General features: G+C 36.3%; 1 protein-coding gene across 4 annotated transcripts; it reads left to right on the forward strand.

The window, feature by feature from the left end:
• The first annotated feature begins 17,537 nt into the window (after positions 1 to 17,537).
• On the forward strand, positions 17,538 to 58,974 carry LOC105060673 (uncharacterized). Of its 4 annotated transcripts, XM_073248152.1 has the most exons (19): positions 17,541 to 17,800; positions 19,700 to 19,762; positions 19,872 to 20,060; positions 20,888 to 20,981; positions 21,084 to 21,192; positions 21,279 to 21,317; positions 22,781 to 22,864; positions 22,975 to 23,036; positions 31,227 to 31,329; positions 39,217 to 39,366; positions 41,423 to 41,491; positions 41,574 to 41,630; positions 41,718 to 41,981; positions 44,474 to 44,554; positions 44,745 to 44,855; positions 46,372 to 46,442; positions 52,755 to 52,979; positions 56,197 to 56,290; positions 58,574 to 58,974. In XM_073248152.1, the coding sequence occupies exons 3-19, from the start codon at positions 19,934 to 19,936 to the stop codon at positions 58,871 to 58,873; spliced, it is 2,040 nt and encodes a 679-aa protein (XP_073104253.1). In that variant the 5' UTR covers positions 17,541 to 17,800; positions 19,700 to 19,762; positions 19,872 to 19,933; the 3' UTR covers positions 58,874 to 58,974. The 4 variants fall into 4 exon arrangements, with proteins under 4 accessions (XP_073104255.1, XP_073104253.1, XP_010942768.2 ...); XM_073248154.1 differs by lacking the exon at positions 52,755 to 52,979 and having other exon boundaries at positions 17,538 to 17,800; XM_010944466.4 differs by lacking the exon at positions 19,872 to 20,060.
• The last annotated feature ends 9,291 nt before the right edge of the window (positions 58,975 to 68,265 follow it).

A 68,265-nucleotide genomic window follows, 5' to 3' on the forward strand; every position in this document is an offset into this window, starting at 1 on the left:
TTGGATTTATGAGGTCATACACATTAGAGTTCATGATTCGATCAGATGGTTGATCAACGATTACGAATCATTTTAGGGTTAAACAATCAATACGATTGACATTTAACCTAGTGCAAGGGTTTCAGGAGGATCAATTAGCAATTCGATTGCTAATTGGCTTAATTTGATTAAGACAATGGGTTGAGATTAAGTCTAATTGAATATAATTTAATTAAATTTAGTTTGGACTTGATTGGATCAAGTTCAATTGATTTATTGGATGAGCCAAGTGCAAGAAAAAACTAGTCTTAGTTCAATTAGGACTTGGGTCAACCTAATTTCTAATTTGATTAAAAAATTAAAATAGATTTAAATCTAATTTAAACTAATTAAATTAGATTTTTAATTGGGTTAAGATCTATTTTAATTGGATTGATCTAATTTTAGTTTGATTTGATTTGAGAAACCAAATTAAAACAAGTCATAAGATAGAATCCTAGTAAAACTAGGATTCTACCTTGCGTCACATAAGCCCCCCACACCCTCTCTCTTATTCCACACCAATTTTCTCTTATTTTGTGTGACAAAAATCTTCTCCCAGGTCTTCACCATGCCCAAAAGATTTCCTCTCTTCTTTTTTACATGGAAAATGGTTGTAGATCAAATCAAAGTAGGAATAAGTTTGGATTTCAAATTTTATGAGATAGAGTTTTAGAAATCTAAAACTCTTTCCTTTTTTGCACTGATTTTATCCAGATTTTTTCTGAGATTTTTGTGGCTTTTATGGCACTTGATAGGTGCCCTTTGCTGTTGGTCCACACACAAAAAAGAGGAGGGGCGCCCCTTATCTTGCCATGTTTGGATAAACCTTGACTAGGTATTTGACCTAGACAAGGACTCTATCATATCTCTCTATATAAAATAAATTTTTTTATGAAATTTTTGTAAAAAATATATCAAAGAGAGACCTTTGGTAAAGGAACTTGATCTAGGATTTCAGGGTTAGATCTTAAAATTTTTTCAAGATCAGACAGCGAAAGACTAAAATAAATCAAAATTTATTTTCTAAAATCAAAAAATCTCTAGATCTAAGATTCTATTACATGATTATTATATAGTATTAAATCAAAAATTAAAATATATAGAGCATGAATTATATGTTGATCATATCAACATGCTTCTATACTACATCTAATGTATGTACTAAACAATAGATCAAATTTATTACCTTGCAAGTTAGATGTTCTAACCTTGCTGATCCGGGCTTGAGAATGATGTTGTGAGTCACACACATGTCTGACCTCTAGGAGTCATCCACACGAGCCCATGAATCTTGATCAAAAATCTTGCTCCAAGAAATCAGTACAGTATGCTAGTACTGTGCTGATCCTTCTTCGATGGTTGATCAGGTGCCTCCTTCTTTTTGATTTGGACTCTTTCAAAGATGAGAAATAGGAGGAGAGGTTTCAGATCTGAGACACTCTCAAGAAACTCAAGATGGAGGAAGAGAAGAGATGAAACTAACAACCCTAGTAGAAGACCCTCTTCTTCTTCTCTTTACTCTCTCCTAGATATCCTATTTTGTGTCTATTATATCTCCATGACCCAAAAGTCTTTCTCTCTGATTTTTGGATGCCCCAAAGGTCTCTCAAATCTCTATGTTCTTTAAAAATTTTATGAAAAAACTCATTTTATAGAGAGAGATATGATAGAGACCTTGTCTAGGTCAAATACCTAGTCAAGGCTTATCCAAATATGGCAAGATAAGGGGCACCCAACTCTTGGGCTCCTCCTCCTTATTTTCATGCATGGACCACTAGAAAAGGGTGCACAATATGTGCCCTAAAAGCCATGAAAATCTCAAAAAAAAAATCTGGGTAAATTCGATGCAAAAAGGAAGGAGTTTTAAATTTCTAAAGCTCTATCTCATAGAATTTGAAATTCAAACTTATTCCTACTTTGATTTGATCCACAACCACTTTCCATGTATAAAAGAAGAGAGGAAGCCTTTTGAACATGGAAAAGACCTGGGAGAGGGCTTTTGTTGCACAAAATAAGAGGAGATTGGTGTGGAATAAGAGAGAGGGCATGGGGGGGGCCTTATGTGGCACAAGGTGGAATCCTAGTCTTACTAGGATTCTATCTTATGACTTGTTTTAATTTGATTTCTCAAATCAAATCAAACCAAAATTAGATCAACCCAATTAAAATAGGTCTTAACCTAATTAAGAATCTAATTTAATCAGATTAAATTAAATTTAAATCTGATTTAATTTTTTAATCAAATTAAAAATTAGGTTGACCCAAGTCCTAATTGAACTAGGACTAGTTTTTTTTTTGCACTTGACTTATCCAATAAACTAATTGGACTTGATCCAATCAAGCACAGACTAAATCTAATTAAATTATATTTAATTAAACTTAATCTCAGTCCATTGGCTTAATTAAATTAAGCCAATTAGCAATCAAATTGTTAATCGATCTTCCTGCAACACTTGCACTAGATTAAATGTCAATCGTATTGATCATTTAACCCTAGAATGATTCTTAATCGTTGATCAACCATCCGATCAGATCATGAACTCTAATGTGTGTGATCTAATAGGTCCAAACCTAAGTCGGTCATATAGAAATAAATTTCTGTACCAATCGAAGTGACCATCTAGCAATGGTACCCGACGATCGGATAGGTCAAACGTGTAGAACAACATCCTTAAAACCCATGCGGATATAGTTTCCATATAATTCATCCCCTTGATCAAAATGATCATAGGACACCTCAGAGTTCACTGTCAACTCTGATTTGGTTGTCCACATTGTATTTCAAAATATCAAATCCATCTGATGGATTACCCTGGCCAAAGTTTTGCTAAATTGAAATACAGTGACTCATTTTTCTCCAACTCTTGGAGTTGTTAACCCCATCTCAATCACACTCTGACTTTGCAAGTACTTGACTATGCCTAGAATCCTTCCATCACTGAATTAAAAATTCAATTAGTCCAGTACCAAAGCATAGTGAGTTGCTTGCAAGTCACTAAGGTGATCTCAGGTCTAAGGGACACTTATACCTATATCCCATTAGAGTCATTCTCAAAATATCAAATCCATCTGATGGATTATCCTGGCAAAGTTTTGCTAAATTGAAATACAGTGACTTATTCTTCTCCAACTTTTGGAGTGGTTAATCCCATCTCAATCACACTCTGACTTCACAAGTACTTAACTATGTCCAGAAGCATTCCATCATTGAATTAAAAATTCAATTAGTCCAGTACTAAAGCACAGTGAGTTGCTTGCAAGTCACTAAAGTGATCTCAGATCTAAGAGATACTTATACCTATATCCCATCAGAGTCATTCTCGATAACAGAATGCTCTGGAGTTGGTCACGTTCAATGATGATGTACCCTTACATCTCATCTGTATGCCATACCAGTGTCTCCACACTCCTTGGTTAAGAGGAAAACCAACCCATATGGCCTACAGGGACCTATGCTCGATAGAAGCTGTCATCCTTATTAACAATCTATCATTTGGTCGTGAACAATTTTAAGAACTAATCGATAAATCCTCTCTTTATCGAACTTAAATAGTCCTAAGGACTCCATCATAACAACAGAGTTCATTAGAAGATGAAAGCTTATGATAAAAATACCAAATATATTTTATTTATTAACAAATCAATTATAATACTTGGTTGCTTAATCGTCAACAGCTTGATGATTGGCTTTTGAGATATATTTCCCAACAACTCCCACTTGTCCTAAAGCTACTCGACACAGTATCTAATATCCATCTTCAACTTGTGATCATCGAACTCCTTTATTACCAGGGCTTTAGTGAAGCGGTCGGCCAGGTTCTCCTTTCCGTTAATCTTCTGAAGATCGACGTCACCTCGATCCATGATCTCTCAGACCAGATGGAAGCGGTGCAAAATGTGCTTCATCCATTGGTGTGCTTTGGGTTCCTTCGCCTGAGCTATGGCACCAGTGCTGTCACAGTAGAGCAGAACCGAACCATCGAGGGAGGGTGATACTCTGAGCTCGATGATAAATTTTCTCAATCACACAGCTTCCTTCACGGTATTCGATGCTGCGATGTACTCTGCTTCACAAACAGAGTCTGCTACAGTATGCTGCTTGGAACTCTTCCAGCAGATGGCTCCACCATTCAGAGTAAAGATATAACCCGACATGCTTCTACTGTCATCATGGTCAGATTGAAAGCTGGAGTCTGTGAACCCCATAAATTTCATATCTAACTCACCATAAACCAACCATTGGTTCTTAGTATTTTTCAAATACTTAAGGATGGCTTTAACCACTTTTCAGTGGTTTTTTTCAGGATCAGATTGATATCTACTCACTACTTTTAGTGAGTATGCCATATCTGGCCTTGTACATGTCATGGCGTACATGATAGATCCCACGATCGAAGCATATGAGACTCTACTCATACGCTCTCTCTCTTCAGTTGTCAGACAATCCTTCTTAGAGAGAGAAATTCCATGGCCTATCGGTAGATAGTCCTTCTTGAAATTCTCCATGTTGAACCTCTTCAGCACAGTGTCTATGTACGTGGACTGGAATAACCCAAGTATCTTTTTAGATCTATCCCTATAGATCTTCATCCCTAGGATGTAGGATGCTTCACCCAAGTCTTTCATGGAGAACTATGATGACAACCAAACTTTTATTCCCTGTAGTGCGGGGATGTCATTTTCGATTAAGAGAATGTCACCCACGTACAAGACAAGAAATACCATAACTACACCATTTGCCCATTTATAGATGCAGGGCTCTTCTCCATTCTTGACGAAGCCATACATTTTGATCACCTTATCAAAATGCATGTTCCAACTTCGAGAAGTCTGCTTCAATCCATAAATGGATCTTTGAAGCTTGCACACCTTGGACTCATCTGTGGATGTAGACCCCTCAGGTTGTATCATATACATCTCTTCAGTCAGCTCTCCTTTCAGAAAAGCTGTCTTTACATCCATCTGCCAGATCTCATAATCCAGATGGGCAGCTATTGCAAGCATTATCCGAATGGATTTGAGCATTGCCACAGGAGAAATATCTCGTCATAGTCAATACCATAACGTTGACGATACCCTTGGCAACCAGACGGGCTTTATAGGTCTCCACCTTTCCGTCTGTGCCCCTCTTCCTTTTGAAGACCCATTTACACCCAATGGGTTTAACCCCTTCAGGTGGGTCAACCAATGTCCATACATCGTTGACCTTCATGGACTCCATTTGGATTTCATGGCTTCAAGCCATTTCTCAGAATCAGTCTCTGCATTGCATCCATATAGGTGATCGGATCCTCATATTCTCATCAAGTTCGATGGGATCACCATCCTGGACCAAGAAATCATAGTATCTGTCGGCTGATGCGTACTCTATCGGATCGCCTTAATGGTGCATACATTGGGCTCCGGATCTGATCTAATCAATCCGACTCAGGTTCAGCTATTGGTGTCGGTCCTTCTACCTGTTGAACTTCATCAAGTTCAACCTCAGAGGCAACGGTTCCTTCACCAAGGAACTTTTTTTCTAAAAAGATTACCTTAAGGCTGACGAACACCTTTTGTTCATCAGCATGGTAAAAAAATACCTTTGGTCTCTTTGGGGTACCCGATGAATGTGCATTTGTCAGACCTAGGTCCAAGTTTGTCTGTGACTAATCGTTTGACATAGGCTGGGCACCCCCAGACCCTAAGGTGTGAAAGTGCTGGCTTACGCCTGTCCATATCTCATATGAAGTCTTAGTTACAGACTTACTTGGAACCCTATTAATAGATAACAGGCCGATTCAAGTGCATATCCCCAGAAGGATATCGGCAAGCTGGCAAAATCCATCATGGATCGGACCATGTCTAACAGAGTCTGATTTCTCCTTTCAGACACACCATTATGCTGTGGTATTCTTGGAGGAGTCCATTGGGAGAGAATTTCATTTCTCCTAGATATATGAGAAACTACTAGAAAGATATTCTCCTCCTCGATCAGATCGAAGAGTTTTAATGCTCTTTCAGTTTTTTTTCTACTTCACTTCAAATCGTTGGAATATTTCAAATAATCGACTTATGTTTCATAGATAGACATATCCATATCTGGATAGATCATCCGTGAAAGTTATGAAGTAAAATATCCACCTCTAGCACTTGTGCTCATGGGCCTGCATACATCAGTATGTACTAGGCCCAAGAGCTCAATAGCTTCTCACCTTTTTCAATAAAAGTGACTTGATCATTTTACCAAGAAGACAGGATCACAGTTTGGAAGTGATTCATAATCACTACTTCGAGAATTCTCTTGAGTCAACCTATTTATTCTGTTCTTATTTATATGACCTAGCCTACAGTGCCATAAGTAGATATCTGACACACTATTTAATCTAGGGTGCTTGCAGTTGAATAACTACATTAAAGGTTGTGATAACATATACACATCATTGTTCAAATGTCCACAAAAAATAGTAACACCATTCATAATGATATTACAAACTTATTTCTTTATTGAAATTTCATAATCATTTTTGGCCAGAAGGCCTACAGAATGAATTTAAAAAGGAAACTGGGACAAAATGACAATCATTAAGAACAATGATATGGGATTCAAATACAAGTTTCAAGATTTCTAATGCTAGAACTGGAACTGATCTTCCATCTCCAACGTTCAGGAACCTCTCGTCTTGCTCGAATCTCCTACTGACCTGAACCCCTGCAATGAATTGCAAATATGTAAGGGCTACAGTATCCAATACCCAGTCAGTTATATCATAAATAAAAAATTGCAAGGAGTTATCATATAAATACCTTATCCAACAATAACTTGCTACTTTCTCTGCCTGTTCGGGTCCAGAGAGCAATGTATTAGGGACAGTTCTTCTTCCAGTGCCTCCGCTTCTTGCAAAAGAAGCATTCAGCTTGACTCTTATCGGGCTTGATCTTTTTGGTCGGGCCCTGCACTGATGTCCCAACCTGAACTTGCACCTTTTTCACTTTCTTCTTCTTGTTCTTTTTTCTTTTTAAAAGGTCGAGAACCAGAAGATGAACCTCCACTAATTCATCGACTCCTTGTGGAGTTGGTGATCATTCTCAAAGTTCTGAAGCAACCCCAGTAACCCATGGTAGTTCACTTCAGACTTTGTCATTCTATAATGAGTGAGGAATGGAGATAAGACTTGGGCAGCGAGTTTAGTATTGATCTTCCTAAGCTGCTCATGCAAGGAAAAGCGGAGCTTGCTCAATCGTTCCATCAGCTCGATCATGTACAATACATGATCAGTGACAGAGGCACCATCCCGCATTTTGATGTTGAAGATGGCACAACTAGTCTTATGCCTCTCTATATCATCGGGTGTGCCAAAGGCATCCTCCAACACTTGAAGCATGTCCTTTGGCTGAGCCATCTCGAATTTGCGATGAACTCATCGCTCATGGCAGCCAGCATGATACAGCGCATCGTGGTCCGATCATGAGCCACTTCTGGTAAGTGTCTCTGATTGTTCCATGTGCATTGGCAACTGGCTCCTCAGGTGCAGGATCCATTATCATATATAGGATCCGTTCATGCTCCAGGACTATCTTCAACTTTCGGTACCAGCTACCAAAGTTGGATCCCACCAAGTTATCATTGTCCAACAATGATCGGAACGATAGGGAAGTGGCCATATCTGCAAAAAAAAAATCATAACCTAATTAGTAATTGATTCATTAAACCTAAAGATTTGGACTTTAATCAAAAAGTTTCTCCCACTAAGTCATTCGAATTGTAGCCTCTATCTCCAATTCGAAGAATTACCTAATTTCTTAGTGGGTACAGAATCCACTTAGACTGCATACAAGCCCAACTTTGGTTGGCCAACCCATGTACATCTAAGGATAGGTTCATAATCAATTGTTTCTCTAAACAATTTTTAGTAATTTTAATTTTGCCCTAGAAACCTAATCAGTAGGCTTTGGCCTCCACTGTAAGGATCCGGTTAGGTCCAACCATTAACATGACCATACTTGGTGCATCTAACCAATGAATAATTAAGTCCAACTTTGGTTGGCTCACCTAACCACCATTAGAGAGACACTTTCAAGTCATCATATGATGAGTGATAATTCATTAGTCAACAAGCACCAGGCCTTGGGTCTGTAATGATTATTGAGTTAATGGACTCATTATCAAACATCTTAATGGGAGGCTATGACTCAGTTATCTCCATAACTTCGTCATTTTAAGGATCTAATAATTTTAGAAGATTTAAATGATTTAGAGGATGAGGTCAGATGAACTAGCTTATCATGATCCTCCCATTGGCTTCACCAAGTCAGCTTAAGGGAGACCATTAAAAGGGCTGGTCTATGAGCACCTAAATCAGTCACACTGATTTACCTAGCTGACATAGGTCAGCTCGAATAGTCAAGTAATCCAATCAAAATATAATTTCACCAAGAGGCTAGGTAAGTTCGATCAGTGGGAGGGTCGACCAAAGCTTGCCTTAGATACCATCAAAAATGGCCAGGTAAGCGGGCTCCCAATTAAAAACCACCGATCTGGTTTATCTTAGATATCAACTGATTTAATTAATTTTGATTAGATCAACCTAACAGTTCGTGCTAGACCGCTTAGCCAAGAATCAAGTCCATTTGGTTCTCGTTAAAGACATGGACTTGACCAACTATAACTATTATAATTGATCTAGAGAATCTTTGACCTAATCTAAGACAACAATTGATTAGATTTAGTCAATTCTCTAATTAAGTCCATCTTGAATCTAACCATAGGTCTAACCCAATTAATGGATCTAATTTTCACTAACCCATTAACTCAATGTGTTATGGTTTGTGTCTTAGGTTCTTCAATTCACAATCCTAGAACCTAATCAAACAACTTCTTAATTCTTAATTAAATTTTAGACTGAGGGTTGGGTTCGGCTTTTCGAAAATAATTTTTATGTTTGTAAAATAATTTTATAATATGGTTCTACCAACCATATTGCATGTTTGATTCATAATCAAGATACAAATAAAATAAACATGAAATTACTTTAGATCTAATCTAAACAGGTTCATATAATTGAAATAATTTTAATTTTAAATAATTTTTTTACACAAAAATTATTAACAAAAATATTTTATTTCAGATTTAAATACCTTTTAAATCTAATAAATTATAAATTTAATCTAGATCATATCTAATAAATTTATGATTAAAGATAGATCTACACGAACTAGGACAACCTTTGCACTGTAAGGGGTAAACCTTACAGTAGGACAATCTTGCAGTTCGTGATTGATCTAAAATTTTAATTTTAGATTTAATAATCAGATTATAAATTAGATCTAATTTAAGAGATAATCTAAGTATGTATAAATAATCATGTAATAAATAACCTAGACTCTGATACCAATTGTAGGAACCAGATCTAGGGTTTCAGGGTTAGATCTTGAAACCTTTTCAAGATCAGACGGCGGAAGACTAAAATAAATCAAAATTTATTTTTTAAAATTAGAAAATTCTTAGATCTAAGATTCTATTACATGATTATTATATAGCATTAAATCAAAAATTAAAATATATAGAACATGAACTACATGTTGATCATATCAACAAGTTTCTATACTACATCTAATGTATGTATTAAACAATCGATCAAATCTATTACCTTGCAAGTTAGACATTCTAACCTTACTGATCCGGGCTTGAGGATGATGTTGCAAACCGCACACACGTCCGATCCCTAGGAGTCATCCACACGAGCCCACAAATCTCGATCAGAAGTTCTGCTCCAGGAAATCAGCACAGTATGCTAGTATTGCGCTGATTCTTCTTTGATGGTTGATCAGGTGCCTTCTTCTTCTTGATTTGGACTCTTCCAAAGATGAAAAGTAGGAGAAGGAGTTTCATATCTGAGATGCTCTCAGAAAACTCAGGATGGAGGAAGGGAAGAGATGAAACTAACAACCCTAGAAGAAGATCCTCTTCTTCTTCTCTTTACTCTCTCCTAGACATCCTGTCTTGTGTCTATTATATCTCCATGATCCAAAGATCTTTCTCTCTGATTTTTTGGATGTCCCCAAGGTCTCTCAAATCTCTATGTTCTCCAAAAATTTTATGAAGAAATTTATTTTATAGAGAGAGATATGATAGAGTCCTTGTCTAGGTCAAATACCTAGTCAAGGCTTATCCAAACATGGCAAGATAAGGGACGCCCAATTCTTGGGCTCCTCCTCCTTATTTTCGTACATGGACTACTAGCAAAGAGTGCACAATGTGTGCCCTAAAAGCCATGAAAATTTCAAAAAAATTTGGATAAATTCGGTGCAAAAAGAAAAGAGTTTTGGATTTCTAAAACTCTATCTCATAGAATTTGAAATCCAAACTTATTCCTACTTTGATTTGATCCACAACCACTTTTCATATATGAAAGAAGAGCGGAAGCCTTTTGGACATGGGAAAGACCTGGGAGAGGGTTTTTTTCATACAAAACAAGAGGGGATTGGTGTGGAATAAGAGAGAGGGCGTGGGGGGGGTTTATGTGGAGCAAAGTGGAATCCTAGTCTTACTAGGATTCTATCTTATGACTTGTTTTAATTTGATTTTTCAAACCAAATCAAACCAAAATTAGATCAACCCAATAAAAATAGATCTTAACCCAATTAAGAATCTAATTTAATCAGATTAAATTAGATTTAAATCTGATTTAATTTTTTAATCAAATTAAAAATTAGGTTGATCCAAGTCCTAATTGAACTAGGACTAATTTTTTCTTGCACTTGGCTTATCCAATAAACCAATTGGACTTGATCTAATCAAGCCCAAACCAAATCTAATTAAATCATATTCAATTAGACTTAATCTCAGCCCATTGGCTTAATCAAATTAAGTCAATTAGCAATCGAATTGCTAATCGATCTTCCTACAACACTTGCACTAGGTTAAATGTCAATCGTATTGATCATTTAACCCTAGAATAATTCTTAATCATTGATCAACGATCTGATCAGATCATGAACTCTAATGTGTGTGACCTCATAGGTCCGAACCTAAGTCGGTAGCACAGGAATAAATTTTTATATCAATCGAAGTGACCATCTAGCAATGGTATCCGATGACTGGATAGGTCGAATGTGTAGAACAACATCCTTAGAATCCATGCGGATATAGTTTCCATATAATTCATTTCTTTGACCAAAATGATCATAGGATACCTCAGAGTTCAACTGTCAACTCTGATCAAGTTGTCTACATGGTATTTCAAAATATCAAATCCATCTGATGGATTACCTTGGTCAAGGTTTTGCTAAATTGAAATACAGTGACTCATTCTTCTCCAACTCTTAGAGTGGTCAATCCCATCTCGATCATACTCTGACTTCGCAAGTATTTGACTATGCCCAGAAGCCTTCTGTCACTGAATTAGAAATTCAGTTAGTCCAGTACCAAAGCACAGTGAGTTGCTTGCAAGTCACTGAGGTGATCTCAGGTCTAAGGGATACTTATACCTATATTCTATCAGAGACATTCTCGACAGCAGAATACTCTAGAGTTGGTCATGTTCAATGATGATGTACCTTTATATCTCATCTGTATGCCATACTAGTGTCTCCACACTCCTTGGTTAAGAGGACAACCAACCCATATGGCTTACAGTGACCTATGCTCGATAGAAGCTGTCGTCCTTATTAACAGCCTATCATTTGGTCATGAACAGTTTTAAGGACTAATCGATAAATTCTCTCTTTATCGAATCTGAATAATCCTAAGGACTTCATCATAACAACGGAGTTCATTAGAAGATGAAAGCTTATGATGAAAATACTAAATATATTTTATTTATTAACAAATCAATTACAACGCTTGGTTGCTCAACCATCAACAGCTTGATGATTGACTTTTGGGACATATTTTCTAACACTTTAACACTATAAAATCAATTCAATCTATGAAGCCTAAAAGAGAAGATATATTTCAAACCAACTGAAAGTTATATGATGGTACTTTAGAATTAACAAAAGCATAACTATCCAATTGAAAGCTGTATAGTGATACTTTAGAATTAACAGAAGCATAACTATTATGCACCATTTATATCAAGACACACCATGTAGCAATACTTCCAACCCTTTTGCATTTAGAATTAACCGATCTAGAATTATAACAGGGTACATAATGACAATTTATACACACCAACATAATTTAGAAACTAATATAGTTTGGTTACAAAGTCATAATTCTGTTCAAAATTATATAGTTTCAACATACTGAGAAAGTTTACACATTGTTCCAAACATAGTCCACAAAAAACTGTTACAAAGCTATTCATATGTTCTCTTTGCATCAGAAAAATAAATGGGTGTGGCCCAGCATGCTTCTCAACTCTTGACCATCTTCCAATTTTATCATATCTTAGCAGCAGTCCACCTATCTCCTGCAAATCATCAATAAACAAAAGCAAATTTAGCTAAGAATTAATTTAAAGGAAAAATATTTTATAGTTCATATATTATAAACTTACTTATTCAATGATTTTTATAAAAGCTTGAAAGTTATTCCCGCCTAACCATGATGACCTGTCGGATACTGCCCCTCTACTTCTGCCTCCAACAAATCTTTCTCCAGTTACTCCACCTCCTCTTCCCCTACCTTCAGTATTTATGTCTAGACCAAATCTTTCTCAAGTAGCTAGTTCTCCTTCAACCTGATTGCCTCCAGCATTTTTGCCTCTTCCTCTATAATTTTTCCTGCCTCTGCCTCTCAATAACCCTCCTTGAGGTATATTTGTGTCTATAGCAGAAAGCTCTCCTATGGATCTATGCTCTGTCGTGAGTCTATTAACTGATCCTTTGCAAGTATATCGTGAGTCTATTAACTGATCCTATGCAAGTATAAGTAATAGAATTTATAACAAGAAAAAAAAATAGGATTACTTGGTTGACTACTAGCAGTAAACATATAACTAAAATCTATAACAAGGAGCAAAAGCTAGAATTTATAACAAGCTAACAGCACATGAAGTAAACAATTAACTACTAGCAGTAAATATACAACTAAAATTAATAGGATTATCTGATTGACTATTATCACTACAGGGATTGATGGCCTCTACATGATTTCTCTTATTATGACTTATGTAACCACATCTACTGTAGGTCATCTAAGAAGCCACTTCTTGATTTTATTTTCCTTCATCTGGATATCTGATTCTCTTTTTCTTAGGTCTTCTTTTAGGATGATGTATATGTGGTAAACCAACTTGCACATCAACTATCTCCTATTGATTTTTATTTGGCATAGATGTAATCCTTTGAGAGTATGTTTATCTATACCGTTCACTTGAGAAGTATTCATTAATATATATCTTTACTTTTCTTTTTAATGTTAAAATAGTAGTTGCTGCATGTTGACAAGGCAATCCTGATACTTGCTATGTTCTGCATGAGCAATTCTTATCTTCTAAATTGATTGTTTACCTACCATCTGAAGTTTGTACCTCTGCTTCATCCTCTCCAAATCTATAGACTTGTCCAATTATTCCAGCTTGCTTGCAAACCCACTTGATGCCCTTGGGGTTAGTCTGCCTTGCCACTTATCTGCTTGTCTTCTCCTCTTATCCATTTGAACCATCAATTTCTAGCGGATATTATCAATAAGATCCACATACGATCTATTTATGTTTTCCTTAATAAAGTTGTTGAAAAACTTCGACAAATTATTCGTGATATAGTGGCATTTTGCTTCAACTCCAAATACTTTTCTGCTCCAAATCTGGTTAGATGCGGATCATTTTATACGGCTAAACAATTTGGAAGTATATATGAAAAGTAAAAACTATCTGATGAGGTTAGTAACTAAGGAACTAAGTATGCAAATAGATTAGTATATAAACTATTGCTAGTATATAAACAACATTGAGTGATTATTGTTTATCTCAAACATAATAAACTACTGCTAGTATATAAACAGTTGCTTGCATACTAAATGCTAGTATATAAACTACTGACACATACTAACATGCCAATAAGTAATTATCCAGAACAAAATGGGTCAAACTAAATTGAGTGTAGGCTTTACAAATATGAAAACTGAGTGTGCTAATACGTAAACAAGACATAATAACCATGTAAAAATTAAGTGTGTGAAAACTCAATGTGCTAGTAATAACTAAATATAACTAGAGAATAAGTGATTATTGCAGTACTGAGTGTGTGAAAATTATTAAATAAAAACTAGCTACTATACTAAGTGTGTGAGAACTGGTTGCTTAATTCACAATGTGTAAAAACTATTTATTATATATAGTAGTAATAACCAAGTAGCAAATGAATGTATGAAAACTAGATGACACAATAACTAAATGCTAATTAGTATATAATTTGCTCTTTACATAAACTTAAATTTGATAAACTAATTTATTAATTAGATGAACATACTTCACTATTTTGATCCTTGACCCATCTCTATGCTCCTAAAGACATAGTCTTCAACTTCTCTATTTGCTTCAATCATACATCATCCAAATATGACCTGGCTACTTGCCATAAGATATTCTTAAGTCCAACACTAGAGAATTTCTTCTTGAAATTCTTATATATGTGTCTCATATAAAATCTATGCTCAACATTAGGTAACACAATCTTAACTACATTATCCAACCCTTTCATTCTATCTGACATTAGAGTCAAATTAGGTATTGATCCAAGGGTTACAAGCAGCAGTTCTAAAAATCATTTTCATGAATGTCCACTTTCACTCTCCACAATTGCAAATGCAACTGAAAAAGTATCAAAATTACCATTCAAAGCAGTGGCAGCTATCATTGAACCCATGTGCTTGCTTTTCAAATGACAACCATCTAAGCCTAACAAAGGTTTGTATCCCTATTTAAATCCATCAATACATGGCTCCAAGCATATAAAAAATCTCTCAAATATATTATTTGGACTTATAGTATATATCACCAAGCTTCCTAGATTTCTTACTTGTAGTTCCCTATGTAGAGAAGGGATCTTCAGAAAAGATTTCTCTATGTTACCATAAATTTCAATCAAAGCAACCTCTCTTGCTCTTTTAGAATATCATACTCATCTCGACAGTCATAAAGTAAATTAAAGTACTAATATATAACCTCCACTGACAAGATATCGAATTATCAGCATTTAATCGCTCCATTAATAGGATATTAAAATATCAGTATATAACCTCCACTAGTAGAATATCAGAGAACTAGCATTTAACTATCTCACTAGTATAATATCAAAATATCAGCTTTTAACTATCCTATTGATGGGATATCAAAGTACCAATGTTTAACCCCCGCTGGGAGGGTTCGCTATATAGTCAGGCTACTAGTCAAAATTCAACTTAAATCAATACTTTTTCTTCAAAAATATATTTCATATTTCAAATCGAATAATTCATAAAGCTATGTGACATCAAAATCAATTAATATGATTCATATCAAATTCAATACATTTGATCATAAATCGCTTTATATTTCAGAAAAAAGAATATATTCGATAATTCAAAATACATGCATCAAATTCATAAATCATAAATAATTTAATATATAAAATATTTTATAGTTTACTGATAAATCTAGCAAAAGTAAAGCATTATTTACCTCACATGTAGTCCAACAAATTCACATCATTTTATAAATTTTTTTTCAAAATCTTCAATTCATAGACCAGACTATAGTATCCCATTGCTAGATATCTTCTGATTGAGATAGCTATTTTCCAATATAGAATTTAGCATAATAATCAGAAAGAATTAGGATAATTAGGAAAGATATGATTCATGAGTAGTCAAATCTAATAGTCTGGGTTGGTTCGATCATCTAAATTTATTTGATCAAAGATTATATTAAGATATAGATAGTTCAATAGAGATCAAGAATGATCAAATCAGTTGTATTTGACAAGAGTCACGATGAAGGTTAGTACGGGGCTCAACAATCAGAGGTCAGTTTGATCAAATAACTTTATTTAGTCAAGATCAAATTAAGATGTAGTTAGCTCCATAGAAATCAAATAGATCTAATTTGATGATATTCAGATCTGGCTAAGATGGATGCCAGTATACTGTTTGATGATCATAGATCATGATCTTCTTTGCTAAGATTAGATCAGAATTATTGAAAAAAAATCTTTTATTCAATCAATTTTAAAGAGATAATTTCATAGGGAGAAGTAATTTTAGAGAGAGAAACTTGTAGAGAGAGTGAAATTTTTTTAGAGAAAGAAATTAAAGAGAAAAATTAGAAAGAGAAAATAAAGAGAAAAATAATTTCAGAAAGAGAAAGATAGAAGGAAGAGGGAAAAGAAAAAACTCTTCCTCCCTTTTTTCTTTTTTTTTCTCTTTCTTTCTTTTTTTTTCTTTTTCTTTTTCATTTTTTCCCCTTTCTTTTATGTTTTTTTATCTTTTTCATTCTTCCTAACAAAATAGGGGATCTTAGGGTTCCTATTTGTTTCCTCGAATCGGAGCACTCTCGGCACACAGCTATAGCGACAGCAATTGGGGTTGCAACAATGCGACCGATGGACCTCAGACCGACGGTCGGTAATGGCTATCGATGCTGAAAAATTTAAAAGAAAAGAATAAAAAAAATTCAAAATAAGATTTTTTTTTAAATTTTTTGGTGAAATCGATGGCCAACGACACTGCCTAATGCTACCAAAAGAAAGGGAAAAGAGAAAAGAAGAAGAGTCGAGGTTTACCTTGGATTCTGATGTCCTATCTAACCTAATTTTTGACAAGCACGATAAAGATTTTCATGAAAAAATTCCAACGATTCTTCCTGATTTGGACCTCGGTCCTTGATAGGAAGAAGAGGGCAACCCCCCTCCCTTTAAATAGGGTGGAGGGGAGGAGTTCTACTACTCCTCGATGGTGGATTTCCAACTCCATTTAGGAGTCATTGGGGAGACAAAAACTTCCAATGGGGCTCTTCTCTTTAATTTTATTTTATTATTTTTTGTTGGATTGCTTCAAGATTGGTGCTACTAGATCTTTCATTGATTGGGGCATTACATACCCTTAACTAGATGTGGCAATTTGTAGCCCTAGTTTATTTATGTCAAATCTGAACCAACCTATGGTGGATTGATTGAAGGTTGGGTTAACTTGTTTAACCCATTTTGATCTATTCAATAATTAAGTTGGATCATGATCAAACCTATTTAACCTATTTAAAATCTGCTTAATTTGTTTGTGATATATTTAATCTGATATATTTAACTTATTCAAATCCATATAATTCTTAAAAATTCACGTAATTTATTTAACTTATTTAATCTGATTTGATCTATTTAATAATATAAGTTGGATCAAATTATTTGTTTAATAAATAATAAGGTTTTGATATAAATTGTTGATCTATTTAATAAATTTTCTGGGTTCAGTGGTTAATTTTTTGACCCGATCCATTCCGACTTCATTCGTATCGACTCGGCCCGGCCCATCCCTGCGCTCAGCCTGTCCGGCCTCAATCTACCCAGTTGCACCCCGGTACTCCACCGTGGCAGCTTCCAAGCAATCACATTACTTCGGGCGGAACAGAGGAACAGTTCCCGGCGGTTATTTTAATCCCGAGGGCACGGCGTTCGCGATCCCCTTGCCTGCCGGTGGAGAGAGCGAGACAGCGCGCGAGCGAGTCCTTCTCTGGCGCGATGTCTCCCTCCTCGCCTATAAATACCTCGCCTCTCTCCCTCTCGAGTCTCCTTCCAAACCCTCCCACTCTTGGAAATGGAATCCCCCCTCTCCATTGATAACTGCCTCGATCGGAAAGAAGACTTGCTATCTTCGTCACAGGTGATCGCCGAAGTCCTCCTCCCCTTCTAAACCTACTTTAATCCTAAATCCAACTTTTTTAGACGGGGATTTTCATTTCTTTTTGTTCACTAGCATTTGAATCGATCTTTTTATAAGCAGATCAGCTCTTTTGCTGGAATTTTTCTTCGTTTATGGATTTTTCTTTTTTTTGAAAGGTTTTGCGCTGCGATGTTATTTATGTTTTCTTTCAATCATCAGACTTCGATATATTTCTGTTCTATTGGCTATGTTATATTAAATTGTCTTTACGATGCTTGTTTGAGCTATAAATGGCTTGTTCTGGAATTCTTTTGAATTGTTGGATGCATGTGTTATGACATTTGTATTAATTTAGTTCGTAAATTATTGTAGCATGTGCTGGGTGTGTTCGATCTCCTACCTGGAATCAAGGGTTCAGAATAATTGTATTGGGCTGATAGATAAGCTGAAACTTGGGGGAAAAAATCCAAATGACATCATTGAAAAGGATAAGAAGGGAATTTTGGTTCCTTTATAGTGAACAAATTCCTAAATAAAATTCGAATTGAAAATTAGATCTGCTCTTTTCTATCCTGCAATGCCTTTTCTATCCTAAGGGAACAAACTGCTTTGCTATCCTGCTGTTTTCTGTCCTACAATATCTCGATCATTTGCAAGATTATCACACCTCTTTCAGCTTTATACAACTAAACAACTGCAAATGCATTTGCAATTGTCAATTACGAGCACTCACAAAACAAATTTTGCTATTGCAAATATATATGTGTCATTTCTACTTGCAGCTGTAAGTTTTGTTGGGGGCAAGTGGAATAGCAGGCAACCAAATCGCCCCCAAGTACTTTAGGTGCACTACTGACTGTATAAACAAGCACATCTTCAAAATTCACAAGGTTGTATTGTGAAAATTGGATATAATGTAGAGACACTAGTTTGCTAGCACCACATGATTTTCTTTACCATGGAGTTGAAAGCTCTATGGACCAGATGTCTTCACAATTTTTCCTAGTGCAGATATTGACTAATCTTGAGGTTGATATTGTCAGGTTAGCAGATGAGTTTTTTTCTGCACAATACCATTAGCAAATTTCATGTTGACCATTTTAAGGAGGTTGTCATGGATCATAGAGACCTAAAGTTGACCATTGTCCTTCAAGCAATGGTCATTAACAAGTTCTTGATTATCTGATCAGATTAGATGTCTGGTTGTTAATATATGAGGTCTAGAGTATTTTACTCTATTGTTATGGGTTATGATGATTGCACATTTTGATACACTGCATAAGGATGTGATGTGGAACAGGGAATGTGGATGGATACCAAGCTTTTGTGGTTAGTTTGTTTTTGGGACAGGAAGGAAACCTGCTGTTGCCGTTATTGAGCCGAAGTTTTAGGCAAATAGTACCGTCAGCTGGGAATTGCTCTGCTTTATTATTTTTTTTTGTCATCTATAGATATTTTGGTGCAGGACAGGAAAGGAAACTACTTTTTCCTTTTTTGAGCTAAATACTTTTTGAACAATAGTGATTGCCATCTAGATGTTGCTTTCTTCTATATCTCTTTTCTTCTGTTGGTCTGACTGGATATTTCTGTAATGTGTATGTTTACTATGATCATTTGAGTTTGGTAAGCAACATCTCTTATTTCATTCGTGCCCAAATTTCTCCTTCTTCTATCCTTTTGTTACAAATGCACACATGGCATATGCGTTATATAATGACTCTATGGGTTATAAATTAAAAGCTTGTTTGATCCATTTGTCCTGCTATGATATTATTTAACTAAAATTGCAAAATTATTAGGTTGGTTTGCTATTGGTATCATATGACTGGTTTATGCAATTTGCATCTTACACTTGACATTGAGAAAAGTTATTCCTTTTACATTTTTTTTAACTGCCAGAAATGGATGAAAGAGGAAACAATGAGGAATCCTTGAGTTGTCGTATTGAGCAACTTGAACGTGGTATTTTTTGTTATACCCTTTTTATAACAATTATGAATTCTGTTTGTTACTTGATTTACTTCTAATCTGGTTCCGCTATGGTGTGTCATTTTCAATGCTGTTATTGCAGACCACTATATATTTTTCTTTTGTTTTTGACAAAGTCGTATACATATAAGTCCCACCAAATGGATGATGCCACACCATGCCGACAAGAAACTGAGACTCAAGACACATCTGGGAGGACCAGGACACTGTTTCTCCCTTGAACTAGGATGTCCCGATCATCACAGTCCATCTTCTACGATGCATCGGGATGGTGCGTACAGACTAGGGGCCTGGGATGCCTTTCTTTTTTTTTTTTTTTTTTTAAAAAAAGAATTTTCTTTTTCCCCTCTTGTTTGTTATCAGTAATTTTACTCTGTCTGGCCTTGCATGGTACCATACCATCTCAAAGCAAGCTAGGACTGGGTCCAGTATTGAGATTTAAACCCTTGGTTTTATGTGTATCATTGCGATATATCTATTTGTATAATTTGCCGCAAACAATGCCTTTGAGTTTTTGGGAGCTTGCATCTTCTAGGAAATTTTAGAAATCCTTATGCAAAACCAAAATATTTCACTTTCGGACTACCAAGAGGTTTGAACATAACTGTTGGGAATGCATGAAACCCAGAAATATGGATGTCAAATGAATGTAAAACATGTAACAGATCATACACTGAATATTTGATTAACTAATATTCAATATAAAGACATTTTTCTATTCAAATTATAGATGAGTACTGACTAGGGCTTGGTACACACACATAGGCACAAAAGAAAAAGGGGAAAAAGAAAAAAAAAAGAAAGATGATGAAAAGTAAAGCAGTGTCTTCCATGCCGTTATCATCTCATAAAGGAGCCACTTAAGGTTCAGATTGTAACTCTACAAACTCCAGAAATTGGTTGAAGTCTAACATGCATTCATACACATACATGTACATGCGGACAGGCCAAAATGTAATTAAAACTATGACTGTGTTACAAGATGCAAAAAATCTCTTTATCTTAATGTTAGTTGCTCTGTTGCAGGGTATTATGTTGGTTTCTTCTGCATAGAATTGTTGATCATAAGTATCTATATTGCCTATTTTTATTTTGCAGAACGTGATGAGCTCAGGAAAGATATTGAGCAATTATGCATGCAACAAGCTGGTCCTAGCTATCTTCCTGTAGCAACTCGAATGCATTTTCAGAGGTGCGTTCATAGTTATCATGCCTTCTAATCCGCATTTTATTTTGCTGATAGGCTTATTTCAAGAAATAAACATTCTTTATAGTCAAGTTAAAGCTCTATCAGGACTGCTGCTTTGGAACAAGAGATTGAGAGTCTAAAGAAGAAGTTAGCTGGATGCATAAGAGAGAACCAGAATCTTCAAGAGGAGCTTTCTGAAGCTTACAGAATTAAAGTTTGGCTCGAACATCTTTATTTATATGTCAGAATCCTTCTCTTTTTAAATTCTCTTATTTCATGCTTCTGTGCTGTAATTTTCAGAGCCAGCTTGCTGATCTGCATGGTGAGGAAGTTTTGAAGGTATCATATTTATCTTCATTTCTTTTAGCTATATATTTAAAAAATTTGAAGTGCAATTTGACTGTGGTTTTAGATGTCTTTTGAAAGTGTTGCACGCAATTGGGTTGCAGGTCTTATATTTATCTTCATTTCTTTTGGCTATATATTTAAAAAATTTGAAGTGAAATTTGACTGTGGTTTTAGGTGTCTTCTGAAAGTGTTGCATGCAATTGGGTTGCAGCATTGTGTGTGTTCTGTCAGTATTTCACCATATCATACACATGCATTGCGGTGTCTAAAGAGTATAGCTCTGACTTACCATGATGACTGAGGCAACAATGTCACAGGAAACTTAACTAGCAAACTGATATAACTATTCAAGCTCTCCTATATAGCTCTTTGAGATCTTGCTTTTGTATCACATTCCTTGAACCCCATTCCTATAATTCCATCCTCTACATCTTCAACTCTTTCACTATGTCATCCTGTTATGATTTTATATAACCATTGCAAGCACTTCTCTTTTGCATATTTCTTCATCCTAAGCATATTTTTCTATATTTCACAGTCAACACATCATATTCTGCAGTATAGAAATTTAGCAAGTGGTTCTGGAAAGAACAAATTTTTGTTTGCAATACGACATAACCAGCTATCTCACAAATGTATATGCGCTTTTCACTGGTGGCATGTATCTAGAATTTGAAGTAGCAACCTCCATATTTAGAGACGATAGAAAAAAAAAAAAAATGCTTTCAATACAGCATAACAGTGATCTTGCAAATGCATATGTGCTGCTCACTAGTGTCATATATCTAGCATTTTAAGTAGCAACCTCCAATTAATCCTCATTTTATTTAGAGACAATTTAAAAAAAAACAAGAATAGTTATGTGAAAACTTAATCATAATCAAGAATACATTTCCATTTATGAAAAAATTCGAGCAGTCATTAAGGTCAAATTGGAATAAGTTTGAATCATTGTTCATTTGGCTTCTCTTGGGCATATTCAATTTATTCTTGTGTTAATATACTTAAAATTGGAGATCTTTTGGCTTCAGTTGGCTAGGTCCATGTGATAGCAAGAATGCAAAAGAAATTCAGATAAACCGATTCTTTATTATGGGTCATTTCAGCCAGACTCTTCTGATGTTTTTGTATGAAATTTGTGCATTTTGGATGCAGGCATGGATGTCTAATGACATCTGAAACAAGATAGCTCCTAAACAATTCAATACTTGTTTTGGCATCCAAATTTATTCCACATATTTAGTAATCCAAAATATATTGCTCACAGTGCTTGAGATTGGATGACACTTGAAAATTAACGAGTCTGTAGGTATTGATCAGAGCAAAAAAGATTCATTCGAAACCATGTGTCTCAGTTTGGTTATGTTATTTACTGATTTTATTTGCCTTCCTGAAAGCATTGGTAGATGCTCTTTGCTCTAGTTTTTGAGTTAAATTTTGTTTTCCCGATGCAGAATAAAGAAGCAGAGAAGCAGGTGAAGTTCTTTCAGAGCTGTGTTGCTTCTGCATTTGCTGAACGAGATCAAGCTTTGATGGAGGTTATAATTTCAAAATCGAGTCTAGCAATTTTATGGGTGTACAATGGTCTACACTATCCTACTAATTCATCTTCTAGAGAATGTAATTTGTTATGTTTTTTTTTTAATAGTCTGAAAAGGCTAAGGAACAAGAGGAAGCTGTGTCGCAGAAATTAATTGATTTTGAGAAAAGGTATTTTTCCCTCCCTAGTGTATTTGAATTGAACCCAAAAGCTTTCTTTAATTTGATACAGATTTAACTGCAATTACAAAATGTATGTTGTATGCGCATCCCGATTAAGTTTCCGCATCTTAAGGCATGCAATGTGATTATATTTTTCAATTATTTATTATTATTTGTGACTTAACTTTGATTAATGCTGGAGGTGCTGGAGAGTTGAGACGACAGGGGCTGCCTAGCTGAAGTCTTTGGGAATCAATTATATTTACGTTGAGATGTCATTTGACATCACTCTTATTTTTTCAATTTTTAGAAATAAAAATAAATTTAATTCTTTTTTTCCAATTTTAGACATATTTGGCGTAGATAATTAATTTTAAAAATAAGCATGTTGATGGCAGGTATTGATCGTGGTATAGCAATGATAATGGCAACACTAGTGCGGTGAAGCCGAGTTGGTGGTGGTAGCAGCAACGATGGTGATGGTAAGGAGGATAAGGTTCGCGGACTCGCTACCGAAGTCCGTGCTGACCGATCGGCAGTATGGGTCGGAACAGGTCCATACCATATCGGACCAGTGCGAACCAATACAAGAGAAGGAAGGGAACCGAGAGGAGGAAAGGAGAGAAAGAGAGAGAAATAGAGAGAGGGAGGAAGAAAGAAAAGGAGGGAGGGGAAGGAGTCGGAGGGGCCGTCAGATGCGTCGTGGCTGCCGGATGGTGCAGTCGTGAAACAGGGGCGACACCCCTATTTCATAGGATTTTTTTTTAAAAAGTTAGAGCATAAGTGGAATCGACAAACCATTTGTTGGCTTTACTGTTGTTGCTTTTTTTTAAAAAAATTCAAAAAAATGAAGCCAACAATCTCATTGCTGATTTCACTATTTTTAAATTTTTTTAAAAGACCTCTTAAAAAGTGAAGCCGGCAAATCATTTGCCGGCTTCATTATTCATCTCCGTTTTTAAAAAAGTATCGACACATGAACATAGGTGGTCGCGACTCCACCTGCACGATTCCACTGTCCGTTGGCTACGATGGCCACCTGAGAATCTTCGACAATCCCTCCATCGTCTCGTCCCCCCTTCGGTAAGTCACTCTCCCTTTCTCTCTCTTTCTCTCTCGTTAACAGTCCTATTGGACAAATCGAGCCACAGAGGCTTTCGTGGCCCTCTGGCAGCTGCAACAGGCCACCTTCGGCCTCCGACGACATCCTTTTCTCTCTCCCTCTCCTCCTCTCTCTTCCTCTCTTTTCCCTTTTTCTCTCTTGGCACTAGCGTGTACCACTTTCCAAGCCGGAACCGTCCCGATTTCCTGTCAGTCTGGTTTGGCATGCTCCGAACCATCTGGTTCGGGACAGTTCTGAAAATCTTGAAGGAGAGTACTGATGATATGGTGGAGGCGATGGCTATGGTGGCGATGTGTTGGAGTTGGTGATGGTAGTGATAGTGATGATCATGATAGTGGTGGTGGAGGCCAGCATGTGGTATTGTAACAATAGCAGCAATGGTTTCATAGCGGTAGCAACGGTGAAGAGGGTAGCAATGGTGGTGATAATGATAGCAACGATAACGGTGGTGGTGGTGGAGGTAATATTGTCGTAGGTGATAAAAGCATGGGTTTTTTTTTTTTTTTGAAAGCATTGAAAGTAAGTTGATTTCTTATTTTCATTGTTTCTAGAAACAGTGAAAGTTACTTTAAAAAAATAGAAAATAAAAACTGTAGTACCATGCACATTTTTTTGTCTTAGTTTTTGTAACTTTATTTTTAAAAATAAAAAACAAGAAATAAAAGTGATGCTAAACAGCCGCTTAACTAAGTAGTTTTTAAATTTTAAATCTTGTCTTAGATGTTAATAATTCTACATGAGGAAATGGAGAAAATGCTCTATTTATGTGGAGAGAAGCTGCCTTGTTCATGTACAGCTCATGGATCATGGTCTACCATACCGCTTGGATAGGGCATACTGTATTATATTGGTATGGTATCTTATAATATACCAACACTCTATATCCTATATTATATCGTATTGAACTGCGTACCGATACTATAATCGGATGGTACGAGTATGGGATCCAATACCAAGACAGCAAACCTTGCCATGGATATTTTCTTGATTAAAATTAAAAATTCCTATATCTGTGAAGCACTAGGAGAACGGATGTGTGTGGAGTCCTCTAGGAATGTGGAGTGAGATTGATTTGCTAAAGACCATTCTGTTAGTGTTAGTTGATGCATTGAGAGAACTTGGTTTTTTTTTGTGCCATAAAGCACGAAGACCGGGCAACTGAAAGACAAAATTGTCAAGGTCATCCAGCAAAGAGTATAGGAAAGAAAGAAGTTGTAAGCAGAACAACTATGATCACGAGAAGAATAAAAGGAACTTTGTTCTCAAAAGTCAAAATAAATTATGGTTCATATATTCTCTAGAAAATTCCAAATAATCTTTGTATGGAACTTGTGCGCATACCCTGCATCTACCGAATGTAGATATTGAATTCCTAAATACTAGTTGAAACCCCCAAGTCAAGTTAAACCATTGATTGGAGTACATTAGACCTCGACTTTAATTAAACAATAAATAATTCTATAAACCTTTAGCCTAGATCTTTAGCACAAATACATAGTACATGAGCTTCCTAAGTACTATATCTCACATTATTATAGCCTCTTATGATTGGTAGTGGTCAATCTTGCCAGAAACCCCACAAAGTAGGCTCCAAAGCCAGGTTTATTTTCTGTTTGGTTTCTGAGAAAATGAAAGAAAAATAAAATTTTTCTCTAGTGGAAAAGAAAAGAAAATCGACACTTGTCATGGTATTGTTGCAGTAAGAAAATCAAGGATGAAGTTGTTGAAAAGACTTTTTCTTAGTTGATTGGGATAGCTCTTTACCTAACTAAATTGCTGGCAAAATTTTTTTCCCCACTTTTTAAAAAGAAAATCCTAGCATAACTTTCTTTTCTTTCACTTTCTTGGCAGCAAAATGGAGCCTAAAATAACACATGAGGTAAAATTGGGGATATGTGTCCAAAATTTGTGCTTGAATACAAAAGAACAGATATTAACACTCAATTTGGTTTGATATGCTAATCATGACCTAGGCTTGACCTATTACTTCTGAATTACAAGTGTGGTCCATATTCAGTTCTGGTGTATAACATGGCGCTATGTGGCAGTGGTGGTAGTAATAATATTGATTCATTACTATTCCATTTGATGGATTTTTTTGAGATTCATGTCAGCTTCTTTAAAAAGGACCTAACTGTTCATATATTTTTCCTTGAACCCTTCAAAGGAGGTGATGCACTTTTCTTGAACACACATACACACACAAAATAGAAAATGAATGTATAACATAAATTGTGGCATATATATCATCTTTTGAAAATTTCAAGCTAGTGATGGATCATTAAGGGGTATTATCTGAGCCAATTGTAGTATCCCTCAATCTATCATGAAGAAAATAATCTAATAATATCTATAGTGACCTTTGCAAAACTGGTTAATTGACACGTGCATTGCATGTGCTGCTGTGGCAATGTTAAATTGATCATCACACGAAATTAGAAAGAAATGATGGCAAAAGTTCTAATTTGTGCACTTCTTGTTTCGATAGGATCACACTCAATCAATAGGCTTTCCATCCTATCGAATCAGTCGAGTATGTTGTGCATGTCGAACTCATTAGGTTAGAAGCATCCATTAGATACTATTTTAGATATATTTAATTTGCATTTTATGTGCCATCTTGTGCAAATCCCTGCTAAATGAATGAATAACCCTAACTAACAACTTGGAGGAACATTGTTTGGTGCCTTAGTGATCATAATTATGAAGATGAGGTGGCTTGGTGGCAGGTTCACCATATTGACAAAATTTCATGTGGGCTAAATCCTTTTTTAGGTATTTGTGAGGGTTTCTTTTTAAAGATGGAGTAGTCAAAATTGGGATAGTGAGAGCACAGGAATTTGTGTGGCCAGATCTGGTGGAACTTCTGAAGCAGGCCCTTAGAGTGAGACAATGGTGATGGTAGAAGAAATTATGAGGCAAGAGGCCCAGAGAGTTGGGTCACCTGGAAGGTTTGTCATCAAGATTTCAAATACTGGTACCAGACCTCATGCAGTTTTTTCTTTTTATCGCAATGTTATGGTACTCGGTATAGGTACATTCTGTGCTGGTGGTGGAGACTTGCCAGAATAGCATGGTATTGTTCATACTATCCCATTCCGATTGTATTTGAAACAAAGGTTTTAAATCTCATAGGATGGAGATGTTCCGACATCTCCATGGAATGGGATGTCCTACTATCTTATCCTATCCTAATAGCCATCCTGATCACATATCCCGATAGATATCCTCCATCTCTCTCCCTTTTTTTTTTCTTTTTCTTTCTTTTTTTCTTTCCTTCTTTCTTTTCTTTCTTTTTCTTCTACCTTCCTTTCTTTTCCTTTTTCTTTTTTTTGTGATCCCTTCCCTTCTTCCCTTCTTTCCTTTTCCTCCTCCTTTGTCCTTCTTTCTCTTTCTTTTCTTCCTTCTTTCCTTTTTTTTTCTTCTCCATTCCATTCTTTCTATTGTTTTTCTTTTTCTTCTTCTTCTTTTTCACTTTCCCTTTTTTCATCTTCCTTTCTTTCTTTCCTCTTTCTTTTTTTTTCTCTGCATGGATGGGTTTCGGAGTCCCATACCCGGTCTCGTTTCTTACAGGAATGGGATGGGACGATCAGGATGCCCCCTGCCCCGTCGGGACGTAAAACCTTATTTGAAACTTTATTTTTCATAATTGGCTATGGAAGAGGCCCATCACTGGCAAAAGCCATGGGTCAGCTAAGAAACAAGAAAATCTGCTGATAATTGGCCTTAATATTAGGTATTAGAATGAGAGACCTTTTAGGAGTAATGTTGCTGACTGCTAGACTAGAACTCCTGTGCAGTGTGCTTATTAATCCAATGGATATATTAGGGATATGGTTAAGAGTTAAGATATATTAGGGATATGGTTTAGAGTTAAGATATTTTTTGCCTAATTTGACACTTAGTCGATAAACATCTAATCCTTTTTGTTTTCCATAACAAGGTTTTACGTCCAACGGATAGGGGGCGTCCCGACCGTCCCATCCATTCTTGTGAGAAAATGTGATTGGGACGGGTTCAGGACTCTGAAACTCATCCGCACGAGGAGAGAAAAAATACAAAAGATGAAGAAAAGAAAAAAATGAAAAGAAAGAAGAAGAAAAACGAAAAAAAGAAAGGAAGAGAGAAGAAAAAGAAAGGAAAGAAAGGAAGGTAGAGGAAAAAAAAGAAAAGAATGAAGAAAGAAGAAAAGAAAAAAAAGAATGGAAGAAAAGAAAGAAGGAGAGAAAGATAGAGGATATCTACCGAGATATATGATCGAGACTGCCGTTGGTATAAGATGGGACAATGGGATGTCCCGTTTCATAGAAAAATTGGGATACTTTCATTCCATGGGATTTAAAACCTTGTTCCGTATAGATGTTTATGTTAAAGCAAATATAGAACATGAGTTGCTAGAAGAATAATAATGCTTCCTACAACATATGAGGTGTTTATTATTAAACTTGATATATATTGTTGACCCTTCTGCTCAAGGTATCAGGAACCGGTACCAAGACGCATATCGGTTCCTGCTTGGTACGGTACCTTATGGATATTACAAAAACAAAAAAATTTCCACCCACCTCCACTAAAAAAAAAAAGAAAACCACGTTGAATCGTACCAAAAAACTGGTCTGAACCGGACCGGTTCCCTATCGGTACGGTACGGGGTGTATCGATCGGTTTAGGCCGGTATGGAATACCATGCTTCTGCTACTAGCTTAAGCTTTTGGGTTTAATTTGTTAGTTAACATGGTATTAGAGCCTACATTTGCAGGAGGTAATAAGTTATAATCCTCTCTATGCTAATTATTTAACTTGGTTATTATCTTGACTCATTTTAGTTATTATGTTTGTTTTCTTGACTCATTTCAATCATTGTGCTCCTTCCACGTGTGTGGTCTAGGTTGCATGAAGGGGGAGTTTTTTGTTGTCTTTTTAGAGGGGGGGGTTGCTAAGCCTTTACATGCCGATGCTTCCCCTAATCTGTATCAACTTGAAATTTTGTGTTCAATTGGTTGGTAAACAATTATAGAAGGGCTCCAACATTCCGTTTGATATGGTTAAATGAAGTGAAATATATGGAAGTTGAGCAAGCCACATAATTTGCTTTTATAAGTTATAAATATGGCACGAGTTTTGTCTCAACCTTCCAATATGGTGTTACTTTCAATTGCCAATATGTAGTGAAGAGAACAAGGATATAAATGTTTGACTAAAATAATTTATGTGTATTTATTTATTCTCTTTCTTATATCTTTATGGTTGGTGGCATTGGGTGGGGGATTTTTCTTGCTTGTTATTCCATTGAATGGTGGCACTGTTTGACATATTATTTTAGGAAAATTACAATCTTTATTCAAGTAATATAAAAAAAGATGTTATTGGCCAATAGTTCAAACAATGATTTTCTATCCTCACTTATCTTGGAAGCTGGAATTAAGGCTGGTAAATGATGGCCCGACCCACCAACTCGACCTATATTCGATCCACCATAAACAGATTTGGGTTTAGGCTAAATGGGTTAGGGTCATAAACAGGTTGACCTGTTTAACTCGTTTAATATTTGATTCAGATTTGGGTTTCAGATACCATTTAATATTCTGGTTGAATTGAGGCGGATAATCCATTTCATCCGTTTAATTTGTTTAACTCGTTTAAAATCTATTTAACTTGTTTAAAATCTGTTTAATCTATTTCTGACCCGTTTAACCCAATCTATTTAATCTATTTAATCCGTTTAACCTGTTAAAAATCCATTTAACCTATTTAACTCATTTAACCTAACTTGATCCGTTTAATAAATGGATTAAGCGGGTTGGATCGGGTTACTTATTTAATAAATAGATCAGGTTCAGGTCTGAATTTTTGACATGTTTAATAAATATGTAGGGTTCGGATTTTTTTGACCTGATCTGCATCGATCAGACCCGTATCCAATCCGACCCCACCCAATTGCCACCCCTAGTTGGAGTAGCCATGATACCTAGCTAATCAGTTATCTGGCATCAATAAGAAGGGCTGCATTCATAGAGTTGTGTTATTGGAGATGCTCATTATTTACTGTGATCAATGATTATAAAAAAATTTAGAGGTACACCTAGATAAACTAGGTCATAACTCATAAGTCTTGATTCCCAACCTCTGAATGCAGTAGACCCAATCCTTCCTCAAAACACAAATTTACTGAAATTATTGATAAATTTTGAATGAGCTGCCACTGCAAGTTCATGTATCAATCTTGCCAGTTGCCACAACCTGAAGACCCCTCAGTTTGCAACCCCATTTTATTATTCTCTTTATTATTAGACAGGCTTCCCAAATCTTTCTAAGCTATTATCCTGGGGTTTCCTGTCATTAAACTGAAGTATTTCTCTTTGCTGACTTGCTTCTACTAAATTGATCGCTTGTTTTATAGTCACGCAGGTAGAGTAAGATAGAAAACTGAGAAAAGGACCTTCCGCACTCCTGCAACAAGAAGCCTGAGATGCAAAAGATCAATATTTCCTCTTTCTCAGAGAGCATATAACTCTTACCTACCGTTGATTCAGGATTTTAACTGCGCTATATTGATACATCAAAGAAGATGCAGTATCCATTCAATGCTTTATATGATACTATGTGCATACATGTCTAAACTTTAGAATGGATTCAATGCTTTTGTATGATACGATGTGCATTATATGTTTAAACTTTAGAATGATGCTATATGCTTTCCACATTTAAGCTTCAGTTTCTTTTTGATAGGATTGCTATACTATACATCCTTTTGTCCCTGTTTGTATGAATTGTTGCTTTTTATATATGAATCTTAAGGTGCAAGTGCGTCTACAGAAATTGTTCTGCAGTTTCTTCTTCCCATTATATCTTTTTATTTAGAGAAACTCAATTTCAGCACTTCATAACAAATATTTGAATGTGCAAAAAATGTCCTACAGAATTTGTTATTTATTATAGTTTAAACTGTAAAATAAGGCCTTGTAAAAATTTATCATCTAGATATTCCTGCTTCTATAAAGTTCCATGTTTACTGCTGTCTGGTACCAATAAATGTTGATGCAACTTCGAATCATGTGGAATTTATTATCTGGCAGAGTAGAGGAGCTTGAATTGGCATACCTGGATGAAAAGAAACTTAGTGCTTCCTTACAGCTGGAATTAAGGGAATTGCAAAAGCAAAATGAATCATTTGAGAAGGTAGATATGTGATCTCATTCCTTTTTATTATATTGATAGTTATCTTAGTTCATCATCCATTATGTTCTTCCTTCCTTACATAAACCCTCTGCACATGGTAATATGAATGCCAGACATGTCACTGAACGCATAATATTCTTATTTATTTTACATGTTAGTGTTCCTTGGTTTTTAAAAGCTTGAAATAATATCAGAAGCATCCTAAATAATTGACAGCCTTTAGATCTTGTAAATGTGGTTCAAGTGTTTGAAATCCATGTCAAGTAAGAGGCTTTCTGAATTTGACATCCTCTAGAAGCTTTGCTTATTCAGTCACAATTCATATGTTGATGATTTCAATTCAAAAGGATTATTATAATGCTCGACAAAGCTTTCATGATATGCTAGGGGGACTAATGCACTTATTCTTGAAAAACATAGGCTACTTTCATTCATTAGTTTATGGATGATTTTGAAAATATGATTACATGTAATATAGAATCTTCTCCTCCAACCAAAGGACACCTATCTTTAATTCCATTTTTTTCTTGTTAAGGAAGGTATCCACATAGCTCTAGATTCATTCTGAGATGTTACTTAGGTAAAGATAAAAAACTAATTATTTCATTGATCGGGACTTTGCCCTGCTTTAAATGTTCTTGAAGATATCAGTATTCGATCCTTAGGTAGTGACCTTATCTTGTGAGAGCTTAAAATGGCTTAGGCATGAAACTATCATGTTTGTAGGCATTCTGAATCACTTAGCTTTAGGCATCCATAACAAAAATTAACCAAAAGGGCATTGCGCGATACATCCCTAGGGCTGTCATCCAAAATATCCATCAATGCACAGATGGTCAGGCACAATTATTGTTAATAAAAGAGAATAAGTGTTAAGCAGCAAGGGAGAACTGAAATTATAGGGTATGCCAAGAGGACCTTCTATACATTAAAGCATACATAAGCATACTCAAATGCATACGCATGGTGCAGGTCACTATACAAATGTTGGCAGGTTGCAGAGGTTTATGCCATCCAACTTACCTGAATACCTTTTTGTTCCTTTTTCCTACTTCCTAAAAGGCAAAGATATTCATCTAATTTAACTTGGTTTTCAATTGCGTATGCTAGCGTCAATGATGACATGTTCAATGCCAAATTGAATTACAATAGTATTCTTATCCTTTTTGAGTATAAAAGAATATAGGAAGGGTTTTAACTTCTAAGACAATCTGGGTGGTGTTTGCAGATATATCCAATAGACCCCCTTTTTTTTTTTTTACTGTAAACCTGTTGTTACGCATTATGGACAGACACAAAATGGATTAAGAGAGAACAAAGTGTTTTAAGTGGGTATGTATGCATATGAGTGCTTGCATGTGATGTGTTAACCAATTCCATTATTACGCCCTTGACCCAAAGCAAGTGTCAAGGGACATGGCAACTTGCGTACACACTTATATTGGGCCTCATGAGTGTGCAAGGTGATAACCTGTCAAACACTGAACACGGACCAATCCTACACATGTAGGATAAATTTCAGTCATGGATGGTAGAATCATCCCGAGCCGCTTGGTTCCGGACGTGCTAAACTGTACCGGCGATGGATCGGGATGGTTCTAATGCTCGAAATGAGACATTGTTGAGGGGGGAGGGAGAAAGGAGAGAGAGAGAGAGGAAGCAGAGGAAAGGCCACTGGAGGCTGTTGAAGGGCAGCCAAGCCCACTAGAGTATCCCTTGTTTTAATCAGGAGGGTGGAGCCATTCTTCCGATTGTTCGGGGGCCTTTATGGCCTTTCGATGGCCACCACTGGCCTCCTCACCCTTTGTCTCTCCTTCCTTCCCCCCCCTCCTTGGTTCTCCCTTTCTCTCGCTCAATCAGCTGTATTAGTTCAAATCCGATATGGAATGGCATGGGGTCGTACCGAACCGTGCCACCAGCCGATCAGTACGGGCCTCGGTAGCATAGCCAATCTTGATTTCAATACTATCTAATTTCAAATAATCTAATTTGGCCATGCGAATTCCGAAACTACTATTAATAGTGCTGCAACTACATATTAAGGCAAGTTATAATTTACTTATAGAACAATTTATATCTTTAAGTTTTAACAAATTCTACAAAACCATGGTATCAAGAGGATCTCAGAAAATATTGTGGTTGTAAGGTTGGGTCCAACTAAGTTGAGGTTCTCATTCTATTCTTACATCCCAATCAAACCCATCACCTCCTAAACCTTGCCTCTGAAAAGTGAAAGAAGATGAGTGAGTTGGAAACCCGATAAGCAACCAAAAGACATAGCTACAAGGATCAAGCAAGTGCTAATATGAAAAGACTTATAACAAACTATTGGCGCATTTGACGAATGATATCATTAACAAAGTTAGAATTTTATTATCAATTCTTCATATAAAAATGTTTCCATTTAGCAATATACAAATTATTTTCCATAACCATATTCTAAATTAGTGTTTCACATATAATTCGAATAAGCAATTTATAAACTATTTTTCAAAACCATTATTTGACAACTTGTCAATCTATGAGACTAATGTCATATTGTCCATATGATAAGGCCCAATATACCATATTTAACCCTTGAAGAGTAGATCTAATATATTGCATTTAATTTCTATTGAGAGTTTAGTATTCCACATTTAACCTTGCAGAGTAGGTCCTAGCATATCACATTTTGCCCCTGTAGAGTAGGTCTAGTATATCATGTTTAACCCTTGTAGAGTAGGTCTAGTATGCAACATTTAATCCTTGCAGAGTAGGTTGAATATGTCACATTTAACCTCGGCAGAGTAGCTTTAGCATACCACATTTAACCCTTGTGGAGTAGGTCTAGTATAATCAAATTTTGGAATGATCCAATGCAAATATATGACCCGATACCATGGTCCAAAATGTAGTTAGACTGAGAGTCCAAAGTAAACACACAATCCAATTGTTGTACCAATATCATTTCATCTTATTTTACCATTTTAGAAATATGGGTTTTCCAAAGAAATATTCGAGCACTTTTTTCAAAAATACCAGATTCAGAATTTGCAAAGGTTTCACATGATTCTAATATTTTCCTGCAAATGTGATAATAGTCTATAATTACATATGCACGAGTTTCAAATATGTCTAGGAGTTTCGATGATAGGATCAAGATTCACCGTCTTAGTATTGGGTCTGTACCATTGCCAACCTATTACTTTGTTGGTACGGGGCTGTCCAACATATGAAGCATTAGTACACCCCATAAATCATGTATTGGTACCAAACTGGTATGGTATGGTATGCTCCGTACTACCTAGTTCGGTACGGTATGGCAAACATTGGATAGGATAACCTCTTGCTCGATCCAATTTACATGCAAAGGATATAAAGCGAATTATACAAATTTCAAAATATTTTTCAATAATTATCATAAATATATATTGTAGAGATATAATTAAAAACACTCTAGTAGACTAAGGTTACTTACCAAGCATGCTAAGTCCAACAAATACTCTTCACTAAAGCCAAATGCTCTCCAATATCTAACAATTACAAGCACATCAAAACATAATCTCTTGAGCCCTTTAATAATAATCTAAGTACCTTATTAGAACCTACATTAATCTTTAATCCAACTAACCGCCAAAATTTCAACTTTCAAGCAATATATAAAATTCCCTAATTAACAAAATAATACTCCAAAAATTATGAAACTTAGTGGAAAATATTTTAAGTAAATAAGAGAAAAATTTATGGTTAGTTTGGTCAAATTGAGCTATTCCAATGGATGCCATCAATTTTAGGTCTAAGACTTTCGCTGCAACAACAGAACCCTCAACTATCAAAATACATCTTTCAACAATTATTTAGAATCCCTTGAATAGGAGGACTTTAAGGTATAGGCCAAACTGTAACCAACAACATAGAGCTAGACCTACATTTTTTCCTAAAATCCACTCCAAAACCACATTAATCCTTTATGTGGCAATATAACTAGAAATTACCTAATCCAAGTTTCGCCATACTAGACCCTATATAGGTACCATCCTATTATAGTTTTGGAACGTGGTGCAGTACTAGATGGCGAGGCGTGCTTAGTGTCGGTATGGGGAGACCACAGACCGATTTGGTAGTAGTACAATATGGTATATCTGGTATGGTACGATACCGATTGGTATGCCAAACCTTGCTTAATTACATCTTTGGTTAGAAGTCAGGGCCTCGAATTTAATTTCTTGCTCTATGTGATGGTCTCTACTCCCTTAGCATAAAAATCCATATTAAAGTCAGATTAGAGAGACAATCCACAAAAAGAGAGGGAGGGAGTTGTCATTGGTGCAATGGGAGGTGTTGGCTGGGGCTGGGTTGAGCTTTGGTGTTGGTTTTAGTGAGAAGAGAATAAGAACCAATAATAAGAAGAGAAGAGAGTGAGAAAGATAAAGGAGGAAAGCCGGTGAGGCGGTCATCAGACAGTGATGGATGGCAGTGGGCTTGGCTAGAAGAGGTGAAGGGGAAGGAGAAGAGGGCCATCGCCTCAAAGGCGGTCCCCATATGATTGGTTGGGTTGTGGGTCCAGTCCATTATGTCCACATTTGCTCCATTTAAAGATAATGAGACAAAGTGTGAGTATTTAGTGACTTCTGATTGCTCATAGGTTGGACAAATGGTACCGCCCACAGGTCAGACTTGATTTCCATTGAAGGGAAAGCATTCCCCTCCGGTCCTCCCCCAACCTTTTTATCACATGTACTTTCGAAAAGAAATGAGCAAGCAATAGGCAATGTTTATGCTTGCTCAAACATTTAGATGTTAATAGTTTTGAATGCAATGAACTTTCATAGTATAACTGAATCATTCTCCTTGCTCGATCTTCTTTTGAGGCTTTTGCTTATAAACCTATTTCACCGTTTTGGCCATCTAGCAAAATTGACCACTATTGCTATATAACTTATATTGGCATTAGTTGACTTATGATTTTGTGGTCAATGAATTATCCGCCTACTTACTTAGGTGCAACTATTGAGTCTGATCTTATTTATTTATTTTACAACCCATCCACCTTAGAATTCTTGACTTTGAAATTTTTACTTAGGCATCTGGATACAATTAAGAGTGTTTCTTCACTTCACTTTCTCACTCCAAGTACTTTAGAAGCATAATCAGTATAATTATTATGCACTAAAATTGATGATATAGAGGAAATTATTGCTTCAAAAAATCTTATGAATATCATGTGGGGATCTGTTCATGGAAATTGCTCCATTGTAGGCCCCATGACTCTTACATACTGAACAGGCCAACATATTTGCTATCTAAAACTTAGAAATAAAATAGGAGATGATGATGTTTGGAATATGAAAAACTTGGAAACAAATCAAGGATTATAAGGAAACAGTAAAATTAATTGTTGAAGGATCATAATATTATTTCAGATTTTATTTGTATATCTGTTGACTAACAAGCCAAGCATTATTTATGAATTATGAGTTTTTGAATTGTTGCGTAAGAAGAATTTCTTTTTTGAATCCTATTTGTCTATTTTCTTCATCTATTTCTTAATTCTTTACAGCTCTCCCTTCCCCTTTGGTTTAAAAATGAAAAGACTAAATTATGTTGTGCTCCAAATGTCATTGTATGTTCTAAATAGAATGGTGTAAGGCTCAGATATAGCGGTCAAATAAGCAGTAAAGAAACCTGAATTGACTTGAACTAGTCTGTATTCTGTACCATATCAGTATCACTCATTCATGCGCTGGTTTAGCTGGCATGGCTAGCCATGAGTTCCTTTTTCTTTTGAAACTGACTATATACTGGTTTATGAAGAAATGCTGGTCCAATTTTTTACCTCCCATGGATTGTATATAGTTTTTATTTTCTTTCACCATTATTCTTTCTCATCAAATAATGATAGACTATATAGAGTCTCATACAATGCAACTAGTTCATCCACACCACTGCAAGGACTTCAAGCAGTGCAGGACCACCACAGTTGGACCTTGGAAATGTCCTAGATTGACTATAACTAGATCTACCTGTTTATGCATGCCTTCGATGTTCTTAATTTTATCCTTTGCTTCTTTCTTACGTATAACCAATCAAAACATCAGTTTTTATCTTCATTATATAATTTCTCAAAATCGATGAGCAAGGTTTGCGGACTCGGTACTGAAATCCGTGTCGATTGCTAGCCGGTACGATATCGTACCGTACGAAACTGAACTGTACAATACTGTATCAGTAATAAAAAAATAAAAAAAATCCCACCCACCGACACTAAAAAAAAAAAAGAAAACTGGGCCGAACCAGACCGAACTAGCCCCGAACCGGACCAAACTGCCCGATATCGGACGGTTCGGGCTGATATCATATCGAACTGACCGGTTCGGTCCGGTTCAGCTCATTTTTCGAAAATTCGGTCTGAATCGGACCGGTTTTCCACCGGTACGATTCAGTATAGGATGTACTGGCCGGTCGGGCTAGTACGGAATGCCATGCCAATGAGGCTCTGAAGAATATTATTCTTTTCTATTATATGAAATTCCATAACATTCATTTTTTCTCTAGTTTAGAAATATTCTTGAAGGATAGTAGTGACCTTTTACTTTTCTTTTTTTTTTTCTTTTTTTTTTCTTTTTTCTTTTTTTTTTTGAAGATGGACTATTGTGGCCAATGCAGCTGTGGGCATTTCATTTATGTGCTGATCCTATATATATATATATATATATATTACAAAAACACATATGTCTATACATATGAAAGTATGCAGTTATGCATGTTGGCACATATCGTGCATGTATACACCGACAAATACATCTGGCCTACATGCATGTAATTCACATTTGGTTAAAGAAAATAATGAAAAACTTTTTGGGGGGTTGAGAGGCTGGCAGTTGGGGTGAGGGAGAGGGATGACCTGATCCGATTTGATCTGTCCAGATATGGGAAATCACTATATTAATCAGGCGGCTAGGAAATTGCAAAATGCAAAGTAGACCAGGCATTTCATTAGAGCTGCGTATATTTGCCAACTTGTCTGATGCTATTAATGGAAAATATTAAAATCTTGACATTTGTGATGAGACTATCTAAATTCCACTTTGGGAAAAAGTGACAGGCCCTAAGGTTTATACTTGTGCTTTTAAATTTAATGTGTGTATCTGTGCATATGCGTGTTCATATTGATGTGTGCTTGTGTTTATATATATATATATATGTATGTATGTACGTACGTACGTACGTACGTACATATGATGTCTAAAATCAATAATTTTTCTTAGACAAAAACATAAATGAAAGCCTCTCCACCTTTGTCTGTATAAACAAAATTACATCGATGGAGATGCTGAAGACATTGATTTTGTTATGTTGAGTGTCATATATTACAAAGAAGAGCAGGCCTTATCCCATCTATTTAGTTTTATGCAATACAATATCTATTTTAAATTTAGTTTGAATTTTTAGCCAGCAGTTGAATATTTATTCCCTTTTGCTACTGCATTTTTAGGAAAGACATTCTTACTGCCTGTTAATCATGGAACAATCTGTTGACCAACATAGCTGAACAATATATTATTCAGGATATTGTGATCATAATATTTTATATGAATCTTTTGATGCATGACTCGGTCTTTTAGTTTCAAAATTCATGGTTAAATAGAAAAAGATCTCTTACCTGTCAACTTTATGAAAAACAAACCAAACGAACAACAAAACGCTGAACCTCTAAGAGAATCCTAAATTTATAGTCTTGATTTTGGGACCTTCATATTTTTTTAAAACTTTATCTCCTCTTTAATAAATATGATAGATCACTTATGAAGTTTTAATCATCTGTTCATGCATATTCAGAGTATTACTCTAGTAAACTCTGATCTTCAGAGAACTGAATTTTAAGTCACTTTTGTTTTTCTTTTTCAGGTTATTAATAAGTTTTATGAGGTCCGTGAAAGGGACACTGGTTGTTCCACAGATAGGACATTGCAAGACAAGTGCTCATGCCTTCTTAATGATCCTTCAGACAACTGGATTTTTAGCAGTGACAGTAAAACCTCCACTTCGAAGTACATTGTAAACTTAACATCCCATTCATTGTGTGATTTTTGTTCATTTTAGAATATATACATTTTGTTATATACCTCTCCATCATTTTTTTATTGTTATAGAATTAGGAATAAATTGAAGTTTGTGCCAGTGGATGCTTTCTACACTTTTCATAGTTTCGGTTTCTTGCCATTCTGCTTGGTTAGAGTTCAAATTTTATATATTGGGGATCCATATGTCAAAATTGTACAGATTTCTACTAATTTTTCATTCTATATCATTCTCAATGTTTTATCTCGAGCATGTAAAATTGGATCCTGAATGTTGTTTAAGGTTTTAAATCTGAAACTTTAACTAGGGATGAGGACAGTAGTATAGTGGTTTTGGAGCTTCATGCATTTCCTTTGGAAACCATTCAAGAACATAAAAAGCAAAACAATCAGCAAAACCTTAGGAAACATATAATAAGTTCACATTTATAAAAACAATATCAAGAATATTTGGCTTATACATGTGTTATGGTTTAGCATTGTATGAAAAAAGGGTTTTGGTGCAAGACATATAGTACATAAAATAAATAACCCTCCTACATGGAGATAAAACATTGGAATTCTTAAAAGTTAGAGATATTCCATCTTTAATTTATTTTGTTTTTCTGGACTAATCTGATCATTTCAATGCATTTGACCTTAAAATTCTCCAAAGAATCAAAAAGAGCTGTGTTTGGCACAAGGATTTAAGCATGGGTTGGTGCTAGCATTAGTTGGGACTGGTCAATGTGGTAACAGGTTGCTCCTGTACCAGCATAGTTTGTTGTGGCATTTCAATTTCATCCTGAGACATTTTTCTTTTTCTTTTTTATATTTGTTTTTCCAATGTTTATGGTTGTAAAGCCTTGTTTAGATCCTATATTAGGGTTAACAGAGTTTTTATGGTCCATGATTCGGTTGATGATCTAAGGTTTTTCCTCTTCTCTCCCTCGTTCTCGTTTTCTCTTTCCTCTGTTGGAATTCCAGCAACAAAAAATGAAGTGTTGCCTTTTGACTATGGCCTAGTTGGTATTTGTGGGATGTTTTGTGCTGGTTGTCTCTTGCTTGGGTATCAGTTAATACCTATGGTGCCAACTAGATTGGCTCCCTTCAAAGAGGATTTGGTTCTTGAGTGTGCTGCAGGGCCTGGTCAGTCACCAGTCCAATCTGGTGGTACATATTGGACTAGCCTTGAACCAGTAGTACATAGGGTTTCTATATGTCCCGGTTGCTATGAACTTGGCCCAAACATCATGTATTATGCCGGTTGGATTGTGTGCAAACTGGGCCGAAGTTCTTGCTTCCACTTGGTTTGAGTGGCATAGCTAAAACAATAAATGAATGAGTAAATAAATAAATAAAGATTTATGTGAAATTGGTATAGGTCCATATGGGTTGGCATGGATTGATAACATATAATAAACCTACTGTTAGACACATGCATCCCAGTACCAGCACTAACTCAGCATGACACAGTGTTGCAGACATGAAGCGGCACCAAAAAAAAAAATATAACATTGGTTTGACATGTTTCACATGCTTGGTTGAATTTTGGCATGTATATTTGAATGAAAGATGCATAGATATTGTTTCAGTACATGTAGAAACTGGATTAGTGACTCAACAAAACAACACATCATTATATTAAGCAAATTGACCATTAAATTAGGAAAATCTTATACTAATTTAACATAATGTACCAATTATTATCTCATGTCTTTCTGTCTCAATTAGATGACCTGACTCAAGCTATGCAATTGGTGGCGATCCTGTTATTTTTCTTTTAAAATATCCATTTACCTTTGTAATATTTACCTGACCGGCAACAGCAAATATTAACATTTTCCATTTGTTTCCTTTCCTGTATCTAATCACTCTTATCACCTCTTCTTTGGCCAATCTTATATACTTCTTTTAATAACTTTTCCTTTAATCTGAAGAATGCAGTTCCTGCTGTTGCAAATTGCATGCTCTGATTTTCTTTTTCTTAATCTTCTCGGTTATAGGTTTACTTCTTAAAATTAAGTGAATTAACAGAATACATATACATACAGGCCTCTTTAGAAGAAGAAAAGGAGATACTGAGAAACTCTATAGACAAGCTTCAAAACAACTTACGCATGGTATGCATGTCATTAAGGGAGAAAACATTATATATCTAAGTTGCTTTTTATTTGAGTCTGATATTTAAATTTGAACTCGTAGGGGCTTGATATTGAACGACATTTAAAAAGGAATGTGCAATCTCTGGAGAAAAAACATGTATGGAATTAACTTCTGCAGAATGTTGCACACTTTTTTTCCCTTTTTTCTATGTTTGTCTATCTAATACCTTGGTTTCAAATGCAGATTATATTAGATGACTTCATTAGAAATGGATTATCAGCATTGCACAATTTTCATATTCAGCAGAGATCTGAGGTCATGAAATTATTGGAAGAAGAAGCTTCTAAAATGAATACAATGCTTGTTGAGGTTCAGAAAATGATAGATCAAATTCACATGAACCTTGAGGCAAACTCTGCGGTTTCTGAGAAAGGGCAGCAATGCGATGACACTGAATGCAGGGATGTGCATATTACGAGTGATGTTGATCCTACTGTTGTGCTCAAGGTTTTTTTCTTTATATCTGGATTCTTTTTAGCCATATAGAACCTAGAGTTTAATGTTATTGAGATTCCTTTTCATCGAACTGTTCTTCATATTCTCTTTTCACCATTTGATTGAATATTCTGCAACAATCTCATGTAAATTTGCATTCGGAGATTTGATCCTAGAATTTGCAAGTATATATCAAAGGACATGAGCTTTGTTACTTGTGCGTGAACCTGTATTTGTTTCAGATTATTTTGCATCCCAAGAGAGGGGAAAACACAATGTAAGGTGATAAAAAGAGACTCTGCCCACACTCCGACCACACAACATACAATAGTGATTAAATATCTGCACTAGAAGTAAGAGGTAAATTGGACCTGTTGAACCCTAAAGATGACAAAATGTATAAGGGGAAAATACAGCATATTTTATAGACAATTTAATGGAAAGAAAATGGAATTTGAGACTTGAACCAAATGAAATAAGGAATAAGATGACTAACTGGTTTTGACAATTGACAGAGAAGTTCTTGGAGATTCTATTGGTAAAATATTTGCATTGATGAAATTTTGTAGTTGCATAGCAGGGTAGAAGAGGTTATTGAAAAAAAGAGGGCCTGCTTTAAAGCATGTGAAAGAACAAATGGATCATGGACTGTTATGATATATTTAAGTGAAGCTGATCTGGACAAACTGAATCCAGTTATGCAGCTTATGATAATTTATGTGATAGTGTAGGCTTAAAAATAAGGAAAAACATTGTAAATTCACTTAGATTAAAATGAACAGGAAATATGTAAATAATATTTTTAAAGAAATATGTATTTCATAAAAATAAGGAAATATGTAACCTCACTTAGCTTTAAGAGTTAGGATATTATGATTTTGATGAAAGATGTGGAGGAAAAGTAGATAGAAATGGTATTTAAAAAAATGTTAAGTAGGGAATCTTCCTTTGGTATCAAATCTAGTTGAAATGTTGGTCCAGGTTTGGAAATTCATCGAGGAGATTAGGTCAATTTAGTTAATCAAGGAGAACATAAAATATATGAAATTGTCAAATGATTGCTGGGAATTATTGTAGTACCGTTCTACAATAGTATAAGTGAAAATATCAGGTTTTATCAACATAGTGGAGTTAAACTGGCAAGCTACCGAAAAATGTTATGTCAAACAGAAATGGGTCAGGTTTTTGGGAAAATGAAACCAATTTCAGAGAACTAATCATGACTGTTATATACCTTCCAGATTAATGATAAACCCGTATTAGGTTGCAGTGTTGCATAAATTAGAAAGAAGGGACCAGAGAGAGCCTAAGGAGATAACAAAAACATGGCATTTATGGAAATATTAAGAATGTTCAGTAAAAGTTTGTGATGGGGCAAAACAAGTAATGGGCCAGAATTTTTAGAAAAATTAAAGCTGTTTCTGAGAACTAATCAAAACTGCTGTATGTCTTCCAACTTAGTGATAAACCTGTTTTAGGTTGCAGTGTTGCATAAATCAGAAATGTAGGGAACAAATAGGGCCTAAGGAGATAACAAAAACATGACATTTATGGAAATATTAAGAATTTGCAGTAAAACTTGGTGATGGGGAAAAAACATATATACTATAGGGTGTGTGGGAGTGGCAATGATGGAGTACCATCTGGTGGAGAATTTAATGAGATATTATGGACATGTATAATAAATATCTAAGGTGGCAATGTGTACCATCAACCCAAAGCAAAACAATTTGGGCTTCAGTACCATGCAGTTTTCTTTGTAAGAAGGTATCATGCTATTTGAAGGATAATTGTTGGAGTAGCTCAATGACCTTACCTGCAGCCATAGATACTTGCATAAAAGATCAATACTCAAGGAATATGTCATGACATGCGTGCACGTATTGCAAACCCCATCGGTATAATCCATAAACAACCTTGTGAAAGATAACATTTGAATACATTATTTGATCAACACGAAAACATATATATGATGTAACTTGTATTCACAATAAGAATTGCCATACCATCTTTCTGGCAGAGGTATAAGAGAACCAGCGGAATTCCTTTTTAACCTTGAACTTAGATTTAAAAGGATTGGAGATGGATGCTGATTTTCTAATGGGATGACAGTAGGGTGGTTGAAGTCAAAATAGTCTTCCAGAATGCAAAGAATCTTTGGCAAAGAGGAATTTGAGATTTAAGATGATGCTGGTGGAAATTGTGAGCAAGGATTTGAATGATATCCAGTGACTGAAAATATCATCCATGATAGGATCAAATTGTCATGAAAAAAGTTTAATAATTTGAATCTGAAATACTAGCTAAGGCTTGGTTATGGTCATTATAATGATTTCTTAACTGAAAAAGCTAGAGCATCTGATAGCTCTATAAACTAATTTCTTATGGTGAGTATGCAGTGCTAGTTAGTAGACTGTCTTTTGGAACTTCTATATTTGAATTTTCGCACTTTTATCATTTTCAGTTTTCTTTTACCCTTGTTTCTTAATTTATGTATGATGCAGAGTGGGCATCCAACAGCAAGCATTGTTGACAACAGAATGACTGATATATCCGATGCACTTGCTCAAGCATTGCAAGAAAAGGTCTTGCATTACATTTACCTTTAGTGTGATATTTTGTTTTATTTTTGTGTTTTTTTGCATTATGCTATTTTCATGTGGTCTGCTGATCTGTTTTTATTTGTGTAATTTCTACTTTGATGTTAAAAGCTTTATGAGCCAAATATTTTTGATATTTTTTTTTCATTTATCTAGCTGATTCTTGCTTTGTCAGATGGCTGCACTATTGCTTTTGTCCCAGCAAGAAGAGAGGCATCTACTAGAGAGGGATGTGAATAAAGCTCTTCAGAAAAAGTTGGAGGAACTCCAAAGGAACTTATCTCAAGTATTGTCTTTCCAGCTTTCATTTGGCCTGTATAATTATGATTATAATTACTGCATATTTTTTACTAGGCATTAAAATCTTGAAAATTATAATTTTAGAAAGGCATCCTAGTGCAGAAGGCTCCTGCCACTGCAAGGTCTGGGTTGGGGAATTAGATGGACACAGCCTTACCCTGCTTGCAGAGAGGTGGTTGTTGTGTCTTGTATCCATGACACCCAGGTAACAATAGAGCATCCTTACCATGGTCCAAGCCTTCAAGGTCTGTCCTCTTGAAAATTATACTTGTGTGAACCCGAAAAGATACTTCTGGTGAAGGTGTCATTCTCTTTTAGAGCTGGAAAGACATTGCATTTGCTTTCGGCCTTGTCTCCTTAGTTGATATAATTGATGTAATGTGCTTTAATTGCTGTGGCCATCTTTAAATATGATATCATAGTTATAAAAAAAGTAGTCACAATCTTGGTTCTTCTCTCTTATCTTTTTTTTTTTTTTTTTTTCCAATTTTTGAGTTAAGAGATTCTAGTGTACGGTACAGAATACAAATAGGAAGGTTGGGACCATGGTATTTCGTATCAGCTTGAATCGGCCGATACACCCCGTACCGTACCGGCGGGGAACCGGCACGGTTCAAGCCGGTTTTTCAGTGCATGAACTGAACCGTACCGGTCGGTTCGGTACGGTACGGGCTCGAACCGTGTGAAATCAGATGGTTCGGTATGGTTCAGCGTGGTTTTTTTTAGTGGTGGTGGGTGAAAATTTTTTTGATTTTTTTAATATTGGTACAGGTCGGTATGATATGGTACCATATCGTACCGAGCAGGAATCGGTACGGGTCTCGATACTGGTTCCTAAAACCTTGGTTGGGACTCAATTCTCTATTTGTTAGAGTAATGTACTCTTAACATTTTAACTTTTAGGTTCACAGCTAACTCATGTAATGTAACAAGTCATGATTTCTTGGCACGAAAAAAGCGTGAACCACCACCTAAACATATCATAATAAAGTTATACATGCCATATATAAAAAAAGTGCATAATTACTATATCTTCTAACAGAAAAACTTCATTGATGAAATTCAAGGGACATAATTAGGGACAAAAGCTATAGACATAGATATTAATATATTATATTTATGGAGAAGAGTCAACTATTTATCATTCATAGCTGCTCTAGTGACTGATGCTGGTTGTCTAGTATGCAACCATTTCAGAGCTCTGCATTCTTTGGCTGTTACTAGCACTTTATATATATATATATATATATATATATATATATATATAAAACTTAACAATTTTTGGTATCTCTTGCTTACAACATTATTCTTTTGGTATATAATGTTCTTTTGTTACACAGCTGTTATTGATCTTGGAGATGCACTAAGTAATTGTAATCAGCTATCGACCTATTGCCTTTATTTGTAAATTGTAATGATAGTATTCCTTATAATCCTGCCTGAATATTTTACTGTTTGTGTACATGTAATGTTGCATTTAATACTTGTTTTTCATTTTATAGGTTACGAATGAAAAGGTGAAAGCTCTTATGGAATTAGCACAACTAAAGAGAGAATTTCAGCTATTGCAGGAGTACAATTCCTTGTGCCATTTAATGCAACAATTTGGACACTGTTTCTATTGCACTCCTCTTTATTTTACATGAACATATTGCTGACATGCGTGTATTCTTCTATTCTTTTTCCCTTAGATACTTGCATGTAACAATGATATCAACATTACATAACCAATTTATCTGGTAGCAGTATCAATGTTTTTGCATTAAGACTGACGTTGTTATGTGGAATATAAAAAGTAAATAATAAATTGACCAACATGTCCATGACTATCAGATCATGTATATCCAATCATGAAACATATATTCATGTCACTTTGCATGAATTTTAGTTGCAATTTGTGTATAGAAACTAGGTTGTTTTAGCAAGGATTTGAGTGTCACTCGCATGGGGCATGTCTACATGTGGCTGGCACTGTATGTGTTATGTTGTGCCAACATGTATTCCATTCCATGCCAAAGAAAAGGGACTTAAGTCCCTTTGTTTTTTCTTAAAAGACACGGTAGGTGTTGTTCTGATGTTTGTTTTGGCCCCGATACAAATAAGCATTTAAAAAGATGTATTTTGGTCAAACTTTTAGGTGCGGAGTGGAATAGTTATTTTGTTTTGCTTTTGTTCATTAATTATCTGTTAAAAATATCATTGGCTTCAACGAGGGGTTTTATTAAGCTTTGATTGCTGTCTTGTCTATGGGTGGATATTCTTAATGTGCATGTCTGAATGAGCATTGGGTTTTAGTCATATATGTTAACCCCAAATTTAATCTGCTTAAGTTATGGTGAGTATGATTTTTTGATTCATCTCATTGTTATTTCTGCCCACCGTGAAGTATTGTGCACATCTAAAAGGCTAATTGATTTCCAAGTCTTAATGTGTGTGCATGCTATTGTTTCATAATCATCTACCCATTCTTGCAAACCATGTTTCCAATGAAGTGATGGTAAATGCTGGATAAAAAATGCTTTGTAAAAGGTGGTGTCATCTTTTCTTTATGTATAAAGACAAAGAACAGTGAAGGTCATGTAGACAAGCAGGTGCAGCAGTTTGTTAATGGGTGGACTTTCAAATTTTCCTCTTTCTATCTCATTTTAAATCCCAGTCCAAAACCCAGTATTAGTTAATGGGCCAGTTTAATATGGTACCATTGGGTTAGCATCTTGGTGATTCAATGAACATCAATTATTCTATTTTTCTTTATTTGTTGTTTGTTGCTTTTAGTGATTCTTTAGAGGGCTTTTAGGACCTACTTGTCAAACTTTAGTATTTTGAGATGATGGTTTAATAATGCTGGTGCTAGTATCTGTACCGACTTTTCCTCTCATTTCTTGTGCACCTCTCTTCACTCTTTTCATCTCTCCACATGTGAAAACAAACATTTAAGACTCAATTGGACTCTTTTCTTTTAATTGGGTCCCAGGCTTGTACCAGTTAGTATTGGCTAACCTGGTCATCGGTCCAATTAGTCTTGATCAGGAGCCACTAGTATAGACTCTATGACTCCTGATTTACATGGAAGCCCTTTAAGCAGGTCCTAGGCTTTTCTAGGTTGGTGCTGGCTAACCTAGTCACTAAAGTCAGTCTTGGCTGGGAAACCCTAACACCCAGTTTACAGGGACCTAGGGTTCCATAGCTATCCCAAGACTTCCTGTCACTGATTTGGATGGCTGGGTTGGATAGGGTCCGGAACGGATGGTTTGTTATCTATTTTTTGGCCCAATTTTCCTTGCCTCTTGTTTGATCAAATGGAGATCCTTCTTTCTTTCTCCTCTCTTAATCCTTTTGACACGTGTTTCATTGCTTGTGTCTGTTTTTGTTGATCTTTTGTTATATTTTCACCAAGAATGCAAGGGCATGGGGATTATCTTACATGAAGATTAAATCATTGGGAACATCAAAAACCATTCTACTCATTATAATCAAGGTTTTAAATACTGCTATTAAATCCTATACTATTTTTCTATTGAAGTAGCGCTGTATCGATAGGGTGCCAATACTAACAATACACACCAAAACTGAAAAACATCAAAAAAAAAAAAAAACCATCTGTGCCAACTGGCACGATCGATATTGGTACCATCTGTGTACTGGTTTAGATTGTTACAGAGTGTTATGGCTTGTAGCTTTGTACCGTTGTACATATTAGTACATACTTTTTTGGCATCCCTGCACCCGTATCGGTGCCAGTTTTGCATCAGAATGGTACATTACCAATAGTAGCATTCTATTTGGCAATTTTTGGATCTGTTGGGGCAATCGATTTGGCTACCCCGATTTGCACTCGATGCACGATGTCTCCGACTTGACAACGGCATCCGACTATGTGTCGCCGATCGATGTCAAACCGAATGGTCTAATCGGTCAAAGGAATTGATGATTTGCCACACCATCTTATCAGCATTCGACATCGACAACCTATTGTCGATCGTCTACTCAAGCAGTGATCGACTAAAACAACCCGATATCTAGTCGGTAGCGGCACCCTGTCGGCATGTAACGGCATCCTGTCGGCATGCCATCGATGATACCATCGATGATTCTGACATAACATTGGGATCACCGACTATCAGTCGATATCACCAACCTCCAATCGGCTTATCAGAAAACGTCAACGCAATAAGCGCGTAACTGTCAGCGCACTAAGTGCGTAATGGTTACTTCCATGATCAGGCTATCAGTTGTCCATTAAGTAGGCATTAACTGCTTACTCCACAACACCACAAAGTTGAAATAAGCGGGACCTACGTGCCTAACCATTACAAATGGTTATCAACAATTCGTCTATAAAAGGGAGGTAAATAAACAGTGTTTGTAAGATACTTCTGGACAAACACTCTGCCACTGTCTATATTCGACTTATTGTTCGCCCACTCTCCACTGACTTAAGCATCGGAGAATTTTCATCGAACACAACTCCGATCAGTGTGGACTTCTTTTGCAGGTGTTTTTCACCGATATCAGACGCTCTAAGGGATTGGCCGCAACAGATTGGCGCATCAGGTAGGGGGCAAACAAACCCTCAAAGAGCAATGGCAAGAGGAAAAATCCAGAAGACATCCATCAACAGTGGCTGGCGATCTTTCCATGGGAAGAGGCTATTTGAGCCAGAATGTAGAGCCCCATGCTCCACAGCAACAATCAAAGGAGCCCCACCATCCTCGATCACTCCTTCAAATCGATACCGCCAATCATTAGCTGCCTCATTTCAACACAGCCAACCATCGATGGTGGCGTAATCTCGAAGACAGTCTCATCGGTGGGATTAGCCATACCACTCAGCCTATCACTCTCAACGCGTCGATCGCCACCTATTCCCCTCCATAAAGCTGATAAGGAGAAATGACAATGTACATTTAGAAAGTTTCTCCAAATGATGAATCGATCATGATCGATGATTCTGAAAGCTTTCTCCAAACGATGAATCGATCGTGATCGACGATTCGGAAAGCTTCTCCAAACAACGAATCGATCCTGATCGATGATTCTGAAAGCTCCTCTAAATGATGAATCGATCGTGATCGACGATTCGAAAAGCTTCTCTAAATGATGAATCGATCGTGATCGACGATACAAAAAGCTCCCTCCAAATGACGAATCGATCCTGATCGGCGATTCGGAAAGTTCCTCTAAATAATAACTATGCTCCTCTACAATGGAATGACTTACGATCATGTTTCGGATCAACGGAACAATCTACAACAATATTCCTTTACGACCGAACGATTGCCCTTCAGATATGGAATGTCAACAATCTAAGACTGTATCTTCAGTAAAGTTGTCCTTACGACATAATATATTCGAACAAGTTCGATTTTCAACATACTTTTAATTGAAATATAATACAATGAGCTCTGGCTCAAGATGATTCGACGACAAATATGAGCTCCAGCTCAAAAGATGATTCGATGACAAATACAAGCTTTGGCTCAAGCTCCGAAGGGCCAAAGTAGAAAAATACCAATTTCCGAATCGAAATGAATCCCAAGAGGACTAACATGCCGACTTGACTATAGTTGGACGGAACAACATGCCGACTTGGCTACGGTCGGATGGAACAATATGCCAGTTCGACTATGATCGGGTGGAACAACATGCCGATCCGACTCAGATCGGCAAAAGATTGACTCTGATCCGCAAAAGACTGATTTCGGTCGGCAGGTCATCGACTCCGATCGGCAAAAGACCAACTCCAGTCGGCTAACACCGACTCTGGTCGGTAAATATCGACTCCAATCAGATAATGTCGACTGATAATGCTGATTTCGATCGGTTGAGCACCAACTCCAGACAGTCAAAGTTAATCAGTTAATCAATTATTCAAGTAAAAAAAAGAAAAGATAAGTACTTAACACTTAGAAAAATTTACTTTCATTACTGTAAAAAGACAAAGGGATTACAAAAAGTGAACTAAGGTCCAAATACGAAAATCGGACTAAGCTACACCGACTTCCTTTCATCGACTCCATCGACTGTCTCTCCAGTTGCCGTTGTTGCATCGATCTCTTGGACCCCGACAGCCGGCTCTTTCTCAGCAGTAGGCACAATCCGCGTGAATCGCTAGGAGCCGACAATCGTCCGACGCGTGGCAACGGCCAACTGGTTGAAATCAAATCAAGTCATATCTTCCCGCCATCTAGTCGCCTGCAACATTAAATAACCGTCTCCTTGAAGTGACACTCCAATAATAATTACACGACCTTCGAAATGATAAAGTGGCTGACGGTTCAGTTTTCAAAGAAATCATAAATACCAACGGCCAAAATGACTATAGAATCTAGCGCCAAATCATAACAAAAGATACTCCTATCGTCCAACGTGTCAAGTCATCTTGAACTTGGAAGTGAGGGGCAACTATTGGGGCAACGGATTCTGCTACCCCGATTTGCACTCGATGCATGATATCTCTGACTCAACAATGGCAACCATGTGTCGTTGATCGATGTCAAGCCGAATGGTCTAATCAGTCAAAGGAGTTGACGATTTGCCACACCGACTGCCTTATCAGCATTTGACACCGACAACCTATCACCGATCATCTACTCAAGTAGTGACTGACTAAGACAACTCGACTTCCAGTTGGTAGTAGCATCCTATTGGCATCCAGTTGGTAACAATATTCTGTCGGTATGCCATCGACGATTCCATCGACGACTCCGACATAACATTGGAATCACCGACTATCAGTCGGTATCAACGACCCTCAGTCGGCTTATCAGAAACCATCAGCTCACTCAGCGCGTAACCGTCAGCGCAATCAGCGCGTAACCGTCAGCGCACTAAGCGCGTAACTGTTACTTCTATGATCAGGTCATCAGCTGCCCACTAAGTAGGCATTAACTGTCCACTTCATGACACCACAAAGTCAAAATAAGCGGAATCGATGTGCCTAGCCGTTACAAACGGTTACTAACAATTTGTCTATACAAGGGAGGTAAATGAACAGTGTTGGTCAAATATTTCTGGTCAAACACTCTGCCACTTTCTATATTCAACTTACTGTTCGTCTACTCCCCACTGACTTAAGCATCGGAGGATCCCCGCTAGACACAACTCCGATCAGCGTAGATTTTTTTTGCAGATGCTCTTCACCGATGTCAGGCGCTCCAGGAGATTGGCCGCAACAGGATCCATGATTGTTGTTGTATGGATTGGACTTATCTTTTCCTTTTTTATCATGATTTTTAGATTTATAAACAAAACTTACATTTATCTAACTTTTTTATTTAAACTAAAAATTCTGTAGAAAGATAAAAGACTAATGTACCCAAGGTTGGACATATCAATGGCACGGTGGGGTGTCCCACCCATTCTAAGTGTTGGGATGAGTCGAGAAATGGACCAAGATGAGATGAGTCAAGACACAAACTGGGATGGGACAAAACATCCACCATCCCGAGTTTCGGTACATGGGGTGTAACTGAGATGGCCTCATCCCATGGTATTTAAATTAAAACCTTGAATACACCCATACTACTTGCATATATTCTAAATCAGTACAATTGACTAAAGGTAATGAAAAAGGTTTTGAATGAATTAGGTTGGATTAGTTTTAAGGGTGAGATGTTAAGAGAGTGAATATAATGTCCCTCGAGCAATGAGAAACTTCCTGAATATCTTTTAATCACTCATGCTTCTTGTAATTCCATTTTCTGCTTTTATATATGGCTTACATTTTGGGGAAATAGTTCTGATGTGTATTACCAACTCTTTGCATGAATATGTTGTTTTATTGTACAATAATTAATAGTGGGCATCTTTTATCTATTCGTTTCTTTTTGTTGACAACTTTCCTAAGGTATCTATATCTACTTATTATCATATGCTGCTACAGAAATTGCAGCCATAGTGTGAAACATGGCAATTATTTGGCTGATGATTCGGACAAAAACGTAGCCATTCATGAGCGAGAAGGAAGATTGAAGAATCTTTTAAAGAAAACATACTTGAAGCGTTGGATGGGGAATGATCATAGTCAACATGATGGTGATAGTTATGGAAGCTCTGGTGAAGGCAATTCGAATAATAAGAAAGACCTCAAATCCATGGATCTGGCAAGGTTCAGAGTGATGCTTATTGTTTTATATTAGGAAGTGTTTAGCATCATGATTTGATTTCCAATCCATCATTCAATTATATTTTGTCTGCATAAGATACCTGAAAAGGACCCTTTTTTGATTTCCTGAAGGGTTTAAACGAGATGCATACAGGATTGTGCTATAAATTTTCACTGCAAATACAAGTATTCAGCATCCTGTTATTTTTTTTTGCCAAAGATAAATTATGGAAGCGATTATTATTTTCACTCTGAATAGGGAATAAAATATTTTTCTAAGAAAATGTACATAATAAAATCTGATATGGCCTGGCCCCTTTTAAGGTTCAAGAGAAAGATAATCACTTTCCTGAAGGTAAAACAGCGATATTTTTGTTCTACTAATTACCTAGTTATTTACTTGTCCAAGAAAAAGAAAAACATTTCTCTCTCTCTCTCTCTGTGTGTGTGTGCGCGCACGCGCGCATCCCCCCTCCTTCCCCCCATTGTCACTTTCCTCTAAACACACATATGCATGCGTGTGTTTGCATATACTCATATATTTGTGCATGTAGTGTAAAAATTCCTAAAATATATAAACTCTATATTCTCGACAGTAATGAAGTTATTAAGGGCTTGTTCTGCAAAATGATTCTTAGAATACAATAGTCTGAGTATAATAGTTGCAGTTGGGAAAAGCACTTTTGGTTCCACCTACTCTTATAAACACTATCAGTGAAAGAAAGCTGTGAGTCCATAGCTGGAGTTAATTAAATAGACCGATATCCAGAGAAGATTTAAACTTCATATTCCTGATTGTGATGAAGTTACTGATGTTTTGTAAGCTACAATACTTCAAGTTATTCTTTTAATTTATTAAGATTAAAAATGTTTTTAATAATATCTACTTGTATAAATTATTACAAAAAATAGCTGATAGTTAATGATTGGGGTCAGGTAGATATTTGAGGGCCAAATAAGTTAATTAATAAATAGAAATAAGGTCAAGCACCAATCCTGCATTAGAATTCTATATAAGGAAGATAAAAGGGGCTTGTTCTTCACTTAAGCGGTTTAGGAAAATCCATATTTTACATTGACGAAGTTCAAGTGATTGCTGTCATATCCCATGATTAATATTTTTAACCTGATTAGGATGCATTGTTGCATCTTAATTAATAATGTTTGATTATGACACGTCTCTTTGCTAAACCTATGATTACTTTCTATTGTGTAATATTTGGTGTTGTTATACCAAATTAGATCGACAAGTCTCAAGATATAATTAGAAGAAGGGTTTTTCCTAAAACTGATAAAATCATGGTATTCCGTACTGGTCTAAACTGGCCGGTACACTCCGTACCGTACCAGTGGGGAACCGGTCCGATTCAGACCGGATTTTCGGAAAATAGCATAAACCAGACCAAAGCGGTTGGTTCAATACGGTATCAGCCCAAACTGTTTGATACCAGGCGGTTCAGTACAGTTCGGGGCCGGTTCGGTTCGGTCTTTTTTTTTTTTTTTGTGCTGTTGGATGGGATTTTTTTTGATTTTTTTATATCCGGTATGGTATCGTACCGATCAGCAATTGGAATGGATTCCGATATCGAGCCGCGAACTTTGGATAAAACCAATCCAATCTAACATATATTAGAAATAATAGGTCATAAGTGTGTTTGTCATACATAAATATACGCGCACATACACATACACAGACACACATACGTTTATATGTAATTATATAGAAAAGGACTAAGCTCCTCTTTAGAAGATAGGGTATTTACCGCTCTTAGGTTTGAAATCAACAATCAGGCATCCAAACAGAAGACCTACGCTACTGGTCATAATCTATACTACTAGAAATACCTAGAAACCAAAAATCATATGTTTTGGTAATCTCCATTCTATGTATTAAGTAGGCACAAAAATGGATGGTTTTTGTTATGCTAGGATGCTAAAGTGATGATAAAGCATTTAAATTGAGAATCCACCTTACTGATCATGCTTTGTTCATGTTAAAACATGCATAGAACGAAAGTCAATAGAGTTTAGTGCTTAGATTATAGCAAAACATGATCTCATATTATTTAACTGTTCATTTTCGGTTTCGATGCATTTTTAATGGTATAGATCATGATCAATTGAATGGATCTTCCTTTGGGTGCCTGATTATTGATTTTCAACCTAAAGGAGTAGATATCCTCTCCTCTCCAAAGGAGCATAGTCCATCTCTCTCTCTCTCTCTCTCTCTCTCTCACACACACACACACACGTATCCTCTTCTACATGTTTAATCCATTTTTTATTTCTAATTGTAAATTGTTCAGACTGATTGAGCCTAAACTACTATATTTTCCTGTTGTTCACTTATCTGTTTCACTACTTCTCAATGCTATTACTTAATTCAAGACTTTGTTTCCTTGATCATATGTGTTTGAACATTTCATCAATAAGTTTCTTTATATGTGAAGTTCTTGCTGATTCTCGAAGAACTTTCTGGAACCTGTTTTATGTGGTCTTTAAATGGTGGAGACTGGAGAGTATCAGAATATATATAGGCACTATGGACTAATATAAGGTTTGTTTATGAATATTCTTAATCACAGAGAGAGGGAGAGAGAGAGGGAGGGAGGGAGGTACATTGAGAATATGGGGACCAGCACCTGGGGGGCTTTATTTTTTGTAGTTTTTTTTTCCGCCATCATCAAGAGAAATGAAAATGCTCCAGTCCACAAGAAGACTAATTTCCTTTTTTAACATATTTTGGCTGGTTTCCCTATTCTTATTAATTTGAATCATCTTGGACTATTCACATGAAGAAAGAAAGATAACTATGATAAAATTGTGGATCTCCTGAAATCCCTCATACAACAGAAAAGAAATAAGAAATAAACTAAGCCCCAATTGACCTGATATTCTACTAAATCTCTAAAAGCAAGATCTGTAACTTGCACAAAAATAGGCCATTATTTGACTTATTGCTGTATATAGGGCAGCAGCAAAAATCTTCATGAGATTGGGATTAGTTTTAAGTTTAAATTTCCCTTGCATAACATTTTATTTCAAAAGGATTTCGTACAATGAATTTTTCTCATCCCTTCTTTGCATGTGTGTATCTGTTTGTAGCTTATACCTATGTCGTCAAATTAAAGTATAGAATGGAGCAAATATGTAGCCAATTTCAGTTTAATATCACATTTACTTTTCTGATCATTAATTTTTTATCATTAATCAATTTCAGGTTGAAAATTGAAAATGCAGCCCTTCAGGAAACCATGGCAAATATGGAACGTGTCACTTCTTCAGTTCGCAGGCTTCATGTTTTACTTTTAAAGGTTAGTCCTCTTTCCTTTAAAACATAAATAATAAAAATACTATTATAATACAAATTTTAATGCAATGTGCTACTTGAGGTTTCTAAGTGCCGGACCATTCTGATTTTATGCTAAGGCAGTACCAACACCGGCACTACATTGGCATGGCACCCATTTATATTCTTTTTGTATTCTTTTTAATTTCTAAATCTTCTTTGATTATTTTTTGTTATGGCATATCTTGGTATGACATCAGCATCACTAGGACACAAGCTTTGCCATCCAGTGGCTGGCATGCCTTATGCAAGCAACACTTAAATTCTTTTTGATAATTCTTTCTTGTTTCACGTAACTTTTTTTCTTTTTGAATGATAGGGAGTAAATTAATTTTGTTTTTGTGACACTTAATTAGAGTTTATGGTAATAATATCGCAATACTTAACATTGGTTCTTGAGGCTTTTTTGCAACATGTTTCAGTATATCAGCTGTATCATATATATTTTGATTTTATTATGAAAAATATATGATTTCCCTATTATTTTCATTTCCCTGGCAAAAGATTGTTTGCTCATCAGGTATGGAGGTTTTATCTACCTCAGTATCTTCATGGCAAGGTTTATTTGCTTCAGCAACTTTGATTGCAATTTCCTTATGGTTTAGTAGTTACCTCCTGGATTTTCTGTTCAAACTTTTTGATATTTGGTATGTAGCGAATATAGAGGAAAACCAGATTTCTAGGTCTAGTCATCAAGCTCCATGCCGATACCTTACCAGTATAGTATTGTATGGTAATGTCCCTGTACCAACACATGGTATAAGTGCTCCAATAACAATGAACCATGTCTCAAATCTATTTGACACATTAACCAGAAACCTTTTCCTGTTAAAGAGAGGAGAAGATTGGGGTAAGGATTGAGAAAAATTTGCAGTAAACCAATGATTACTCTTCACAGGGATGATTGACAAATAAGGACACATAAAACCAATTCAAATTGTTGGCAGATGGGTTGATGGTCATGATCATTATGCTGGTATGAGAAGAAGTTCATTCATAATAGTAGTGGTAATTTCTAAGTTGGCTGCTTTTGAAGTTTTTCAACTCAGAATCATACTTTACTATATTTAGGCTCAATCTTCTTCCCCAGAAACGTCTTGTTACCTGTAGGATTTCAGAAGAAAGATGCAAGGGTGAAAAAGGAATTTGCTTACCGCTCATTTTATAGAATTTTGTTGATATAAAACTGTGAGATTACTTGTATTATAGAATTTTGTTGATATAAAACTGTGAGATTAGAAAGAAAAGCTGAATACTCGTGGATACTGCCTAATTCTTTGGAAGGAGCTCTTTTGAAGGAGCTTGTAGTCGATGCATAGCTAAACGGAGTATTTGGCTGGAAGTACCCTTCCCTCCCACAGAAAAATGAAGAAAGATCTTCTAAGTTCCTTAAAATGAGTCAACATTACTGTGGAAACATTATTGCTATTTTAATTCCGTAGAAATCTGCTACATCTCCACATTTTTGGGACAGATGCAATACTCTTTGGAGACTGCGGATCCTCCATGCCCAGTGCTGTGTGGCACTCAGGATTGGTTCATGCTAGGGCAGGTTCCCTGCATCAGCACCTCTGTTGGCCCCTGGTGATGCAGGGCACAGGCCCTGGCACAAGAACTATTAATGCACAGGGCACATGGTTGGGCATATGGTGCGAGGCACAAAGGATCTGCACTCCTCGTTGAATGGCCCACCGAACATAACTTTTTAACGGGGCTGAATTTGATAAGTCTGATGGATCTTTTGGTATTTTTCAAAAGGCTTTCTCCATGTGTAATTTTTGTAATGTGCATTTTATCATGATCTATGAACCTGCATTTACTTGTCTCCAGATGCTTCTCTTGTCTGCTCTGTGCCAGAGCAGGCAAATAGGAAAACTATGAAGAGAAAAGAAAAGAAAATTAGGAAGAAGAGCAATACATTTTGTTAAAAATTAGGAAAGTAAATTTTTGGAAACACGAACCTCTTACCAAGTATAATACTGTCATACTGAGATATGTTGGCATGTTGGCCTTCAAATTCCCACTGCTTGTCACATAATTGAACCATGCACAAACAGGAAAAAAAAGGTCGACATATTCCTGTAACATCATCCAGTGTTAATTAGATGTTTGGCTTCTGCTACATGACAACAGGATTCCCCAACATTTCCTCGTGTCACAACCTCCTTCTACAGAATTAGTTAGTGGCATTACCTTCATGCTTTGTTTCTGATTTTTGATGATAGAACATTATTAATGTCTATTGCAGGTGCAAGATGATGCAGCATCAGCTGGTCCTACTGAAAGTATAATTCAAGCATTGAGCAACATAATCTCAGAGGCAAACCATATGAAGACAGCCCTTGGGAGCTCACTTCCTGTCAGCTGGTCTGGCAATGAAGAGGATGCTATTACTTATGAAAATCTTTATGAACCGACAGAGGCACCCAAAATTGAGAAAGTTGACCCTGTTTCTGCTGCAGGATTGGAGATGGTGGATCTCCTGATACTAGCAGTTGAGCTCCAGAAGGAGAATTTGATAGTGAAGCATGCTGGTTTGCAGATTTGAGTGGAATTTTATCTGTCAGTTACTCGGGAAATTCTCCAAACCTATGTTGTATCCTTGTCTACATGTATGTTATAAATTTTATAAATTAGTGCATTTGTGTATATTTCAGGTGTTCTTTTTTTAGTTTCAAGTGTCTATTTACCTGTTTAGATTATAATGGCGGTACCACTATTTTATTTCCTACATATGAATAGGCTTCTAGTAAGTCTCATGCTAGTCGTTTCCCCTATTCCTTTTATATCATACACGTTTTGGTAAGGGGCCATGGCAGCGGGTTAATACTAGATTGATGCAGCGAGGGTGAAGAGCAAATGTTGCTTGTTAAGTATTTTAGGACTCAGTTAATACTAGATTGATGCAGCAAGGGTGAAGAGCAAATGTTGCTTGTTAAGTATTTTAGGACTCAGTTTGGTTCACCGGAAGTGGAAAGATAATTTTTGAAAAGTTAAGAAGAGCTGTCGCGTTTGATGAGAGTTTTAAAAAAAAAAGGGGGAATGAAAAAAAATTTTTCTACGGAAAGGTAGTTTCTATAAGATGTGAATTGATTATTTTTTTTAAAATATTTTTAAAAAATTTATAATTAAAATTTTAAAAAATATCAATAGATGATTAAAGATGAACTATTAAATAATAATATATATTGAGGTGTCCATTTTCTTCCCATTGCAAAATTAATATAATACTATATTAATATTTTTTAATATATATTAATATAAATATTATAATATTTATAAAATATTAATATTATTATAATATTTATACTAATATAATATTTTGTTAATATTAATATAATATTTATGTTAATATATGTATTATATTAATATAATAATATTATATTTATATAAAGTTTGGGAATAAAAAAATATGATTTTATATATATTAAGGATATAATAATATTTTATATAATTGTTTTAGAAAAATAGAAGTTCAACCAACTCTATGAGAAGTTATTTTTTTATAGCTCATCAAATATATCAAAATTTTATTTTAAGGAAGTAATTTTTTGAGAAGAAAAATTCTTTCTGTGATATGAATGAGTTCCTGATATATCATTGGTTCCAAAGAGTGCAATTAGGTATTTTATTGACAAAAAAAAAAAAAAAACACGATAGAAAAAGTTGCTTCCTCCAGTTAGAGCTAGGTGGCTAGCAGCCTGGATCTTTGGTTAGCAGATAGGAATACGGGATGAATCCTGTTGCGGGATCTCCCTGCTTTCAGAGTCAGATGAGGGAGGAAACACTGACTACAAAATGAGTGGTGGAGACTATATGATTTGTTCAGTTTAATAGAATCAATTTTTGTATCGAGATCACATGGCTGTGGAAATTCCAATCATATGCTTGAATAGGGGGAAAAAAAAAAAAGGACATTTCCCATCTGGAACGTGGCGATAATTTCTTAGTTAAGCTCTAAAACCAGAAGAATACAAGGAGCTACTTGTTTCTTTTCTTCCTCACTTTCAAATCTTCTGAACCTAATTTCTTCTGCATATGATTATCAACTTTATAGCTCAGCTGATTAGACTTGGAAGATGTCTGCTTATAAATCTCAGTCTGGACATCTAAGAGCAGTGATATGGTATGGTCCTGAGACGTGGTCCTAGTTTCCCTTTTTTTTTTTTTTTTTTGGTTAAAAACAATAATGGGAGAACAATCATCAAACTAGTGATTAAAATTCTAAACAAAAAAACCCCAAACCAAAAAAAGAACGACCAACGTTTTTTTATTTTATTTTATTTTATTATATTTGTGCAATTAGAATGGCTAATGCTATAGCATGTTAGTGCCGTTCAAACAGACGCAACCACGTTAGCCTCGTGAGTTCAATGAACCGACTGGACTCGAATATTCCATATGGTTCTCTCTTGAGTTCATTATCTAAATAATTTTAAAAAAATATTTATTAAAATAATATAATTTTTAATTTATTTATAAAAATAATGTAATTCTATAAAATGTTATTTGAAATGATGTTTTATAGTTGCCACGTCAATACCCTCTCTGCCTTACGTAGATATCCAAAAAAAAAAAAACATTAAAGTCACTATTTGAAATGACATTTTTGAAAATTAGTACATGACGTTTTGTACATATCTGCAGCAATATAGCCAATATCTCATATGTATATGGCTCCCACAAAAATTGACAGAGTTAAAATAAAAAAAATTAGTAAGCTAAAATTTTAATAGATTATGAATACTGTAAAATAATATTTGTAAATAAATAAAATTTACCCATCTATGTGGATCAATTAATGTATCCAGCTAGCACCTATAAACTCGTGCCACTCTCGTCGATATATGATGAATGTTGAATGCAACGTTCCATCTGCTTGACAGTCTACTCATGTTAAATAAATTTTTTCGGATTTAAAACAGTACTAAATTTCAAGTAAACGAAGCAATATTTTTATACCTATATCCTAATGGTTCGTCTAGTCTGAATGGAATATCAGGATCATGCTGCTCTGGTGGCATCTCGAGCAACTGTCATCGTAATGGACTAATAGTCGACATCCTCTCCCATATCCAAATCTGCAAATTTCAAAAAAAATCATACCTGATATATCAAATTAAAGCTACAATATTAAATTTTTAAAAATATAAAAAATATAAAATTTTAATTTACATACCTGTAGTAATACAAGATAACCACCAATCTCGCTCTGGTCAGCATAAAAATCTCGACACATAGTCCTGTACAGGCAAGCTAGTACTGCACAGTCCCAACTGAGCCTACGAACGAACTCTAAATCCTCCAATAATGACAAAAACATTAACTTCATCTTGTTTGATGAAGTATCATGTAATAGAACACCACCAAGCAATCGCAGCACCTGACCCCTGATATATTGCTGCACCATTTCCTCTGGTGCATCATCCCCAATATGAAAATATCGATAACGATCATCCAAATACTCTATTATGAGCCATGAATGATCGAAAAACTGGATGTCGGGCTCAAACCCTAACAATCGTAAGCATAAAGCCTGCCACTCCAGAATGGTAAGCGTGGGATCAACTCCGGTAACTGGATCGCCATCAACCGGTAGTCCGGTAAGAATACTGATATCCTATAATGTGATGGTCGCCTCACCGAATGGAAGATGAACATGTGTATCTCTGGACGCCATCTCTCAAGCAAGGCAGTAATAAGACCAACGTCCATCTGTATGTGACCAATCCGATACACTCCATAGAATCCAAGATATCGCAAATAATCTACCACTCTAAGTGGGATATGCTCTGTCTTCCAGAAATCAGTATCGGATCGTCGTAGTCTAAGGTGTCTGGACTCCTGCAATAAGATATAATAATTAGATGATGTATATGATTTTAAAAAAATATTAATAATAAGAGTAGGATTGAAATGCTTATGCCGTCATCTAAAATAGTCTGTGACCGATGGTGCTCCTGCAATGTAAGAATACTCGTGTCTCGAGGGCCTAGATACCGTAGATCGTAAGCCATAACACGCTAATGAATCTAAAATAATGATATTATCCCAAGTATGTCAGAGCATGAAAAATATGATAGCCATTCATTTTATGAAAAATATATTTTAAATACAATATTGTCATATAATATAACTTAAACACACAATACAGTTCATCTTCGGATAGAAAGCAACATTAAAATTACAATCTCACATAAATACATAAAATATCCCATATAAATATATAAAATAATATTAAAAATACATCTTCGGAGTCTTTAATTTCTTTCATTGCTTGAAGTTGAAGTGTGTTGAAGTATCATAGGACAACGACGACGACCATGACCCTGTTTCTTACAAATACCACAGTGATTCTTACTTTTTGTTTGCCTACATCTATTTCATTTCGCAGTCTTGATGACTTTGGTCTGTCTTTCTGCTTGGGTCTCAAATGATGATGATCAGGAATACATTTGAACATACGTGTATGCATTCAATAATCTTTATGTGGTAATGGATTAAACTCGCCACTCCAAGCATTCATATATACTGTAATTGTATATGCATCATCCACAAACCCACTAAAATGTACAGCAATTTCTTGGCACACAGTTAAAACATGTGAATATGTATATTTGTATATGCTCCACTTTTCATAAGAACATTTTCTTTCAGTTAAAGTAACAGTATGGGAATTTTCTCCACCTCGTAACCCTCCACGTGGCAGACTCCATCCAATAGACTCATCTGCGATGTCATTTAATATATCTGGATGTCTGTCAGAAATTAAGCATATTCTATTTCTATCTTTGACGATATATGTTCTGAGCTGGAAAAGAAACCAACTCCAACTTGTAGTCGTCTCCTCATCCCCAATTACATATGCTAATGGAAATATCTCATTTTCTACATCAATTTCTATTGCAATTAACATCTTACCTTTAAACTTTCTATACAAGTGCGTGCCATCAATGCTGATTATAGGACGGCAGTGCCTAAAACCCTGAATGGATGGTTTGAAAGCTCAGAAAATATAATTTAAAATTCGAATATTGAAATTCATAGTTTGAAAAAATTTTATGAAACAACTGTACCAAGATTTGCATGTTGAAGTATAGTCATATAATAGGATAATTTAGCATAAGACGGCTCCCATTCTCCATAAATATCAACCAATGCCTTCTGTTTTTCACAACATGCTTTCCTATATGACACTGTATATTGAAATTGATCATTAATGATTGCCACAATAGCTTCAACTCTAACACCGAGATCTTTCTCAATAATATATCGGACTAGTGTGCCAATCATCGTTCTACTGACATGTTTGTGGTCTCGACTCAACCCCGTAAACAAACAAGTGTGAGGACCCTCATATCTTGTAAATTAAAAATATCCATATTTTTTCAACAATATAGCACGAAGTCTCCATTTACAATTTTGAACATTATCTGATGATGCGCATCGTACGGACCACAACTTTGAATGCGACTGAACTACATTGTATGTCCGATGCTTCATAATGTGATAAAGATTAACAGCTTTCCTTACAAAATCTTTACTCTCAAACATTAGACCTTTAAAAAATTCAGTCATCGAAGAGTTCCAAAACTGATAGTCAGAGTTCAATCTTCGACCAGCACTAACATAGCCACCATCATCTAAATTTATATCATTAAAAAATTATGAGGATTCATACAAACTAGATTGAGGTTCTCCTACATTAATGTTAGGCTGAACATCTTCATCATCATCCTCATCTTCACCATTATCATCTTGACTGCTATTGTCTTCATCCATCCAATAGCCTTCATCTCCACTTTCATCTGACTCAAAGCCTAGATTATCAAAATTTATTCCTCCACCTACCCAGTCATCATTCCTTATATGAGTGTCGTCTCCCACACTTACCACTACTTCTACCAAAGGAGAAGTCACTATAGCAGAAGACACAAGAAAAGTCACCATAGGACTTTAAATAATTGGACAACTAGGACCGACAGTAGTAGAATGCTGTTCTGCAAATATGGCCTCAACACTATCGGTTTACACCATAGGAGTTACGAAAGGCGAGAAAGGCCCAACAGTATTATCTGCTTGAGTTAAAAGTCGACTATAGTATTCAAAGCTCGGTGCATCTTTCTTTTCAATATATAATTCTAAAAATCAACATTCTGAATATTTCAAAAGAAAGATCAGTATTTCTTCGACATCTTCATCGTCATCAATTGGAACTAAGATATACTTGCTCTGCATTAACTATCCCGACAGATTAGGAGATCTCCATTTCAATTTTATTTCATATTTCTCTTTGTCTACAGGAATACAGCTGTATAAATGGTCCAATAATTCTTGACATGATAATGATGAAGATACTCTAATCATCCGGTTTGCAGGGTAATTGTTTTGCATACCTGTTTCGTTATTCTGTATCATACTATCATAATACAATAATACACGAATCCGAGTACTGGCCATTTTCTCAAAAAAATCTATGACAAAATCAAAATCAAAAAATTTAGTATTAGTAATTATTTTATCATTTCAAAAGATTTACATGATAAATACATCGTATCATCAATAAATAGGTACAGATAGGTCCTATCCCATTCGAGAATTGTATTAATTCTATAGGTTAATTACATTAATCAAACGATATGCAATAAGGATCGAAAGAAATTTCAACAGTATTTTTTCTTAGTTCTCTCCATACGGCTGAAAATATATGAGGAGACTAAAAAAAAATACTGTCCGAAATTTCTCTCGAATCCTCTGCATATCATTCGAATAATGTAATTACCTACAGAATTAAATACAATTCTCAAACTGTCTAAACTGGATAATCAATTGATCAATATATATGTTTTACGATGTCTGTATAAAAATATATAATCAAATATATATTTTATTCAGATACCGTAGAATATCCTACATTGATCAACTGACGGGTCTACGATTCCATAAAATACAACATATTTTAAAATTCTTAAATTAGGATCGAATCAAATTTTAAATCAAATCCGAATCTAATAAGATAAAAATAAAAAATAAAAAATAATGAGACAAATAAAAAATAAAAAAATTGAAATAGGAGGTGGGGGGTGCACGGGGCCACCGTCGGGGGCCACGGTCGGTCGGCCGTTGCAGGGCCATTACCGACCAGTCACCACAGGGCCGCGCTAGGCCAAGGAAAGGGGTGTGGGGGGGGGTGCAGCGACCGCGGCGCCGCAAACGAGCCAAGGACGTGGGGGCGAAGGGCCGTGCGGGGCCATCACTAGGGGGCCATCGCCGGTCGGCCACAACAGGGCCATGCGGGGCCACCGTCGGTCGGCCGTTGCAGGGCCGCACGGGACCGCCGCTGGTCGGCCACTGTCGAGGGCCTCCGTCAGTCGTCCACCGCAAGGCCGCCGCCGTTGGTCGGTCACCGTAGGGCTGCACGGGGTCGACGCTGGGCCGCTGCTGGTCGGCTGCAGCAGGGCCGCATGAGGCCGCCGTCGGGGGGCCGCCACAGGGCCGTCGTAGGACCGCGCGGGGCCGCTGTCGGTCGGTCGCCACCGGGCCACCATCGGGGGGCCACCGCGGGTCGACCACCGTTTGCCGACGATGGGGGAGGGCCAATGAGGGGGAGCAGGGTGGAGAGGGGGCGGCCGCCGCCTGCCCGCCGTCGGGCCAAGGATGTGGAGGGGTTGGCGTGCGGCACCGCCGCCGGGGGGCAGCCGCCGACATGCCGTCGGCCGGCCACCGCTGGCTGAGCAAGGGGGAAGGGCGCGGCGAGGGGCGACCGAGCAAGGGGGTGGGCAGCCGATCAAGGGAAGGGGAGGGGCGGTCGCCGCTGGCCCACCGGTGGGCCAACTGTGGGAATTTCAGTGCAGGGATAAAATAGTAATTTTAAATTTTTTTCAAAATTATAATTTTATAGTAAAAATTATTAATTAATCTAATTAATTAACATGCATTTGTCCTACACAAAGATCTAAATATGATATATATATCATGCATTTAAATTTAAAATTTAAACTTCTACAGTAAACATTTTACTGTTATGTGTTCAGAATACATTACCTTTGTGCGGGTAGTTGATCGCCGCAATCTGATCACCGTCGAAAGGGTCTGATCATTGCAATGTAGCCACATAGTATGTCTGGCCTTTGTGGGTCATCCACACGAAGCTCCAAGTCTGATCGGCTCCTCACGAATGCTAGTTCGTCGCAGAACTCTTTTGACGGCCGATGTTGATCGAACTCTTTCGATCTTGATCTGCCGACCCTTTAGATGCTTTGGATCGTCAGCAGATATACTTGAGAGGTTGATAAAGCTCTCTCTGAAGTTTGGTAGGCTCACGACACTCGTAGCTCACCTTCTCACTTCCCGAACCCTAGGCCAAAACCTTAGGGTACTCACCGAAGAAACTTGCGCCCACTCTGTTTCTTTCTTTTCTCTCCTTTTCTTTTCTTTTCTCACGCAGGAAAGCTTTCTCACGCCACCCTTCTCTCTCTGATCAGATTTTTGCATGCCCCACCTTCTCATCCCTTTTAAAATGGTGCAAGACCGCATTTTTACCGTATGAGAGGATAAAGCTAGGTGGTTGCTCACTTGAATTCAAATCGAATTTGAATTCAAATGCCAACCAACCTATCCTTATCCACTCAAGGCATGAGAAGGGAGGGGTGTGGGCTTCTTTGTGCGTGGAGAGTTTATCCGAGAAACTTTTTCTCGTGTAGAGCAAGTGGCACACAAGTGGATAAGGTGGCGCATAGGATTAGTTGCTCATTCAAATTCAAACATCATTTGAATTTGAATGGCCAACTAATCAATCTTTATCCATTCAAATGGCGCACAAAGGAGGGACGTGGGAAAATTTTTGCGTAGGAAAAAATTCACGAGAACTTGTTTCTCATGAATTCAAATAGGCGTAGGTGGGTGAGGTGGCGCAGGAAGATAAGTCAAAGGTGGTTTGAAATTTTAAACCAATCTAATTGAACCAACTTTATTAAAATAGATTAGGCACAATTAGACTAAGTTAAACCCAACACAATTAGGCTTAATTAGGCTCAATAAAATCTTAATCAAATCAGAAATTGCTAAGCCCAACCCCTGATCAGATCAGGGACCAAACCACCTCGGCGATTAGGTCAACTCTTAACCTAATCGGATCAAACCCAACTGAATCCAATTCAATTGGAATTGATCCAAAAATAATTACTCAATCAAATTGAGTTAATTAGCGATCAAATCACTAATTAAACCTCTCATAAATACTGAGTCCAAATTCGATGGGCAATCGGACATCAAAGTCCATCATATGAAACCTTGATCGAAGAGTCCCAAACCAATGGGACTCTTGACCCCGGTACCCACAATGTGTGGAACTTGTGATCAGAGAATCCTGATTCTTGATCACAAAGTCTTAGATACGTAGGACTCAGAGTCCCCAAGCATTAGGACTCTTGGTCGAAGAGTCCCAGTCCAGTGCGACTCTTCACCAGCTATCAGATCAGATAGGAACCTCTAATGTGTGTGACCCCGCAGGTTTGAACCAAGCCGGTAGCACAGGAACCAATTCTTGTACTAATCGAAGTGACCATCTAGCAATGGTACCCGACGTTCGGATAGGTCGAATAGTCGCAATCGCAACACTCAGAACCTATGTGAATATGGTTATTGTATAATTCATCCTTTTGACCCCTGTGTTTAGTACGACTCAGGATTAAACTGTCAACCCTGATTAGATCATCCGAATCGTGCTCAACTCAATCAGTCCTGTGACTCCTCACTAGGACTATCCTGGTCAAGATTTTGCTAAATTGAAACACGACTGTACACAGCTCCTGAACTGGAGTGGTCAATCCCATCTTGACACATGCACCGACAAATCAAGTACTTGACTACACCCAGCAGCCTTCCGTCACTGAATTAGAAATTCAGGTAGTCCAGTGCCTAAGTGCAGTGAGTTGCTTG

Source organism: Elaeis guineensis, chromosome 13, assembly GCF_000442705.2.
Source record: "Elaeis guineensis isolate ETL-2024a chromosome 13, EG11, whole genome shotgun sequence".
Classification (NCBI taxonomy): domain Eukaryota; kingdom Viridiplantae; phylum Streptophyta; class Magnoliopsida; order Arecales; family Arecaceae; genus Elaeis; species Elaeis guineensis.

What these genes read in the sequence shown, in the direction of transcription:
- LOC105060673 (XM_073248152.1), top strand. Translation starts at nt 19,934, where the DNA reads ATGATGCCACACCATGCCGACAAGAAACTGAGACTCAAGACACATCTG. An exon ending in TTCTACGATGCATCGGGATG is followed by an intron (nt 20,061 to 20,887) that starts GTGCGTACAGAC and finishes TTTATTTTGCAG; the next exon opens with AACGTGATGAGCTCAGGAAA. An exon ending in TTAATTGATTTTGAGAAAAG is followed by an intron (nt 23,037 to 31,226) that starts GTATTTTTCCCT and finishes ATTATCTGGCAG; the next exon opens with AGTAGAGGAGCTTGAATTGG.